Genomic DNA, 72,089 nt, shown 5'->3' on the forward strand with positions numbered 1-72,089 from the left:
CGGCGACGAGCGGGGTCCTTTATACGTCTCCTGCCTCATCTCCCGTCCTCTCCTCTTGATAGGCGTCCAATAGCGGCGCCTGTCATTTCAGCCAATCAGGTGACAGGTAACAGACCCAAGTACCTGATGGTCGGAGAGGCGGTTCAGTGTTAGGAAAGCAAATAGTCAATAGTAAATCCTTCCGGGGCTGAAGTGGTTAAGAATGCAAAAAAATGCAGGAGCCTGCGCATTGTAACCACGATCGGTGCACCACGGGTGCAATGCTTAGGCTCAAGCCGGTGGTGGGACCGGGGGGACCTGGGTTCAGAGGAAGTGGATTAAATGAGGCTGTCTAGAGGCAGAAAGTAGTACTGCAGGGGAAATCTCAGGGCTGATGCTGAATGTTCTTTTCATTTTGCAAATGAGGTGAAACAAATGTCAATGTAAAAAAGAGAGAGAGAGACAAATAATTTCAGAGTTTCTCTCTCTTTTTTTTTACATTGACATTTGTTTAACCTCATTTGCATATTTATTGAATATTAATTGGCAGCACAGATAGTTGTTTTTTTTTTTTTTTATTAGCGCAGTGCGCACACATATTTTTATGTTCTTTTCATTTTACCTTTTTATTGGGCTATTGGTTTTTATCGCATTTTCTGCCTGGAGTTCTGCTCTATCCAGCTACATACATTTTTCCTTACAGCCTATTTTTTTCTGATTTATCAAGCTTAACTTGGCCTGCTGCTGAAAACGCAGATTAACCACAATGTACACTATGCATTCAATAGATCTAAATCAAGAAGAAAAAAAAAGAACAGTTGGAACAGAATCACATAATAACCTAAGTTGGCAGAAAAAATAATAGAAATATTACACAGTGTGTGTTATTCTGCTTTATTTTCAGGGGAGTCTCGCTGTACGGGGAATTATTATTAATCTGCTGGATGCAGACGCATACCTCCCAACTTTCTGAGATGGGAATGAGGGACACCTATCAGCAAAAGTATGCAGGCATAGGACACACCCCTTGCCACGCCCCCTTAAAGGAGAATTGTATAAAAAAACAAGATTGGTTAAGCCCACAAGTGCTTTTTTTTACCACTACTATTCCTTTATATTGGCTTTTGGAATTTACAAATGCAACAATTTAGAAATCAGATGAAAGGTTTAGCACTGGGGAACACTTTAAAACCACTTGCCGACCGGCTCCTGTACATGTACGTCGGCAGTTTAAAGATGGATATGTCGGTAACGGCAGCAGCTGCTTCCACAACCGAGGTATCCATCTTTTGAGCCGGCGGTCCTGTTTGCGATAATGGTGGTCTCTGCGGCAGATTTGGCGCGAGATCACCGTAATTGGCGGCGGGAGAGGGGCCACCCCCCCTCCCGCCACTCTCCTGCGCCCTCCGCTGCTTACCGGAGCCGTCGGCAGCGGCTTAGGTGACCGGGACCTGTGCGTGGCTGGGTATGGGGACGAGTGAGGGGAAGATGGCCTCCACCCGTCTCCATACTATAGCAGGGCGGAAGTGACGTCAAAACGTCACTTCCGCCCATACGTCTTTATTTTTTTGTTGTCGTTTTTTTCAAATGGCAATTTTTTTTTTTTTTGTTTACATTCAAGGCCAAATAATGAGATCTGAGGACTTTTTGACCCCAGATCTCATATTTAAGAAGACCTGTCATGCTTTTTTTCTATTACAGGGGATGTTTACATTCCTTGTAATAGGAATAAAAGTGACACCATTTAAAAAAAAAAAAAAAAAACAGTGAAAAAATAAATAAAATCAAGTAAAATAAAAAAAAAAATTTTTTTTTAAATGCGCCCCGTCCCGACGAGCTCGCTCACAGAAGCGAACACATATGTGAGTAGCGCCCGCATATGAAAACGATGGTCAAACCACACATGGTACACCGTACACACGGTCGGACATTGATCGGACATTCCGATAACAAAATCCTAGGATTTTTTCCGACGGATGTTGGCTCAAACTTGTCTTGCATACACACAAAGTTGTCGGAAAATCCGATCGTTCTGAACGCGGTGACGTAAAACACGTACGTCGGGACTATAAACGGGGCAGTAGCCAATAGCTTTCATCTCTTTATTTATTCTGAGCATGCGTGGCACTTTGTGCGTCGGATTTGTGTACACACGATCGGAATTTCCGACAACGGATTTTGTTGTCTGAAAATTTTATAGCAAGCTCTCAAACTTTGTGTGTCGGAAAATCCGATGGAAAAAGTCCGATGGAGCCCACACACGGTCGGAATTTCCGACAAGAAGGTCCTATCACACATTTTCCATCGGAAAATCTGACCGTGTGTACGGGGCATTAGAGCGAGAGAAATAATTCTAGCCCTAGACCTCCTCTGTAAGGCAAAACATGCAACCTGTAGAATTTTTTAAACGTCACCTATGGAGATTCTTAAGGGTAAAAGTTTGACGCCATTCCACGAGCGGGCGCAATTATGAAGCGTGACATGTTGGGTATCAATTTACTCGGTGTAACATTATCTTTCACAATATAAAAAAAAAAACTGGGCTAACTTTACTGTTGTCTTATTTTTTTATTCAAAAAAGTGATTTTTTTTTCCCAAAAAAGTGCGCTTGTAAGACCGCTGCACAAATACGGTGTGACAAAAAGTATTGCAACGACCGCCATTTTATTCTCTAGGGTGTTAGAAAAAAACATGTATAATGTTTGGGGGTCCTAACTAATTTTCTAGCAAAAAAAAACTGTTTTAACTTGTAAACACAGAGTCTGAAAAAGAGGCCTGGTCTTTAAGTGGTTAAGATAGATAAAAAGTGCATTTTATATACATCTATATAGATCAGACCAAAATGAGGGACAAATGAGGAGGAAAGAGGGACAGAGGGGCATTGCTCCAAATCAGGGACAGTCCCCAAATCAGGGACAGTTGGGAGATATGCAGACGACAATACCTGAACCTCAATCCCCGATTATCTATGGTGTCACATGACAACCTATGAAGCTCCCTGACCACTTGGATACAATATTTGTTTGACTAACAATCCAGGAGCGGTTCCATACACAACGCACATTGTGGTTAATCTGCGTTTCCACCGGCATGCCAAGATAAACTTGATAAACTGGTTTGGTATCAGTACAGGTGATCCCGGGAGCTGGAGGACGGCCCAGGTTTTGTGTTTGTGTCAAACAGACATCCCCACTTCTCATGCTCTCTGCAATATAGTGACCCATGTCTTTTTTATTGGGGATAATAGAATGACACCCTTGGATTACATACTAACAGAGTCCTTAAAGTCCAACTCCAGGCATGAAAACGTCCAATTTAACCGCTTCAATACCGGTGGACTTTTACCCCCCCTCCTGCCCAGGCCAATTTTCAGCTTTCAGCGCTGTCACACTTTGAATGACAAGTGCGCAGTCATGCAACGCTGTACCCAAACAAAATTTGTACCATTTTTTTTTGAGACAGATAGAACCTTCTATTGGTGGCATTTACTCACCACTGGGAGTTTTTTATTTTTTGCTAAACAAATGAAAAAACACCAAAAATTTGGAAAATAAAAAGTTTTTCTTCGTTTTTGTTTGGTAAATTTGGTAAATAAGTATGTCTTCTCCTTCACTGATGTGCACTGATGAGGCGGCTCTGATGGGCATTGATAGGCTGCACTGACGGGCACTGATGAGGCGGCACTGACGAGGTTGCACTAATGAGAAGCCACTAATATGCAGCATTGATGGACACTGATAGGTAGCATTGATAAGCAGCACTGATGAACACTGATGAGGAGGCACTGATAGACGACACTGATGAACACTGATGAGGAAGCACTGATAGACGACACTGATGGGCACTGATTAGGAAGCACTGATAGGCAGCACTGATGGGCACTGATAGGTGGCACTGATGGGTAGCCTTTATGGACACTGATAGGTGGCAATGATGGACACTGATAGGTGGCACTGATGGGTAGCCTTTATGGACACTGATAGGTGGCAATGATGGACACTGATAGGTGGCACTGATGGGTATCCTTTATTGACACTGATAGGCGGCAATGATGGGCACTGATAGGTGGCACTGATGGGTATCCTTTATTGACACCGATAGGCGGCAATGATGGGCACTGATAGGTGGCACTCATGGGCAGCCTTTATGGACACTGACAGGCGGCAATGATGGGCACTGATAGGTGGCACTGATGGGTATCCTTTATTGACACTGATAGGCGGCACTGATGTGCACTGATAGGTGGTACTGATGGGCACTGATGGATAATAATGGGCACTATGGGTGGCACTGATGGACACTGATAGATGTCACTGATGAGAAGGCACTGTCAGGCATCACTTATGGGCACTGATTGTCATCACTGCTGGGCACTGGTGGGCATCACAGGTGGGCATTACTGGTGTGGTGGGCACTGTTGGGCATCGCTGATGGGGCTGCACAGATATTCACTGCACTGATTATCAGTGCAGATCCCCCTGTCAGGAGAGACACTTATCAGCTCTCCTCTACTCATGCACTGTCAGCGCGAATAGAGGAATGCCGATAACCGGCACTTGACACAGCTGATCACATGGAAAAGAGCCCACGTCATAGGATCTTTACTGTGATCGGAGATGCGGTGTGTCGGAGTGGGGGGAGCGCACAAGCAGTCAGAACGGGAGAGCCATTTTGCTATAGGGCTGCCACCTTTCCTTCAAGGCAAACCCGAACACTTTAGCGGCCTGGGACACCTTTGGGTGCCCCAAGTAGAGTAATAATGTGGTGCGCATAGCGTGCCATAGCGAACAGTGGGTGTGGCCAAATTGCTCTTGCTGACTTCATCACCCTGCCCCCCAGTGATGCCGAACCTTCCCCCAAACAGCTGCTATTAGCAGTGTGGCTATTTTGGTTACTTGGGGAGCCACAGCCCGGTCTGAATAATGTGTCCGGGTTTCAGTCTGCATGAAACCCGGACACATGATTCAAAACCCGGACTGTCCGGGTGAATCCCGAACAGGTGGCAACCCTATTTTGCTATTGACTGGGTGGGAAGTGGTTAAATATACTCCTTAATAGCCACAAAGGGTACAAATTCACTGGGCATGCACTATATGCCTTTTGGAAAACCAGATAATACTTTGTAAAGTAGCAGTGATATCAATGTGCAGTGTGCATTGCTGTGGGAGGGGCCCTGCAGGATCCACCCACTACAGACCGCCTGTAGAAAACCACAGGAGGGGGCGGGGACAAGACCAGACACTCTGCACAAGGAGAGAGATCAGCAGTAAGCGGTCTTTATTACAGGAAGCCAAAGCCTCACACTGAATTACTTCACAGATCTGGATGAAACACCCCAAATGCCACCCCCCCGCACCCCCCCCTTCCGCCCACATTTACCTGTATAGCGTGGTGCTTCTGCTGTGAACTGTGGATATTTGAATCTTGAATGTCCCTTCTGCAGCACAGCAGAGTGAGGTGATGTCACCACACATGTAGTCCACTGATTTCTCCAGCTTCATAACAGTAGGGCTGTTTCTCTTTCTGGACTAGGGGCTAGGATATAAACAGTGCAGGAGCCTGTGCATAGCCCCTCGACACACTGAACATGGTTGCAGAGGCTCATTCATTGCTCATTGCTACCCTGTTTCCCCGAAAATAAGACCTAGCGTGATTGTCGGTGATGGCTGCAATATAAGCCCTACCCCCCAAATAAGCCCTACGTAAAGTCCTTGTAGGTCTTATTTTCAGGGTAGGGCTTATTTTCGGGGAAACAGGGTAGGGCTTATTTGGGGGGTAGGGCTTATATTGCGGCCATCACCGACAATCACGCTAGGTCTTATTTTCGGGGAAAGAGGGTATTTCTGCAATATTCACCTTCAATACAGAGATTTCTCAGATTTCTTTCACAATACTTTTCTTAGCCACTAGATGCCCTCAGTTGAATGGCCAGCATCACTCAACCCATTTCCTCTGAGCCCATGTTGTTCTGGACACACCCCCAGCCTGTGACTGGACACTAAAAGGAGAAGCAACAAGGTGATGAGCTTATTTATCTGCCACGCTGTTCTCTCCTCCTATCAGCATGCTCATTGTCAGCACATTAACTGATTGTCTCTTTGTGCTGCTTCATCCTCTCACACTCCAGCCTTGCTGTACAAGAGGCTGATGCCAGGTCACAGGGCTGCTGATAAGGCAGTTTACCGGGCCCTCCTGTACCAGGCCATGGCCCCATCAGTTCAAAAGGGGGGCCTGGCACCCCTCATGCAGGAGGGCAGAATGTACCACCTTATTGCCAACTCTTGGGGCTCCCCCTGCAGTGCTGCTGGCTTCTTCTTTTTCTCCTTCCGGCTGCACTGCAGAGGAATCAATATCTGTGCCCAAACTCCCCTCCTGCTATCCATGCCCTCCTGTGTGCACTCCCTTCCCTGCAGCACTATTGGCTTCCCTCCTCTCCTCTCCTGTCGCCAGCTGCTGCAGGCATACAGAGGGTGGGGGGGGTGGGGGGATTGTTTCAGGATGGAGAGCCGAGGAAGGGGCAGGTAAACATGACATTTATTGGCCCCTTCCTTTCCTGACACAGTGAGTGATTGGTACTGATCGCTCCTGTGTCCATTCATCACTATAGCATAGTAAACTGTATTTACTATGCTTCAGTTTGTGGAATAATAGGAAGCATCAGAGCGCTCTTCCATTCATTCACTGTCCATTGCAGCTGCGGCTGCAGAAAAAGGGACTGGGGAATCTCTGTCTTTAGTCCTTTTCTCTGTCTCAAATGTGAGATACCAGGGGTCTGTTTAAACCCGGAATATTCCAACAGGGCAGTTAAAGCGGGATTCCGGCCACTATAATTTTTTTTTTCTTAAAGTCAGCAGCTACAAAGACTGTAGCTGCTGACTTTAAATAAGTAGACTTACCTGTCCTGGGTGCCCGCGATGTCGGCTGCCCAAGGCCGATCCGTCCCTCGGCTCTCGGGTCCCGGCACCGCCATCCTAAGTAAGGGAAACATGCAGTGGAGCCTTGTGGGTGTCCCTCCACTTTAACAAAATGTAAAAAAAAATAATAATTTGAAAATGTTGTCAGGCAGGTTGTACAGGTCACCATGATTTGTAACGGCAGCCTTGCCAAGTCACATTCAGATACTTACATTGCTTGTATTTGAAAAATTCTGATTGCAGAGCTCCATTAATTTTATTTTTTTATTTTTTTTTATATCTGCCTGGAGTTTAGCTTTAATTCTGTAGCACCTGCCGATAACAAGTTCTTTTTAAGCCTTCTAAGCCTCTTGAAGCTTTGCTAGCTGTGGAAGGACTCAGACATTTGAGAGCGGAGACCTGAGAGATGTAAGGAACCCGGTACAGTACAAGGTGTGAGAGATTAGAATGACATTGAGGATCACCTTCCATGTTATGTAACTGTCACTGACACCAACGGAATGTACTGTGGAATCAGAATGGAAGAAGAGGTCACACTTAGCCCTGTCATAGTGTACAATACAAGTGGAAAGCGGTATTGAATGTTCCCCCAGACCTGTTATAGACAAATGGAGCACAATGTTCTACAAGGGAACAATACACTGTGTGTCCGAGCAACTGATTGATGTCCATTACTGCCGGAGACCATTCTATCAGACCATGGTTGATAGAAGCATGGACCATTCTCCATGCTTCTATCAATCATAATCACAAATACCTGTTATGCAGAGTACACACGAGCGGACTTTTCGTCCGGACTGGTCCGATGGACCGAGTCCGGGGGACAATCCGATCGTGTGTGGGCTTCATGGGGCCTTCAGCGGACTTTTCCAGTCGAAAATCTGCCGAAAGTCCGCCGAAATGGCCGTCGGACTTTTGTTGCCGAAAAGTCCGCTCGTGTGTACGCGGCCTTAGTGGAGTCATGTTCATTACAGTGTCTCCTTTATGGTGGCCATACATGGACCAATTTGTGGTCAATTGCAAATGCATGATTTATCATCAATAAAATATGGAATTTTGCAATTGTTAGTGTCACCCTTGATGCCAGAGCACCCTGTGCATCCCTGGTCAACTTGTGACCCTAGTAACTCCAGATCGCCTTGAGCATACTGTGTCACCCCATGACCTATATGACTCCAAAACACCCTGAGCATCCTGTGCCACCCTGTGTCCCCAGTCACTCCAGAGGACCCTGAATCGCCCTTTGTCTCCAGTCCATCCAGGGGACCCTGAGTCACCCTGTGTCACCCTGTGCCCCCAGTCACTCCAGAGGACGCTGAGTCAACCTGTGCCTCCAAACATTCCAGAGGACCCTGAGCATCCTGTGCCACCCTGTGCCCCCAGTCACTTCAGAGGACCCTGAATCACCCTATGCCACCAGCTGATGACAGGAGAGGAGAGAAGGGAAGCCGGCAGCGCTGTGGGGGGAAAGGGGCACACAAGTGGTCTGGACAGAAAATGGAAGGGGCACATGTGTCAGGACCAATCCCCCTGTAGTGCAGCTGGGGGGAGAAAGAGGAGAAGCCGGCAGCGCTGCAGGGGGAGGCAGAAGAGGATTGGTGTCTGCAATAAGACAGTACAGCCAGCCCCCCTTTTGAACTGATAGGGCCCGGGCCCAGTACAGGAGGGCTGGCTGTACTGCCTTTGCAGCACCCTGCAAATACTGAACAGAGAAAATTGTATTTTTACATATTGCAGCTTAGAGGAACCTGCTGTCAGTTTACAATAGAGGAGTATCAGGCTGACAAAATTCTACTTCCATAGAAAGTAATATGAAAAGTGATTATAAAGATTCTTTTTTTTTAATTTGAATAAAAAAGTTGTTATACTTACCTGCAATAGTATCGCACAGAGCGGTTCCTTTCCTCTTCTTCTGGAGTTCCCCTCCTGCCCTCTCCGCTCCTTCTTCTTACAAGCTCCTCCTTAGCAAGCCGTAAGCTGTGGAGGTACCCATGTAAGCGCGCTCCTGCGCTAGACTATGTGTGTCTATAGACACACAGAGTGCACCCAGCCCCACCCCCCGCTGCTTCTCACAGGATTTGACAGACAGCAGTAGGAGCCTATGGTGGAGGAGTCAGGAATGGCTAAGGGGGAATAAGTATTGGGTGTTTTTTTTACCTTAAAGTGGTTGTAAAGGCTGAAGGTTTTTTTTTTTACCTTCATGCATTGTATGCATGAAGGTAAAAAAAAACCCTCTGTGTGCTTCTCCCCCCACAACCCCCCTCCCAATACTCACCAGAGCCCCCTCTTGGTCCAGCGATGTGCCTGAGAGCCTCGGCTGTCCCCGGAATACTTCTCCTCATTGGCTGAGACAGCAGCAGGGGCCATTGGCTCCCACTGCTGTCAAACACAGCCAGTGAGCCAATGAGGAGAGAGCGGGAGGCGGGGGCGGGGCCGAGCCACGGCTCTATGTGTCTTATGGGTGCACAGAGCAGGGCTTGGGAGCGAGCATGCATCAGTGCCCCCATAGCAAGTGGCTTGCTATTATAAGCACTGGTCAAGGAGGAGGAGGAGTCAGGAGCACTGGAGGTGCACCCGAGAAGAGGAGGATCAGGGCTGCTATGTGCAAAACCACTGCACAGCACAGGTAAGTATGACATGTTTGTTTTTTTTTTTGTTTTGTTTTTTAAGCCAAACCTTCACTTTAATGCAGAGAATACAAGCAAAAAGCCTTTTGAGTTTAATCCTACTTTAAGACTTCAGTGCATCAGTTGTGAGCTTTGAAGATGAATTTCACCACAATGCCTATAGCTACAGAGGTAAATGATTGCTTGTATTGAAGTGCTTTTACTGCTTGTTCAGAATATGTAAATACTTTGGCGTACACAGCCTACTTTGAGATGCTATGTACATGTGAGTTTAAGTCAAATCCCCTTTACATTGCAATGTGTCCACCAGTCACCCCCAAGTCATAGATTCATCTTTCCTTTACACTACAGTGTACTTTGCACTGATTTATTACAGGTATTTATATGGTGCTGACAATTTATGCAGCACTTTACATACAGTATATATTGTACATTCACATCAGTCCCTGCCCTCAAGGAGCTTACAATCTAAGGTCCCTAACTTACATTCATACATACTCATACTAGGGCCAATTTAGACAGGAGCCAATTAACCTACCAGCATGTCTTTGGAGTGTGGGATGAAACCGGAGGAAACCCACACATACACAGAGAGAACATGCAAACTCCAGGCAGGTAATGCCGCGGTTGGAATTTAAACAAACGATCCTGGTGCCACCAGGTGGAAAGCGCTAACCACTTAGCCACTGTGCTTCCCCATTGATGAGCTAAACCATACATGACATTGCTACAGTTGGACGAAAATGTTTCAATTTAGGTACCGTATATACTCGTGTATAAGTCGAATTTTTCAGCCCCTTTTTTGGGGCTGAAAGTGCCCCTTTGGACTTATACACGAGTCACCGCCATCTGCCTACATGATCAGCGTGTGCTGCATAGACTCGGCAGCGGCTCTCACTGTTCAAAAGCCGCGCCTCCTCGTCTGTGATAGGCAGTCAGTGTACAGCCTATCACAGACATTCTCTCATCCTCGTCCGTGGTATGAGGATGAGAGAATGTCTGTGATAGGCTGACCGCTGACTGCTGGGAAATGGAGTTTTTTGGACGAGAAGGAGGCGCGGCTTTTGAACAGTGAATGGCCGCCGAATACTACACGCTGATTGGTGCAGAGCGGCGCACGGAGGATGCACAGGACACAGGTAGGATGCACACACACACACAGACACATGCACACAGGTACATATACACATACACAGGACACAGGTACATATACACATGCACATATACACAGGACACATGACACATATGCACAGGACACATGACACATATGCACAGGACACATGATACATGCACAGGACACAGGGAGGTATACAGCTGCAGATGGGCATTGTTGACCCTCTTTTTCCACTTGCAGTAGCTGCTGCATTTCTCACCCTCGTCTTATACTCGGGTCAATACGTTTTTCCCATTTTTTTGTGGTAAATTAAGGCCTCGACTTATACTCGGAATGACTTATACTCGAGTATATACGGTATGTGTGGAAATCTGCAGTACAAGCAGCCTTGCACAGGCTCCAGACCAGATCCACATATTACCTTCCCAACTTATTTGGTGCGATATCTCAAGAAGATTAAAGTGTTACTAAACCTACAACAGTAAAATCAGTCTGTATATGCAGTAAATCATGCTTTTTATACTCACTGTGGAACCTAAGGGGTTAATCCTCCGCATTGTGTAAAAAGGCAGTGTGATCCTGTCTTCTCTGATCTTCCCTTTCTTCCTCTGTCCCCAATCCTTCTAGTGATAGATCAGAGCCTTGGGGGCCCTCTGCACATGCTCAGTTTGGTGTGTATTGCTAGAGAGATTATTTTTTTTCATGGGAGGGTGCATGTGATCAGCACAAGGCCAATTAGCACTGTCCAGAAGGAAGGTCAGGGGTCCTGCAGCCTCATAGGACAATCAGGAAGAATGAAAACTCCTCCTACAAACTTTAACCAGACACTGACAGAAGTCACAAGACTGCTATATACTGCTGATGAGCAAAGATATTTAGCAGTTTATATTTACTAAAATAATTGCATTTTCATATTCTGTGTGACATGGAGATTTCGCTATACGCTATGCGTAATCCATCTCCTGCGCTATTAAGTGCCCTTTCAGCCTTTTGGTATAATGCATCTTACTATGTCCCTGTTTCCCGTATCATCCCAAGTAACACAGATATGACCGCCATCTTACATCCTCAGCTCCACAGCTCGACTGTCCCCCTCAGGAGCACAGGCACCTTTTATTCATCGGCAACAAAAGGAAATGACAAACAGGAAGTCACGGCCCCAACAGCCAATCGCTTCCTCCATGCAAAATGACATCACAGGAAATGACTACACAGGAAATTATTACACAGGAAATGACTACACTAAAGGGGAGGGCATCCACCATCTTGGTCAGCTTTGGAGCCCACTCAATACTGCTCAGAGTAACCAGTATCTAGTAAGATCATTCTATTTGTTTTTAAAGGCTTGAGAAGATCTGCGGGGACATTGCTACTGCTGTTGTCGATATATGGTACGAGTATATTAACAAGGCAGATATCAATGTCCTCTTATTAAAGCAGATATGTATCCAAAAGGGATAGCGTAGCCACAACAAAGATATAATAACATGTTTCTCTCGGTATGCGGACTTCGCTTCTCTAATGTGCATAGACATTTGAAGGCAAGAAGCCCAGCGCATTGCGCTTGATACTTACAAACCGGCAAACGCCCACACACACACAGAGAACACGTCTCCAAGCCCATGAGAAGGTTTTCATACTGATGGTTTTACTGCTGGTCCCGATTCAACCCAAGTGCGCTCTTCTAGAGCGCTCCTTGGTTAAATCAGACACAGGGAGACAGGTGACAATCTATAAAACACACATAATAAAATTTCCACAACATGTGGGAGACCAGATATAGTGAACGCAGGGGTCCTGGGTTTAGTAACACTTGAAATTTATGATTCTTGTTTATCACTCCATATTGGCACTTTCTCTAGCTAGGGAAACTCTAGGCAGCAGCTTCTTCTGTGCCTATAAAAGGTCCCGAGTGCAGGGAAGGACAACCCCAATAGCGTTTGTCTTATTTGTCAACAATTTAAGTCAAGGACATCAATGAAGGTCAAGGAGCTATACCAGATACTTCATATCATTTTGATGGGATTATAGAAAGCTCGGAGTGTACTATGTGTGGCAAGGCATCATGCTAATGAGAGCAGTAAAAGATATTATTAGTTATTTATGGCCTCTGACTGTTATGTAAGTCACAAGTCCCCCATACATACTATGGCCAGTTCCCAGACAGTCCCTCGAAAACACTGAAACATCATCCAAGTAACTGGAGCAATAATAATTTTTCCAGCATTAGAATGGAGATCAGATGTCACAATATCATCAGTCCAGAAATAGAAGACAGTGACACATTTTTTGGAAGGACATGGATGTACAGCAGGACAATGACAGGTTCAGTTTATGTCTCAGAGAGATGGCAAGCATTCATTTTTATCCGGTAAGGCACAGCCAAATGCCGTATCAAACAGCAATCTGAGGTTACTTTAAAAAACGAGAATGTGATTAAGTGTTATGGATTACCTCTCTGCCTTATTGAGTTTTAGTTCTTTTTTCTTGGTTTCTTTTTACAGCTTAGTGACTAAGTGGCTAGTACTCTAACCATGTGGTCACCTTCTGTATTCTTAGGTTGGTATGTTCATGTCGAGTTTGAGTTTTTACCAGTTGCTCCAGTGTCCTTGCAAAAACCAAAGTCACATTGGTCACCGATTGTTTTTCACACAAACTTAAATGTGTTTGACTGCAGTAGGGATATTAGATGGTTTGTTCCTTTGTGGAAGTTCATTCTCAATGGCTTCAATCGTTTCCTCTCCAAATCCGAAAGACAACCTAGTTAAAAGTATATATGGTGGAAAGAATTCTTTGCCATATAGTATCTGCATATCGGTTTTATAAAATATATACTCATTGGTATATTTTTCTTTTTTATCTGAACAGACAGTTCTTGGATAGCCAGAACCCACCCGACGTTTTGCCCACTGGAGCACAATGACACTTCAAGGCTGCAAGAAGTCAGGAATAAGACCTGTTTTTGCTTTTTAAACTAGGCTAGATCTTTAACTTCTGACAATAAAGAAGCCTTCGGGGAGAAGTTATGCAAATATCAGAATGCCTTGATGGTCAGGTGTGAGTCTGAAGGAGTGGGTGCTCCTATGCAAGATGCATTTGCATCGTGACCACCTTGGGTAATGCTCACATGTGATTCTAAGCTCTATGATTGAAATAACTGAAATCCAGTGAATGAAAGGGTCGGACCAGGATCAGTCAGGCTGTGGAGGAAAGGGTTAGATGATGCTGGGATATACAGCCAGGAAATAGGGGGGCTTTATATGACTTGCTGCAGCTTGTCATTCACACTGTGAGAAGCTCACTTTGTGTAGTGAAATCAAAGTAAGACATTTCAGCTCGACAGAGAAGCCTGTATAACTGTGCAAGGCTGAAGGGAAGGCTGGAGTTCAAATTTCAAAGCTGTCTCTATACCCATAGAGGAGATTTCTCTTCTCTTCCTTTTCTGTCTGAAATTTGAGATCCGGGGAAACTTCCCTCAAATATTACCATCACATACCAAACTGGAGTAGACCACGTTGAATAGGGCGCATTTAACTACTGTAGACTTGCATTGCATGTAACATAAGTGATATGTCATCAGCACACCTTACATCTGAATCCAATTGTTTATTTAAAGAAGAACTCCCATCAGAATCTAAAAAGGCTTGTACAGTAAATCCCCAGGGGACCCAGATCTTTGCAGGAGCTGCTGAGCGGCATGGTCGACTTAGCTACCTCATCCTCCTCATCCCAACTACTATCGTACAATGCTGGAGCAAGCAGACGGAAAAAGCCTGCACAGCCCTCGCCTCCCCTGTACCGGGCAGCCTTTATTTCTGTTTATCCCTGTTCCTCCTCTGCTCCCATTGTACCCTGAAAATATTGAGCCCCCAATTTCCCCCAGCTAATTTGGTGCTTACAACAGTGGGAGCTTTCTGCTAATTTTGTAAATGATGAACAGCAACACAAGCCAGCAGCTTTCACACTAATCTCTCTCAGATACTCAGCTTACACTAGTCTCTCTCAGATACTCAGCTATTACACTAGTCTTTCTCAGATACTCAGCTATTAGACTAGTCTCTCTCAGATACTCATCTATTACACTAGTCTCCCAGGTACTCAGAAATTACACTAGTCTCTCTCAGGTACTCAGCTATTACACTAGTCTCTCTCAGAAACTCAGCTATTACACTAGTCTCTCTCAGATACTCAGCTATTACACTTGTCTCTCTCAGATACTCAGCTATCACACTAGTCTCTCTCAGATACTCAGCTATCACACTAGTCTCTTTCACATACTCAGGTATCACACTAGTCTCTCTCACATACTCATCTATTTGACAAGTCTCTCTCAGATACTCAGCTATTACACTAGTCTATCTCAGATACTCAGCTATTACACTAGTCTCTCTCAGATACTCAGCTATTAAACTAGTCTCTCAGATACTCAGGTATTAGACTGGTCTCTCAGAAACTCAGTTATTAGACTAGTCTCTCTCAGATAATCAGCTATTACACTAGTTTCTCTCAGATAATCAGCTATTAGACTAGTCTCTCTCAGATACTCAGCTAGTAGACTAGTCTCTCTCAGATACTCAGCTATTACACTAGTTTCTCTCAGATACTCAGCTATTACACTAGTCTGTCTCTCAGATACTCAGCTATTACACTAGTCTCTCTCAGATACTCAGCTATCACACTAGTTTATCTCAGATACTCAGCTATCGCACTGGTCTCTCTCAGATACTCAGCTATTACACTAGTCTCTCTGTCTCTCTCAGATACTCAGCTATTACACTTGTCTCTCTCAGATACTCAGCTATCACACTAGTCTCTCTCAGATACTCAGCTATCACACTAGTCTCTCTCAGATATTCAGCTATCACACTAGTGTCTCTCAGATACTCAGCTATTAAACTAGTCTCTCTCAGGTACTCAGCTATTACACTAGTCTCTCTCAGATATTCAGCTATTACACTTGTCTCTCTCAGATACTCAGCTATCACACTAGTCTTTCTCAGATACTCAGCTATTACACTAGTCTCTCTCAGATACTCAGCTATTACACTTGTCTCTCTCAGATACTCAGCTATCACACTGGTCTCTCTCAGATACTCAGCTATCACACTAGTCTCTCTCAGATACTCAGCTATTACAATAGTCTCTCTCAGACACTCATCTGTCACACTGGTCTCTCTCAGATACTTAGCTATCACACTAATCTCTCTCTTGGATTCCCAGTGGCCATCATTCACAACACAAGCGGCCAGCTAGTTTGGAGGAGACCACTACAGAAATAGCTGCCAGCTTGTGTTGTAAATGGCTGCAGAGCAGTGTCATGATTTACAACATCAGAAGCTGGCAGCCACTACATTTTTATAAAAGAGACCAGTGTATTAGTGGCATTCTTCTTCTCTAATGTTAGCTTCTGGTGAGAGTTATTCTTGAAAGGTAACATCATACTGCAATGCTTTGGAGGCCCACCTTCATCAGGCATCAGCAATGAACAACGTGACAAATAGAGATGATTAATCTCTCTAGAGGGGGCAGAGGCTGCAATAAACTGTTCCTCACATTTTTTAAAACCTAGTTATAGCACTGGTATATAGGGCTGGTGATTTATCTGGGCACTGTTTCCCCATAGTAATATTTATTAGGAAAACTTTATATGTATATGGGACTTTTTATGTGTCAAATGAACATATAGATACCATAAACTATAACATTAAACAAATGTTATTACTCATACATCCTAAATTCACTTCAAAAAGGTTTATGCACCAGATTTTTCAAAACATCACAATTGTACTTTCATGTATGACCTCGAATTCCCACTGCTCAGCAAACTAAGATATTGTTACAATCATGTATAAAGGTAGGTGTTTCCATTCCATAAATGCTGATTCCTGTAGTGGGATGAGGAGAACTCTCAATGCATTTTCAAGGTCAAGATCTCTGAATTATAAGGATATATTAGAGGTGTATATACAGTGTATATCAAGAGAAATATCCAACCAGTCAAGCAATGGAGCAATGACAAACTGCACAGGGCATAAGGGGATCCTTGGACATCAGGACTCATAAAGGGCTTCAACATATCTGCCAGCCTGTACCGTAGAATCTTGGCATGCCAAGTTGGTGATTAAAGATTCGTTATCATCGAAAGTGAAAGGAAAGGAAAATAAACTGCCACTGATGCTGGGGCATTTTCTGTTCCCACCGGACACATTCCCACCCCCCTAAAGTCTGAAGGACAGTAAACTGGCCCTGTGTTTAGAAGGTTTGGAAACCCCTAGTCTATTCAAAATGAAAATAGAAGTTTTGATTGCGGTTCTACTTTAACCCTGGCACTTCCACTTTCCTGTAGGCCCTTCATGTTGGTATTCAAAGCAACCCTCTCACTGCAGGCTTATTTGTAAAAGAATCCCAGCCTGTAAAAGAAGAACCTTTATACTTACTATACTGGTGGCCCATGTCTTCAAATGCTGCCACAATACTGCTCCCCACCTGCTGCAGGCATTTAGCACTTCTGGGTGTGTGTATATCTGCCCCCATCAGGGGCGGACTGACAACTCATGGGGCCCCCGGGCAATAAGAGAAGATTATGGGGCCCCCGGGCAATAGGAGATTATGGGGCCCCCAGGCAATAGATTATGGGGCCACACAGTATACACACACAGTATACACACACAGACACACAATATACACACACACAGAATACACAATATGCACACACAGAATACACATACACACACTGAAAAGGTACTGGAGAGGTGGGGCAGCTATAATCTTGGAATTTTTAAAAAAACACAGATTTTTACATACTGTCCCTGGTTTTATTGAGGCTGGCAACCCTGATGGGGCCCCTTAGTGGCAAGGGGCCCTCGGACAGTGCCCAAGTGCCCAAATGGTCAGTCCGCCCCTGGCCCCCATGCTTTGGTTCCAGCCACCAACTTGTACATCCTATGAGCCGGCAAGAGTAAATACAGCATGTGGGGGAGAAGCAAGTATTCACACACCCAGAAGGGTGTAATATTGAAAACAAATGGGGAACAGCAAAACTGCAGCATTCAAAGACACGGGCCACTGGAAAGGTAAGTATAGATGATATTCTTTTACCGGTTTAGAAAAGTCAATATTTGCCTATACATCCAGACAGCTTCAATATAAAGCTGAATCTGGGATGAGCAAAAAAGTTTCTCGGAACATTCCTCGTGTATTCCTTCTTGAATCTTGGTGTGCTTTGTGTATTTCTTGCAGATCTGTGTAGTAATCCAGTGCGAGACTTTCCCTCTGTACAGGAGCTTCCTGTAATAAAGACCAGTCACTGCTGCCCTCTCTCCTTGTGCAGGGTGAATTGTCTTGACTCCGCCCCCTCCTGTAGTTTTCTGCAGGAAGCCTGTTGTGGGTGGTGCCTGCTGGGCCCCTCCCACTGTTCTGCTCTCTGCACAGGCTGTGTACAGCACAGTGATGATGTCACCACTACTTTTACAAGGTATTATCTGGTTTTACAAAGACATTTAGTGCACACAAAGTGTATTTATATCCTCTGTGGCTATCAAGGAATATATTTAAATGTAAGCTTTTGAGCCTGAAGTCACACTTTAAGTTTTAGAATCCTATTTGGTCTCGTGCTTACTCCTTGTCCAAGTGTCACATTTATTAGAATCTTTTGACTGACACTACCTCATGATCTTTATCACATGACTGATTAGTTTTGATTTTTCTGTCATCTGCTGAGAAAAACAGATTGGTTAATATGAAAACCTAACGTAAAAATATGTGTTATTTGCCATCAGGGTAACATGCACTCAGGGAACCAGTTATATCAGTACTATACCTGAAATATTTCTTTGTCACATCCATTACTATATTATGACATCTTGTTTTTGTACAATGCACGTTACATAAGGTTATTGATTTACTAAAGGCAACTAGACTGAGCACTTTCCAAGTGCAGTTGCGCCAGAGCTTAGTAAATAAGGGGAAGCTCTGCTAATTTACATCATCCAATCATGTGCAAGCAAAATGCGTTTTTTTATTAGTTTTTTCCTTGCACGTGAATTCTTTGTAAAGTGAAGCTTTACCTCTTGAACTACTTCAATACCGGGCACTTACACCCCCTTCCTGACAAGGCCATTTTTCGTTGTCACACTGTGAATGACAATTGCGCGGTCATGCTACGCTATAACCATGTGAAATTTTTATCATTTTCTTCACACAAATATAGCTTTCTTTTGGTGGAATTTAATCACTTCTGGGTTTTTATTTTTTCCTAAAAAAAAAAAGACTGAAAATTTTGAAAAAAATAAAAGTTTTTCTTAGTTTCTGTTAGTAAATTTTGTAAAGAAGTAATTTTTCGCCTTCACTGATGGGTGCTGATGAGGTGGCACTGATGGGCACTGATAAGCTGCACTGATAGGCACTGATGAGGTGGCACTTATGGGCACTGATTAGGTGGCACTGATGAGGAGGCACGAATATGCCTCACTTATGGGCACTGATAGGTGGCACTGATATGTGGCACTGATGAGCACTGATAGGCGGCACTGGTGGGCACTGATGGGTGGCACTGGTGGGCGGCACTGTTGGCATAGATAGGCGGCACTGGTGGGCACAGATAGGTGACATGGATGGGTGGCACTGAGTGATGGGCACTGATGGGCGGCATTGATGGGCACTGATGGGCATTGATGGGTGGCATTGATGGGTAGCAGTGATAGTTATTGATAGGCAGCAGTGGTGGGCAGCAGTGATAGCCAGCACTGACTTGCATCACTAATGGGTACTGATTGTTGGCAATTGAGGGCACTGTGTGCTGGCACTGGTGGGCACTCACTTCTGGCACTGTGGGCACTTTATTGTAATCAGGGCACTGATTATCAGTGCCCTGATTACATGCCTAGATGTCCTCTGTGAGGATATGCTGCTGATCAGCTCTCCTCTCCTCACACTCTGTCAGTGTGAAACGAGGAGAGCCGATTACCGGCATCTCCGTGTTTAGACACAGCTGATCACATGGTTAAAGAGCCGCGGCATTCAGATTTTGGAATGCATGTCTTCTACGTTCTGGAATCCTCATCCCTGAAAGCACAGGGCCCTAAATGCTAGTACCAGCCTTAAGCCCCATCCAATGGCAGCCTTCCATAGACTTTGCAGTGGGGCTGGAACACTAGGAGGGACGCACTGCTAATGGACAGACCTGTATGTAAAGGGACTTTAAGTGTATGTTAAACAAAAATTACAAACCTAATCTCTGCTCCCTTATTTTTGAAAAAAGTAGCCTTTTATTTATGTCCAAACTAAAGACTCTACTAAATCCCCAGTGATTCTGCCAGTCCGCCCATCAATGCAGGACTGCCTTTGGTTGCTGATCATGCCAACCATGGAAGCAAATCTGTGGTAGTATAGTCAATTTGCGTCTCCTTTCTTCTACTCATAGGACCTACAGTACGCTATGCCAATGTGTGCCTTTAGTCCTGTGGTCAGCCTACAGGCTGCCAAGCCCTGCAGAACCCGACTGATAGTGGCTCATGAAAGAGGTCATGTGCAATCGTCTGTAGGAGACCCCAAATCTCAAAGCTTGGGGAGAAAGAGGGCATACGGCGGTCAGGTGACTGCCAATAAAAAAACAAAAGTATTTAAAATGCTTGTTTTCCACACATGGCAGGTTTGTAAACTCCTTTGAAAGGCAATCTGCAGTAGATATCCTCTGCTCTGAAAAAAACACTTGGAACTAAAAAATGAACAGCAATCTCCCATCCACAGCTTTAATCACCTCCTATTATAGTTTAAGCGAAAGATTACATTGGAGTAGAAATTGATCAAAGCCAGCAGAAGGCATTGATAATCGATTCTGGTCTCCTAGCATTGCAAAGCATTCAAAACCACGGGCTTGAGATTGCCATTCATCGTTCAGTTTCATGGGCACTAAAGCCTCGTACACGCGATCGGATTGTTGGCCAACAAAACCGTGGACTTTTGTCCGAAGGGCATTGGCCCAAACTTGTCTTGCATACACACGGCCACACAATTGTTGGGCAACAATTACAAACGTAGAGACGTACTAAGTTGTTTTTCAGCTCTTTAGCGCCACCCTTTGGGCTTCTTCCGCTAATTTCGTGTTAGTAGAAGTTGATTGGCGGTGTTTATTTCGCGCATTTCATTTCGCACTTTTCATTACACGCTTTTCATTTCGCAATTTTTATTTTGCGCTTTTTAGTTTGCGCTTTTCAGTTCGTTTCTGAACGGCCATTCATCAACCAGCCATGTTGCGGAATCGGAGGAGATTACATGTTATTTATTATTGGCCTTGGAGTTATTGCTTTGACATTATTTTTTTGGTTGAATAATGATTTGATTTGGTATATTTTCTATATTTTTGGATGCATAGAATGCACTTTTTGTTTAAGTTCTATTGGCAGATAGCATGTCTAATTGTATTTGGTTTCTTTTTTTAATGCACAATAAAAAAATTGTGTAGAATAATACTTGGCTATGTGTTTTACTTCATATGACAGTTTAGGAGTAGTCAGTTACATTTAAAAAATACAATGTAAAATTGACAAGGGCCACCAACATAGTTGTATCTTTGATATAAAAAACTACGGGATAATGGTGTTGTGGTAACTTGACCAAAAAAATTAAAAAATATAATAATATTATTCTTGATATCACCAGAAAAAAAAAGACTTTTTAAATACGTTTGGCAGAACTCAATCAGTATCACCAGCAAAGCAGCTTCATTATTATCCCATTAAAGAAGAAGAGAATTGTGCGCTGCATTTGGAGATTTCATAATTTGCAGCGTCACAAATATTAATTCTCCATTACGAACTCTAGTTTACAAGACCGACCACTTCTGGCTCGTCCTTGCTTCCGAGCATGCGTGTTTGTACTTTAGACTTCTGTCCGACGGATTTGTGTACACACACTCGGAAAATCCGACAACAGACATTTGTCCGTGGAAAATTTGAAAAACTGCTAGCCAACATTTGTCCGCGGAAGGTCCCACAACAATTGTCCGATGGAGCGTACACAAAGTCGGATTTACCGACAACAGCCTGTCATCGAACATTTCCCGTCGGAAAGAACGATCGTGTGTACGAAGCTTTACTGTGATCCTTGCAAATGGAAAGTGTCACTGTGCATACTACATGGGATATCTTTTATGTTACTTCCAGTAACGCTGACCCATTTCCTCAGCTCACAATGCACAAATATTTAATTATACATGTAGCTTGGTGGGCTCAGTCAGCACTGAACCTTTTAATATAGTTACGTAGTCAGGTTGAAAAAAGGAACAAGTCCACCTAGTTCAAACTATATAAAAAAATTACTAAATATAAAACTTCCCCTTACAAAATCCTATACCCACAGTTAAAAAAAACTCCAATAAAGCATGGTCCATTTTGCTCCTGTGAAGGAGAAAAAAACTCCTTCCTGATCCCCCAGATAAAAATGGGATATTCCTTGAGTCATCTATCTCCAGTGTTGTTACCTATACTGTACATGTTAAGATCCAGTTATATTTTGTGCATTTAGAAATGCATCCAGCTCTTTTTTTTAAAAATCTACTGAGCTGGCCAGAACCAGCTCTTGAGCTCTATTCCACATTTTTACAACTTTTACTGTGAACAAGCCTTTCCATATGTGGAGGTTAAATCATTTTTCCTCCAGACGTAAAGAGTGCCACCTTGTCCTTTGTGAAGACCTTAAAGCGAACTCTACAGCACGTCCACTATATGGACGACTTATGCGTTTATACATAGGGTCATAGTATCCCCCTTAATTGTCTCTTCTCAGGAGAGAATACAGTCAGTTCAGCTAATTTGTCCTCATATTGGAACTCCATGCCATTTATCAGTTTGGTTACCCTTCTCTGCACTTTCTCCAGTTCCCCAATATCCTTTTTGTGAACTGGTCCCCAAAGATGAACTGCATATTCTAGATGAGGTACTGTATTCCTAATGATTTATACAGGGGCAAAATGATCTCTCTCTCTGGAGTCCATACCTCTTTTAATAAAAAGTAGATACTACAGCAGCGAGCTTTCCTGGCCATAATTCCTGACTTCCTGTCCACCTGGAAGCATGCCTGTGAAGGCTCGCATTTATTCAGGTCATGGTATATCTAGTAGTTGGTCGCGTTCAACTGGACTTGTTTTGTAATGTTGAAGATGTTTCATAGCAGATACTATAGTATAAAAAGTCGATACTCCCACAGTAAACTTTCCCGTCAAAAATTCCTGACTTCCTATCCACCCGGGAGCATATCTATAAATGTTCTCATTCATCAAAATCATTGTATATCTAGTAGTAGTTGGTCACATTCAACTGGATTTGTTTTGTAATCTTGAAGATGTTTTGAAGCCTATCTAAGCTACTTCTTCAGTTCTGAACTAAGGAAGTGGCTTGGATAAGCCACAAAATATATTCAACATTACAGAAAAAGTCCGACTGAATGTGACCAACTACTACTAGATATGTCCACCTGGGAATTTTTATTTCTTCTTTGTGTGTTTCAGCTCTTAGTGCTACATTCTACATCAGCCTTTCCCAAGACTTTTCACCCATAGGAACCCCTAAAATAATTTTGAGGTCTCAGGGAACCCTTGTTAAAACCAGTTAATTGCAGGTCAATGGAGAAATGCCCTCTAAGGTAAGAAGATTGTACAGTAGTGGTCAGAATGCCACCCTTACAGAGGTGGTTGGAATGCCAACCTTACAGACAGCTAAAGGAGATAATTGGTATCATGGCTTTGCGAAGTGGCGTTGGCCCTGGAAATATGCAGGCACCATCAAATGTGAAAGGTCAATCAGCCACAACCCAAGAAACCCTCTGGAGGAACCTAAGGGTTTCATGGAACCCTGGTTGATAGTGGCTGTTCTACATAATATAAAATATATAAACCTAGCAGGGAAAGAAGGACCCTTGGCAAAGGATACAGAAGGTATGCAAACCCAGGAACTTCACACAGATCCCACCAATAGATCTCTCCCAAAAGATAGAAGAAACAGGTCATTTAACTCTCCGCAATCTACCAAACACTGAAATATCAGCTTTTGTGGACTGAACCTTTTATAATAGGTTTATGCTTTCTTTTTTCCACTAGTACCAATTCTTTTCTCAAACTTTAAATGTTCTCAACCCTAGTGTTACCATATCTGCTGGTATGTGGTAAATAGACTTCCAATTTAATATACACTCCCAGACATCCAATAATTAAATATTTAAAATTGAGATGACTTAAATAATAACTGGTTGGACTGAACTTGTTGGGCTGGATTGTAATTTAGACCTAATATATTACAGAACACACTGTACTTGCCATAGGTGGGGAATTCTTGTGAAACCCCAATCAGCGATTTCCTAGAAGTACCAGCAGGTCGGTATGTCACTGCTGTGAAATTCTCGGTATAACTGCTGGCAATTTTCTTTTATACATTGGTCAGTAATATTAATGTACGTCAATCCCCCACTTATGTCCACCTTCCACAAATAGTTGCAAACTACAAAAACAACATGGAATCAAAAAGCCCGGAGGACTACCTCAGCTATGCACAGAATGAAGGCAGGCAAGGAATCAGTGCACTGGATTCTCCTACTGACTACTGCAACTGCAAGACATTGACCAAAGCACATACAGTGCATGCTACAGACACAGAGGGCCAGGATGTGTCAGATGGGAGGTGCGCAGCCCACAATGAAAAAGACATATAGACCAAGAAACGGCCCCACAGATGACTTACAGCCTCAAGTCCCGGCTGTCATTTTTACAGCCAGGATATGCCAGCATAGGCCAATAGGGGTGATGGCCTGGTGAAGCTTTCAACAACAGTCGGCATTAGTAAGTTCCTGCCATCTTACAACACAAAATACAGCAACAGTATCATTTTTTTTAACAAACTGTGCCTGCTATTACAAATAAGTCATCCTTGAATTACAGACAAGTGACTTGCACAGGCTAATGCCCCGTACACACGGTCAGATTTTCAGACGGAAAATGTGTGATAGGACCTTGTTGTCGGAAATTCCGACCGTGTGTGGGCTCCATCATACATTTTCCATCGGATTTTCCGACACACAAAGTTTGAGAGCAGGATATAAAATTTTCCGACAACAAAATCCGTTCTCGGAAATTCCGATCGTGTGTACACAAATCCGACGGACAAAGTGCCATGCATGCTCAGAATAAATAAAGAGATGAAAGCTATTGGCCACTGCCCCGTTTATAGTCCCGACGTACGTGTTTTACGTCACCACATTTAGAACGATCGGATTTTCCGACAACTTTGTGTGACCGTGTGTATGCAAGACAAGTTTGAGCCAACATCTGTCGGAAAAAATCCTAGGATTTTGTTGTCGGAATGTCCGAACAAAGTCCGACCGTGTGTACGGAGCATAAGATGATGTCATCAGTCTGCTGCAGGTAGAAGAAAACAGTTCCTCTGTCTCCTCCACCCTGTTAATCAAACTACAACACTGTAACTTAGATAGTAGTTACACCTGTGCATTGTGGCAGTGTGCGCTAGAATGCACACACTAATGTGAATTGCCACAATGAATGACAGTACACCTGCTCTATGAGCAGTGCATTGCAGTGCCATTCATTGTCAACAGCACCCCAACGCATAGTACAGTACAGAACAATGCACCACAGCCACCATACCGCATATCCTGTGGGATGTGGTGCATGGACTCTGTTTAATCACTTGCCTACCAGGCACTTTTACCCCCTTCCTGCCCAGGCTAATTTTCAACGCTGTCGCAAAACAGTACCCAAATTAAATTTGTATCATTTTTTCACACAAATAGAGCTTTCTTTTGGTGGTATTTAGTCACCACTGGGTTGTTTTTTACAAAAAAACAAAAAAACAACAAATTTCTTTTTTTTTTTTTTTTTTCTTTTTTTTTTAGTTTCTGTCAGTAAATTTTGAAAATAAGTAATTTTTCTCCTTCATTGATGTGCGCTGATGAGGATGCACTGATATGCCGCACTCATGGGCACTGATAGGTGTCACTAATATGCAGCACTGATAGGTGGCACTGATGGGCACTGAGAGGTGGCACTGATGGGCACCGAGAGGTGGCACTGATAGGTGGCACTGGTGGGCAATGAGAGCAGGCACAGATAGGCAACACTGATGGGCACTGATTGGCGGCACTGATGAGCAGGCACTGATGGGCAGTGATAGGCAGCATTGACTGGCATCACTAATGTGCACTGATTGGTGTTACTGATGGGTATTGATTGGTGTCACTGATGGGCACTGATTGGGCTGTACTGTAATCAGGGCACTGATGATCAAAATAAATAAACCTTTTTATTTTTTTTTTTATTTATTTGTCATTTTACTATACGGTGGGTGGGAAGTGGTTAAAAAAAAAAAAGTATCACGCACATTCTTTCATCTTTTGTGGTGTCTTGGCAGCATATTTAACTTTGAATGGGCGGGTGAAAAACCTTCTGTGCTGCAGCTTCCACCCAGATCGCCCCTTTTTCTTACCTGAGCCTACCTGAGCCCGATTCGATCCAGCAATGTGCACGAGCTCCAGCTGTCTCTCTCCTCATTAGACAGATTGATAACAACGGGAACGATTGGCTGCCACTGCTGTCAATCAAATCCAGTGACACAAGAGCCTGAGCCGCTGTCTGTGTCAATGGACGCAGCAGGTGGACTCGGGAGCGAGCACACATGGGTGCCAACAGGGAAAGCAACTTTTCCTAGGGGCACCCGATGAAGGAGAGGTTCCTGGAGCGCCAGTGGGGGACCCCAGAAGAGGATCGGGGCAGCTCTGTGCAAAACTGTTACACAGAGCAGGTAAGTATGACATGTTTGTTATTTTTATATTTTTTTATTTTATTTTATATTTATATTTTTGTTATTTTTTTATAAAAAAAACGAAGCTTTATAACCACTAACGCAATGCATTTGCATTAACACACCGCAATGGAATGTTTTAGTGTGAATGGGCTCTTAGACATTTGTGAACACAGCGAAGAACACGAAAACACCAGAATTTGTGTCATCTTTGAGCCAATATCTCAGTCCAGGAAGTGGATAGTGCCTGAAGAAAGACGGCACCATCCTTCTGGAGAGAAAATTAGATGAAGGCATTGTAAGGGGGAGTACTGTGTTAACATGCTAGATCCTCTTTAAATCCAAGGGACTAGTGCTGAAAGACTAAAGGAACAATCATTTAGCCACAATGCTGCCCAAGCAAGCACGACCACTGCTACTATTAAACGTTCGGGATCTACAAGTTGTCCATCTTCTCCGTCTCATCAACAAGTCAGGGGGGTATTCGAGTCTAATGTAAAATAAATAATATAATATTCTATCAATTAAAATCAATAATTACATACATAATACAATATAAATTAACATGCGATTAAAATTAAAAAAAAAAGAATATAAAATAAAATAATATAAAATACCTTTGCTTTAGACTAAATAGTACATTTGATATTGATAAATATTGTGGATAGATAAGAAAGCTTTTTCTTGTCTCATGAGATTGCTCTTGTCTTGTAAATACCTGTAATAAAATACATTTATTAATATAATATAATATAATATAATATACCAATAAAAAAAATAAAATTAAAATAAAATAAATAAATAAAATAATATAAAATACTTTTTAGACTGAATAGTAAATATATGGCTGGTAGAAAAGAAAACTTTCTCTTGTCTCACAAGATTGTTCTTGTCTATTTTTATTTCAGTAATCACATCCTTGAGTAGATTATGAATCATTCAGGGTGAGTACACAAGGTTAGGTGGAGGGACGGATGGACAATATTGTGACTGCAGTCAGTATAGAGATAGGGAATTAATTGTCTAGGCTGAATTCTTCTATCATTCAGATATATACTGTATATATCCGTCCACTATCACAGCTCTGTGCCTTCCTAAATCTCTGATAACTCAGCAGAAGAATGCATAAAAACTGAAGAGGAATGTAAATAACGAATAGAATATATCTGGATATAAAAGGATATCATCATATCACATAACAGAGGGTACTCTTGATTAATGTGACCCTGGCAGGGCAAGAAAAATTAAATAAAGGTGTCTTTGCGAGAGAAATGTTATTATACTCCCCTCTTCAGCGGCCTGTGTCTCCTAGCACCGGGGCCTTCATCAGTCTCTTCCTGTAGTGAGAGATGCTGATGTCCCCCACCTTACATTGTGGTTTCTTCCTATGCCCCCTACATCATTATAAGACTCAGTAGTAACATAGGAATCAGGGGAAGAAACCACAACAATTGGTGGGGGGAAACAGGCAACCAATATTCCCAGGAAAAGTGTCAAAAGGCTGAAGAGACTGAATATTATTATTATTATTATTGGATTGGACTTGGGGCTGAAATGACAAGTCAAAGTCTAGGATTACACCTAGTACCCTGGCGTGAGGGAAGGGACTGAAAGTTGTATTGTTGATTTTGATGGAAAAGTCATGGAGGGGGGCACGGGCGGGGGGGAATATTAATAGCTCAGTTTTAGAGAGATTTAGTTTAAGGAAGTGGTGCGACATCCATGTCAGTTAGTAAGTTAGTAATGCGAGAGGAGACTGAAGGAGCCTTGGGGGACCCCTACAGAAAGGGGCAATGGAGAGGAGGAGACAGAGTTGTAGGTGACATTGAAGGAGCGCTGTTATAGGTAGGCAGAGAACCAGGATAGAGCAGAATCTCGGAGGCCAAGGGAATGTAGTTTTTTGAGAAAGAGCGGGTGGTCAACAGTATCAAAGGCCGCAGATAGGTCAAGTAGTAGGAGTATGGAGTACTGGCTGTTGGCTTTAGCAGTTAGTAAATCGTTAGTGAGTTTTAGTAAAGCAGTTTCCGTGGAGTGCTGCAAGCGATAGCCAGACTGTAAGGGGTCAAGAAGGTTATTTTCACTGAGGTAGGAGCTAAGACGGTTGTAGACTAAGCGTTCTAGAAGTTTAGAGGTGAATGGAAGCAATGAGATGGGTCTTAAGTTGTTTAGGTTGGTGGGGTCTAGTGAGGGCTTTTTAAGTATGGGAGTGATGTGCGCATGTTTTAGAGGGGAGGGGAAGGTGCCACTAGAGAGGGAGAGATTGAAGATATGAGTGAGGGAGCATAGGATAGAAGAAGAGGGTGACCATAGTAGTTGTGAGGGAACAGCATCCAAGAGACAATTGGTTAGGTGGGCATCTGAGAAAAGTTTTGTAACCTCTTCAGTAGTAGCCAATTCCAAAGAGGAGAGTGTTGAATGTGCTGTTAGGCAAGGTATGTTGGGTGGGGAAGATGTATGCACAGTGGAGATGTCCTCACGAATTGCATCAATCTTGTCTTTGAAGGCCATTCCTCATGTGGTAGAGTCAGGGGTGTGTGTATGTAAAGGGGACAGTGGCCAGTGTCCTGAAGAGCTTAGTCTATGTAATTCCCTGTGAAAGCTTGGACTTTCCACTAGAGGATGATTAATCTCCTTAAGTTTGCTGCAGGTTCATAGTTCTAAAGAAGATAAGTGTTTTCCTATCTGTACATAGTTTTGGAGTATCCCACTCAGTTCCCTAACGCCAAGTTACCCAAAACATAAAAACACCATAAATAAAACCTCTGGACTGTTCACTGAGCCAAAGAGTGACTGTGACTCTATGTCTGGCTGTGGGGCAACTGTTGGGAAAAGGAACTTGGGCAATCTACAAAGCAGGTACTTCGGGGGTAGCACTACACATGTTTAACAGATGAAAATAGGCAGGGTGATGTCTCATCTGTGTGCTGTGTCTTCTTTTTGCAATTAGTATGTAGGCAGGTGCAGTCTACTTTCTCCACTGCAGGTGGTGCTCTTCCACAGTGGTAATGAAGTTGGGGTTCCTCTATGGTTTCCTGGGTCACTAGGGAAGCAATCCAATTGGACGCTGCCACTCTATGTGACTCTGGCAGCCATCTTGAGTCAGGCAGAGCCTATTAAAGGCCCTGACTCCCAGGTTTGGAACACATTTTGTAAGTGGGCAGAGTAGGGACAGGTACCCCGCCTGATAGGGACAGAACTAGCGGCAAGGAAAGGTTCCCGATGAGGAGGGAAAGCATAGGATTCCCAACTTTTCTGGACATCTTCCTGCTTGGGCATGAGACAGGCAGGCTGCATTCTGCCCCTCTCAACAGGCGCTGTCAGTTCTCCTGAAACCTGCTCTCTACCTGCCGTTGGACCTGTGATTGTCCCCGGTTGGGCTGTTTTCCCACTGGGTTTGTTGTAAACTGTCTTGCAATATTTCAATACAAGTTCTTTCATTGCACTTGGACTGTGTGTTTTAGCTGTCGCACCACTCTGCACCCCACCTACAAGTAGGCTAGGGGGTGTATCCCGACCACACTTGTGCTGCTGCTTCAGGTCTTCATCAACATGGAGACAAAGTTCTTTGCATTCCCCCTTGCTAAGGAATCCTCTCCATGTTAAGGGCATGTGGCCTGGTTTGGTTTGGGGAAGGGGTCCATGTTTGTCTCCTATCTTTCCTGGATTTTTTTTCTTGTTTTTTGCAAGGGGTTCCCCCCTAAAATCTATGCCAGACCACCTGTAGGCTCTGCTGTGATTTTTTTATTTTTCTTGGTGGGGGGCACCCTGTTTTTTTTTTTTTGTTTTTTTGTTTTTTTTTTACCATTCCAACCAATTTAGTCCTGCTCTTTGCCAAACCTCTGAACAAGCAAAATTCAGTACAAACATGGGTTTGGACTGAGCACAGAGCTCATCCCCAGTTGTGAAGTTGATTTGTACAGGTCTTTGCATTCCTCACTTTATTACAAACAGTTCCTTGTACAGAGCTTGTAAAGAAAAACATAAGCAACACAGTGTGCTCCCCAGATGACAGTGTACTGTGAATGAGCATCAGCAGTGTTATTCAAGGACGGAATGCAACTAATAAGCAGAACCAGCATTCGGAGAAACAACCTCCATCGGATTGTGTGAAGTGCCTTGATTGTACACCATTATGAACTAATACAGAAGACACAGAGGTGTTATGTCCTGCATGGTTAACGCCACTTGGTCATATGTGAAGCAAGATCGCATTGCGCTGAGGGAAAATTGAAATTAAAAAAATGGCTTTGGTTTATAAAAGTCCTTCTGCCATTGCCAAGTAATCATCAGTGGAAGATCAGGCAGTTTGCTGTTATATATTTAAAATCAACCAGTTGCACTAAAAAGCTAATGGTATGATGTCTGGACAGGCACCAGAATTTGCTGGTCTGTACAGCTTCAAGGTGACGAGATACCACCTCTCAATTAAAGCGGAGTTCCACCCAAAAATGGAACTTCCGCTTTAAGGGAAGGTGACCCCCTGACATGCCACATTTGGCTTGTCATTTTTTTGGGGGGTTCCAGCTCCCACTTACTCCTGGCGCACCCATAGCGCCGGAAGGAAGATCATCTCTCCCCCCCTCCCTCTCGGCAATCATCTTGGACATGTCACAGGTCCCAGATGATTGCCCGGCCAGTCTCAGCATGCAGCACGGCTCGCGCATGCACAGTGCGTGCCCGGCTGTGAAGCAGCAGCCGGGCACCTACAGTGACAAAGCCGGTGCCACAGAGAGGAGGGGGAGCATCGCTGGACCCTGGGACAGGTAAGTGTCCGATTATGAAAAGTCAGCAGCTGCAGTATTTGTAGCTGCTGACTTTTAATTTTTTTTTTTTTTAATTGGAACTCCGCTTTAACAGCATTGTTGTCAGTCTGCAATATGAGCTTCTTCAGTTGACTGTTGGACTGCCTATCGATAGGAAGACCAATGGCCAACTGAAGAAGCTCCTATGGAAGGCCGGCAACACCCCTGCTAATTCAGAGGCAGAGAATTAGTGTTGTCTGCCTGCAACAGGAAATGCTGTTACTGGCAGGATCTCCAGGTAAATAACTTTGTAAAAGATTTACAAAAGACTGATTTGCTGAAGAAAACTGAATACGGTGTAACTATATAACTATGTAACTGTGAGATATAATGCCAAATATACTGAAAAATAGATTTAGGATTTACATACACTCTTATAGTCACTGATAGTCACCAATAAGATTATGTGTAATATCAGGTCATATATTTAAAATAGGTCTCCAAAACTGCAACTGTGGGCCAGATGTGGTCCTTTGGGCAAATTTTCTCTGGGCAACGTTCCTCCCACAGACACCAATGATGGGTCCCCATTCCTTCCATGGACACCAAAGTTGAGGCACTATTCCTCCCACAGACACCGATGATGGGGCACTATTCTTCCCATTGGCATCAACAATAGGGCTCTATTCCTTCCACAGACAGCAACAAAGGGGGACTATTCCTTTCACTGACACCAACAATGGGGCTCCATTCCTCCCACTGCCACCAAAGATGGGGCTCCATTCCTTCCACAGACACCATGGATTGGGCACCATTCATTCAACCAACACCAATGATGGGACACCATTCCTCGTACTGACAGCAAGGATGGGGCACTATTCTTTTCACAGACGCCAATGATGGGACTCCATTTTACCCATAGACACCAGTGATGGGGCTTCATTCCTCCCACAGACATCAATTATGGAACTACATTCCTCCCACTGACATCAACTATGGGTCTCCCATCCATTCCACTGACACCAATAATGGGGTGCCATTCCTCCCATTCACATCAACTACTGGGCACCATTCCTCCCACTGTCACCAATGAAGGGGCACCATTCCTCCCACTGACACCAGTGATGGGCACCATTCCTTCCACAAATATCAATGATGGGGCCCCTTTCCTCCCACAGACACCCCTGATAGGACACCATTCCTTCCACAGACATCAACTATGGGGCTCCAATCCATTACACTGACACCAATGATGGAGTACCATTCCTCCTACTGTAACCAATGATGGGGCACCTTTCCTCCCACTGTCACCAATGATGTGGCACCATTATCACACTGACACCAATGATGGGGCACCATTCCTTCGACAGACACCACACCAATGATGCGACACCATTCCTCACACAAACAAGACTGATGGGATACCATTCCTTCCATGGACACCAATGTTGGGGCACCATTCCATTTACAGGAAACAATACAAGGTCCATCTAAAATGTCTGGGCCCCCTCCTACTTTAGAAATAACTTGCTCATACTATGTCCAAAAGGTACCTGTAAAGAAAAGAATATTTAATTTACCCCAATCTACTGCATTGTTTGGAATCTGGGAAATACAGAGCAGCTGAAATCTCATGAGAAGAAACTCTAATGGAAGATAAGGAGGTAAGGACTGTTTTCTTTACAGGTACCTGTTGGACATACTATGAGATACCTATTTATACAGAAGGAGGGCACCCAGACAGTATACACGGACTTAACCTTATACTGCAACATCTGCCTTATCTATCAAAGGTTCATTAAGGTTTGTGCTCTCTAGGGCCAATGCAGCTGTATGTCTGGAGGCTTCGGTTCTTGGATCACTCCGGGAGTTGGGAAACAAGATATATAGGGCTGTCGGGCCTATGCTGACCTTCCGCTTCCTACTAGAATGACCTTAAGGGTTTGGGGGGTGGCCAGGCGTAGGTTCGGCCGACCCAATCGATGGTCTCCCTTTACCCCACTGTGGGGGAACCCCTGTCTTCTGCAGTTTTGCTCTATCCCTGACCTCCAGGTGTGGGCCTGATACGGCATTAAAACTATTGGGAATGTGTTCTTGGCAGGGCCCTGCGCCCCTTCCAGGATCTCAAGGCTAATTTTAACTTACCTGGCTGGATGTATTTCAGATACATGCAATTAAGACATGCTGCCCGGGCTCAGTTCCCATCCCCACCGAACCTATCTATGGACCTCATCGAGGAACTCTTAGCTCAAGAATCATTAATGAAATCTCTGTCCACTCTGTACCTGGCCTTGTTGAGTGTTGAATCTCCCAAGATGGAAAAGCTCTGGGAAAAGTGGAAAGCCAACCTTCCAGACTTAGATACAGAGGATTGGGATGACTGTTTGGAGTATAGTGTTAGGGTGTTAGTCTCCTCCAAGGACAAGTTGATGCAGGTGACATTCTTACACAGGGTCTACTATACCCCCCAGAGACTGCACAGGATTTACCCCCAGAGATCGCAGGAATGTCCCAGGTGTGGTGGGAGGGAACGTACATTCACATCTTCTGGAGCTGTCCAAGGATTGTTCAGTATTGGGGGGAGGTGGTTGACCTCATTAATTGTCTCCTCCAGCTGGCTCTTCCGGCCTCCCCGGAAATGGCTTTATTGGGAATTCAGGATGACGAGCAACGGCCTAGGTGCACTAAACTACTGCTAACATACCTTTTCTTTTATGCCAAATGAGAAATTATTCTTAGATGGAATGCCCATTCCCCTTCCTCCATGGGTTCATGGGAAAAAACAATTAATGCTGCCCTTCCTCTATATAAGGTAACCTACAGGAATTGCCCCAAGAAATTCGACAAGGTGTGGCGGCCATGGACGGGGTAGGCTGGGCACCCCCCCTTTTTTTTTGCCAGAGTGGTAGCTTTGCCTTCACATTGTCTCTGCTGGGTCTTAATTGGGCAAAAAGATTGGTGTTTCCACAACTCTGTTTTTTGATGATTATCCTTTGCTTGAAGTATACCCATGGTATTAGAACTGTTTGTTTGCCGGTGTACCTGATGTGTCCTTTGCTCTCCTAAGAACTGTCAATGCATAATATGTTTTGTTCTTTGATGCTGTCCATAACTTGTACTCTGTACCATACCTTTGTTCAATAAAGGAACAATCTGATTGTTTAAAAAAAAAAAAGGTTCATTAAGGGATTGGATACAAAGGCAGGGTCGACAACCTGTCAATTGGAATCTGCCTGTTGATCCCAGATTTGTGTGGTTATAGTGGAACCAAGACACCATTTCCAGACCCTGCCTGCCACCTTTTAGGACCCAGATCATGATGTCAATGTAAATGCAGAGCCAAATGAAGTTGTAGACACATCATATGACATAGCTGAGGGGCGCTCTGGGAGGACTTCCCTCACTTTGCCCACCACCACTGCATCTAAGGTCTATGAGTAAATTTCAGGAAGGTTTGAAAGGGAGAATTTTAGTTTAGGGGAGATGTTTGTACTGAAAGGGGAGCATGTTGGGTTGTGAATGGAGATGTGTGTTATTGTCAGGACCTAGATCACTTGCTGCTGGCACTGTGCTTCCCAAAGCAGGACCTTGTAGTTCCGGTGTTCACCAGCGGGTGTCTCCCTGCAGATCCCAGTAATCAGTTACCATCTGATGCTGGCTGCTGGGAGGATATTTAGTCCCTCATGTCAAATCGCATGCCAAATCGGCGGCTATTGCCAGCAATGGCACAGTTTTTGGCACTGATTCCCAAATGTAGTTCCTGTACTACTTTTGGCGACTTCGGGGGCAATTTGAATAGACATCTGTGCATGAACCCACACAGATGTCTGTTAAATCACCCCTAAAGTCGGACTGCATTGCCAGTTTGAAATCTTACCAGTTCAGCTGAAATTGCACGATTTCTAACCCGCATTCAGTGTGAACCTAGGCTAAGTGTTTTGCTTTGCTGCTAGATACTGCTTGCCAGTTGCCCTGAGCCTAAATCCTGATCTTGCTCCTGCCCTGCATCCTGAACCCTGCCGCCCTTTTTTTGCTCCTCTTGTACCTGATAGTAGTCATGGTTCTCCCTTTTTATCTGTTCCCTGCATCTCCAGTTTTCCATGTTTATCTGTGTTCCCCATTTTTGTACATATTGTACTGTATATACTGTAGTTAGTTTGTTAGTCCTGTTATTTCCTTCCTGTTACTTAGTTAGGTTGCTAGTTAGGCATTTTAGTTACTGTATATGGTTGTGGTTCACTTGTATCATCATGCTGTTTGCTGGTGTTTGAATGTGTTTTGTTTTACTTTTAATACATTTGCTTTACTATATATATTCTGGTCTCAGTTTCCTAGTGTAGCTACGCAGATTTGGCCATCCCTGCTGCTGATTCCTGACGTTACCTACTACTGACCCTTTTTCTCTGTCTTACTTACTCCTGACTCCTGCACCTAGAGTTGCCACCTCATCCCTTTAAACCCGAACACCTTTGAATTACACAGGTTCTGAGGCTAATTAAATGCAGATAAGGCACCAAGTGAGTTTAATTACCACCTTAATCAGACACAGAACCTGTGTAATTAATATGTGTTCGGGTTTAAAGGGATGACGTGGCAACCATACCTGCACCCCATGTTACATCCTATGGACCCCTGCATTCTACGTTACATGCAGCTGATCTTTGCATACTGTACAACTTACTCCTGACCCCTGTTACATACTACAGACTGCGTTACATACTCTTGACTCCTGGTCTTCACATTATTTACTACTGACCCCTGCACTACATATTCTCTGCACATTCCTCATAAATTACCCCTAACCCCTGCGTTAAATACTACTGGGTCTGCTTTACTGTGTCCTGACCCCTGCATTCTGTGTTAAATACTACTGACTCTGATGGAGGGCCTATACTGAATCCGGTGGAGTGCCTAAGATGGAGGAGCTTTCTTTTTTAAGATCAACATTTTGACATGTAAGTGTTTCCCAATAGGCATCTTGGACACGCTGTATAATGCTTTGAGTATGTCTGTTTTTCATGCATTGACATCAGCTCTGTATTTTCAGAAAGTGGTTTTCTGTCCCTGATGAAGAATTTATATGTACTTTTTCGAAACGCGTTGGACTCTACAACTACCTATCACCTAGAGCTATGATATTGGTCTCTTTGTTGAATTGTAGTTGGAATTTTCCACTTTCTTGTGTCATATTTATGTGTATTTATGTATTAAATTTCTATTACTTTTGGTTTGATCTATAGAATTACTGTTTTTAGGAATCTTTTGTATTAATAATTGATATTTCTTTTATACAAAAAGAGAATTTCTCTTGTTTATATCGCCTTCAAAATCCCAATTCTTGAGGTTCTATTTTGTTTTGTATATTAAGGGATGATGGCAATAACATGCCAGTCCACAGGAGCCTAATCAATTTCTAAATACTACTGACTCTGTGTTACTTATGCAGCGTACACACAGTCGGACTTTTCGACCGGACTTGTCCAACGGATGCCGATGGACCAAATTCGACGGACAATGCTATCGTGTGTGGGCTTCACCGGACCTTCAGCGGACTTTTCCAGTCGCAAATCTGACGGACTTTAGATTTGGAACATGCTTCAAATCTTTACGTCGTAACACCGCCGGACCCAGAAATCCGCTCGTCTGTATGCTAGTCCGACGGACAAAAACTCACGCTAGGGCAGCTATTGGCTACTGGCTATCAACTTCCTTATTTCAGTCCGGTGTACGTCATCATGTACGAATCCGTCGGACTTTGGTGTGATCGTGTGTAGGCAAGTCTGTTCGTTAAAAAGTCAGTCGAAAGTCCGCTGGAAAGTCTGTCGGACAAGTCCGGTCAAAAAGTCCGCCCGTGTGTACGCGGCCTTACTCCTGTCCCCTGCACTCAGTGTCACATACTACTGACCCCTGCACTCAGCATTACATTCCACTGACCTCTGCACTCTGTGTATCTTACCCCTGACCTCTGCACTCTGCATTACTTACTACTGATCCGTGAAGTGTTTATTATTTAGTACTGACCCTGGAACTATTTAAATCTTCCTTACTATTTAATGCGGTTACCACCTTAAAAAAAAAGCACACTGTACCCTGGTGATCATTGATTTCTTCCATGTTGTTCAGGTAGATCTCCACCTCTCTGGGGCTGCCTATCCCTCTTCTAGAGTAAAAACAGAGCACCCCTTTATCATGCCACCTGCATTTCTACTGTAGAGGATTTTTTTTTTTTGCCTGTGAGACATAATAAGTCCCTTTCAGCTGCACTTAGGAACTGATAAATACTTTGTTTACATCTGCAGTGGAGAGATTACATGTGGCATAATAATGATAATAGATAATTACAGAACATGGGCCCATTAGCTGGGAGAGAGAATTCGATGGATGGCTATGGATTATCTGCGGAAGATTCTGGAAACAATATGTGTCATCTCTCAGACGCCTCTTGTATTATGTGCTGCTCATCTGCATTGTGGCGCTCAGAATGCCGTCATCTGGCATGAAAAGACAAACTGATTGCAGCCCATATCCCGGCGGGCTGACAGAAGAGAAATTCATTAATAATCTACAGCCATTATAAAACCATCAGGATTAATCACTTCAACTCTTGTACCTGGATACCCCTTATGGACCTGAGCAATTTTTTATATTTCCACTGTGGTCCTGTTTAAATGGCGATAACTTTGTAATTATTTAAAGTGATTGTAAAGGCTCTTTTTTTTTTTTTTAACCTCTTGCTTACTGGGCACCTAAACCCCCCTCCTGCCCAGACCCATTTTCAGCATTTTAGCGCTGCCACTTTTTGAATGACAATCGCGCGGTCATGCTACACTGTACCCACATGAAATTTTTATCATTTTTTTCCCACAAATAGAGCTTTCTTTTGGTGGTATTTGATCACCACTGGGCTTTTATTTTTTGTTAAATTTAGCAAACAGGTAATTTTTCTCCTTCATTAATGTGCGCTGATGAGGCTACACTGATGGGCACCGATAGGCTGCACTGATGGGCACTGATAAGGTGACACTGGTGAGCACTGATAAGGCGGCACTGATGGGCACTGATAAGGCGACACTGGTGGGCACTGATAAGGTGACACTGGTGGGCACTGATAAGGCAGCACTGATGGGCACTAAGAGGAGGCACTGGTGGGCACTGATGAGGTGGCACTGGTGGTCACTGATAGTTGGCATTGGTGGGCACTAATGGGTGGCACTGATGGGCATTGATAGGTGGCACTGAAGGGCACTAATGGGTGGCACTGATGGGCATTGATAGGTGGCACTGAAGGGCACTAATAGGTGGCATTGATAGGTGGCACTGATAGCTGGCACTGATGGGTGGCAGTAATGGGCACTGATGGGTGGCAGTGATGGGCACTGATCGGCACTGGTAGGTGACACTGATAGGCAGGACTGCTAGGTGGCACTGATGAGACACTGATTGGCACCACTGGTGGGCATTGATAGGTGGCACTCATGGGCATTGATAGGTGCCACAGATTGCTGGCACTTATGTACTGGTGGGCACTGATTCAGCGTAGATCTGCGCTGTAGCCGTCATTCGGCTATAGCGTGGATCTGAAGGCGTTAAATAACAAACATATCATATTCATCTCCACTGTGCGGCTCGTTGTGCACAGAGTGGCCCCGAACATCCTCTTCTGGGGTTCCTCTGCGGCTTTCGCGACTCCTCCCCGCATTAGATAACCCCCTCTCCCGGGAAGGGGGGGGGCGGGCTACCTTGGGGGCGGGCTCTCGAGTCCAGCATTTGCGTCCATAGACACGGCGCCCGCTTAATTGGATTTGATTGACAGCAGCGGGAGCCAATGGCTGGGCTGCTATCAATCTATCCAATCAAGTGCCAGGACCCCGTGCAGAGATAGACAGCGCGTCCCCGCCGGGTCAAGTTCCAGGGCTCGGGGGGTTGGGGGGCCGGTCACTGCTAGGTGTTTTTTCACCTTAATGCATAGGATGCATTAAGGTGAAAAAACACGAGGGTTTACAACCCCTTTAAGATAACAATTGTATAGATTTGTTTGTTGCTTTTTTTTTATAATGTATAAAATCAAACTATTTTATTTCTAAGGAGTCTACTAACAAAATGACTTTAAAAAAAAAGCTGTTTTTTTTCTATTTTGACAAGTGGACCAGTAAGTTACTGGCAAAGCCCCTTGCCCCCATGTTGATGAAGAAAGGGCCTCTTCCCCACAAACTTGGCCCTGTGGTTGTGGGGGTCTTCAAGAATGGGGGGTTATCAGAATCTGGAAGCTCCTTTATCTATGAGAAGGGGACCCAGATACCATCCCTTTCCTATGTGAATAAATAAGGGGTATATAGTACCCCTACTCATTCACAAAAAAAATTTAAAGTGCAAATTAAAACATGTACACAGTTGTTGACAGGACTTCTATTAACTGCTTGCCACCCTCCCACAGTATATTTACTGTGAATGAGCCACACAGCCAGGCTAGGTCATGTACTGGTATGCCGCATAACACACGCGCATGAGCGCGCCCCCTGGGGTGCACAGTGGTACAATCGCAATACCGGGCACAGCGGATCACATCGCTTGGTACCCAGGTGCTATGAGCAGCCGGGGTATCATGTGATCGTATGATTGGTCATAGCGATCACATAACTACAATGTCTCCATTCATGGCTGTATTGTGATGCTGTGATTGGCATACAGCTATCACATGGTATCTGGGTCAATCACAGTACCTTCTACCATGTGATTAGCTGTAGACAATCACAACATGCCAACTATAAGCAGGCTGTCATGAATGGCTTTCCATTCACGACAGCCTGCTTACGGTGGGCATGTTGTGATTGGCTACAGCTAATCACATGGTACAAGGTAACTATTTCTTATAACAGTGATCATCACTGTTAAAAGCAATAGTAATGTAGACAAAATAAACCCTGATCACCCCCCCCAGAGTAGTACAGTGTCACTACGGTGACACTGAACTACTCTGATGAAAGTATTTAAAAAAATAGTAAAACAACTAAAAAAATGTTAAAGAAAAAAAATGTTTAAAAAATAAAAGATTTTTTTTTTTTTTTTTTTTACGAACTGTCACCAGTCAGTATCCTTGACAATTGCAGCTGCGGGCATCATCCCGGTATAACCCCGGAAAGCCGAGTACGCACATCTGCGTACGGTCGGCAGGAAGGGGTTAAAAACAGAAACTAAAACAAAGGCCCACTATGTACATCCGCCGTCAATCACATCATCCAGCAATGTAGATCCATGTCAATCATAATGCTTGCCGAACCCCCAACAGAAAGAAAAAAGTGACACCCCCCATGCCAGTTGTATGACAACCCCTCGCCTTTTAGCCCAGAAAATAGCCAGAACTGTTTTTTATTTGTTTGTTTTTACTTTTTAACATTCGGCTCCCATTGGCTTCAATTGGGTTTAGATTAGGTACCTGAACTTTAGACATGTTCCCAGGTACAGTATGTTCATCTCAACCCTACCAATAACACAATCTGAGACAAAACAGTTAGGGCTCATTTACACTCGCTTCGGCTTCAACACACATTAGGGTTAGTTTACACTTGCTTCAAAACAAGGCTTCGCACACGCTTTGTTAATGCTCTCTGAATGCCAGTCAAAGCTCCTGTCACTAAATAAAATGGTTCGCTTACAGTCCTGTTTACACCTCGCTTTTGCTTTGCTTTGCTTCGGCTTCGCTTCAAAAATTATACCCCATGTAGCTTTAGATGTGCTTCAATCGTCTTCAAAGCCTCCATAGAAGTCTATGACAAAGCTCCCTTGAAGCCCCAGCGAAGCCTCACCAAAGCACCAAGCAAAAGCAAGGTGTAAACAGGACTCTCCTTAATAGCCCTTAATAGTTAATATTTAGGAATCCTAAAAACGTTGTCTTTCCAATCTATAGAGAAGTTTTGTTTGGACCGGATGTCTTCTATAAACAGCATGTTCTAGACATCTTTCCGTACACATCGCTCCGCACACTCGTGGCTAATATCACTTCCATCTGGAGACCTCTTCTACTACCCAGCGTCATGTTTACACTTCATCCCGCTAATATCTGGTGAATGTGTCCATCAATTATTAATTTTCATTCTTCACTTCAAGGCTGTCTGCGTGCAACTACTCCAAGGTCTCCATTCCAGTCTTGGCGACGTCTCCTTCCTCCGTCTGCGACCTCCTCCATGTTTGTGGGAATAGGATGTCTATTTTAGATGAACTTGTAGAAGTGATAAGCTTGATGTCAATAAGCAGATTGATGTGTCTTAATGTTTAAAAAAATATATTTTAATGTGCAATTTGAAATATTATTGTATAATACATGGAGGCAGCCATATTGTCAAAGACACAGATTCTGAAGGCCTCTTGAGCCCCCTTAGGGAAAGAGAGCCTTGACTGATGGGGGCTTGGTCAGGTGCAGGACAAGGTGACTGAGTGGTCACCAAGGATTGGTTATACTATGAGGGATGGGCTGGGCCTGAGCTCAGGAAAGTATTGCCCCAGGGAATTCCGGGTCTTTCGAGGAACTTGGCTGGAAGAGCTGCCCACCTTCCTGCCCCTTTTTTCTATGGTGTGTCACAGCTTGCTGCGGTTTCTTGACCTTGCCAGCATAAAAGTGGCTGTAATGGGCTATGCACGTTGATGGAAATTGGAAGTAGGCGGCCTGTCCAGCACTTATGGTAAGGACGGGCCCCCTTTTGGAATTGCGTGCTCACAGTACAACTGTGACTGGCGACGGTTTAAAAGTGTTCACATGTTATGTGTTGGGTTTTAATAAAGCTGTGGCCTTGGCCTTTCCAACCTAATGGTTGTCAGTGTGTTTATTTAATGGGGTGAGGGGGCAAGAGTGAAGGTTTTCTATACATTTATGTTACATTTAATTTGGGCCCATCGCGCCTCAGCAGTCATGCTTTCTGCTTTGCTCTGCTACACGATCGTTATGCTTTAGCTCCCATTCACAGTGAATCTGACTTTGAAATTGTGCAACTTCACTTGATTTCAAAGCTGCAGGTCAGTGAGACTTAGCTGACATCTGTGCGACTTCATGCACAAATGTCTATGCTAGTCATACCTGAAATCGCAAAAAATAGTGCAGGAACCTTTTTTTCCCCCAAAGTTGGAGTCGGACCGCTTTGAACAGTTCCATTGCCGACAATGGGGTGCAACTTACCATGTGATTTGGACCTGTCAAAACGCATGACAAGTCACACCAATGTGTATGGAGGCTTAATGCTCCTTCCCTCATTGCTTATCTATGAGTTGATTGCCCCCATTGACATGAGTAAGGATTAAGCACAAGATGTATGTGTGAAACGCGTCTACATGACTGGTTGCTGGTGTTGGTGTCATCATGGTGATTCAATAAAGGCAATTGGAAACTCCGGCCTTTTCTTCTTATTTTTGAGACAATGCACTCCCTGTGTGGCTGCTGTTAAAGCGGTATTAAACCCAAAAGCAAACATTTATTATATTGCAGCTCATTTTTAGGCTTTCTTTCTTTTTTTTTCTCATATTTTATTAAATATACAGTGCCTTGAAAAAGTATTCACACTCCTTGAAATTTTCCACATTTTGTCATGTTACAACCAAAAACGTAAATGTATTATTTTGGGATTTTATATGATAGACCAACACAAAGTGGCACATAATTGTGAAGTGGAAAGAAAATGATAAATGGTTTTCTTGTACAAAAGGTTTTATTGAGCATAATGATAAATGGTTTTCAACAGTTTTTACAAATAAATATGTGAAAAGTGTGGGGTACATTTGTATTCAGCCCCCCTGAGTCAATATTTTGTAGAACCCCCTTTCACTGCAATTACAGCCGCAAGTCTTTTTGGGGATGTCTCTACCAGCTTTGCACATCTGGAGAGGGACATTTATGCCCATTCTTCTGTGCAAAATAGCTCAAACTCTGTCAGATTGGATGGAGAGCGTCTGTGAACAGCAAGTTTCAAGTCTTGTCACAGATTCTCAATTATATTTAGGTCTGGACTTTGACTGGGACATTCTAACTTATGAATATGCTTTGATCTAAACCATTCCATTGTAGCTCTGGCTGTATGTTTAGGGTCGATGTCCTGCTGGAAGGTGAACCTCCACCCCAGTCTCAAGTCTTTTGCAGACTCTTAACAGGTTTTCTTTTAAGATTGTCCTGTATTTGGCTCCATCCATCTTCCCATCAACCCTGACCATCTTCCCTGAACCTGCTGAAGAAAAGCATCCCCACAACATGATCCTGCCACCACCATGTTTCACAGTGGGGATGGTGTGTTCAGGGTAATGTGCAGTGTTAGTTTTCCGCAACACATAGTGTTTTGCTTTTAGGCCAAAAAGTTCAGTTTTGGTCTCATCTGACCAGAACACCTTCTTCCACATGTTTGCTGCGTCCCCCACATAGATTTTCACAAACTTTTCACAAACTTGAACTTTCAACAATGGCTTTCTTCTTGCCACTCTTCCATAAAGGCCAGATTTGTGGAGTGCACGAATAATAGTTGTCCTGTGGACAGATTCTCCCACCTGAGCTGTGGATCTCTGCAGCTCCTCCAGAGTTACCATGGGCTTCTTGGCTGCTTCTCTGATTAATGCTCTACTCGCCCGGCCTGTTAGTTTAGGTGGATGGCCACCTATCAGCGCCTATAAGTGCGGAATATTAGTGCCTTCTCATCAGTGCCACCTAATCAGTGCCCATAAGTGACGCCTCATCAGTGCCCATAAGTGCCACCTAATCAATGCCCACCAGTTCAGCCTATCAGTGCCTATCAGTGCCGCCTCATCAGCGCACATCAGTGAAGGAGAGAAATTACTTTGTTACAAAAATTACTGACAGAAACTTTTGCTAGGACACGGCCCTGATCTCTGTAAAGAACCGCATCCACGGCTCTTTAACCATGTGATGGACTGTGTCCAATCACAGCTGGTCACATGTAAACACGGAGATGCTGGTAATCGGTGCTCCTCGCGTGGGGAGAGTGTGTGGCGAGGAGAGCCGATCAGCAGCATCTCCACGCAGGGGGACATCTACACACATAATCAGGGCACTGATCATCAGTGCCCTGATTACAATATAGCGCCAACAGTGTCACCAATCAGTGCCCCCCATTGCCCACCAGTGCCACCAATCAGTGCCCACCACTGCCCACAAGTGCCACCAATCAGTGGCCATTAGTGATGCCAATCAGTGCTGGCTATCAGTGCCACTGATCAGTGCTGCCCATCAATGCCCATCACTGCTGTCCATCAATGCCCATCAGTGTCACCCATCAGTGCCACCCATCAATGTCCATCCGTGCCCACCAGTGCTGCCTATCAGTGCCCATCAGTGCCGCCTATCAGTGCCCATCAGAGCCACCTAACAGTGCCCATCAGTGCCACCTAACAGTGCCCATCAGTGCCACCTATCAGTGCCCATAAGTGCGGCATATTAGTGCCTCCTCATCAGTGCCACCTAATCAGCGGCCATAAGTGCTGCCTCATCAGTGCCACCTAATCAATGCCCACCAGTTCAGCCTATCAGTGCCCAGCAGTGCTCCCACATCAGCGCAGATCAGTGAAAGAGAAAAATTACTTAGTTAAAAAATTTACTGACAGAAACTAAGTAAAAAAACTTTTTTTTTTTTCAAAAATTTTGGTCTTTTTTTTTTTTTTTTTTTTAGTAAGAACTAATAAACCCAGCAGTGATTAAATACCACCAAAAGAAAGCTCTATTTGTATGAAGAAAATGATAAAAATTTAATCTGGGTACAGTGTAGTATGACCGCGCAATTGTCATTCAAAATGCGACAGCGCTGAAAGCTGAAAAATGGCCTGGGCAGGAAGGGGGTGTAAGTGCCCTGTAGGCAAGTGGTTAAATAATAATAATAATAAATAAAAGTTCATTTTTATTTATTTTTTTTTTTTTTATTTTCATTTTCCTCCAGCCAGCAAGTCTGTTGTTTTTCAAAAGAACAAGCTCTCCAGCAGAAGGTATCAGTTAAAGAGATGAGACAAACCATTATTATACAGGCTTTATATAGCACCAACAATTTGCACAGTGCTTTACAATATAAAACGGAGGCAGTACAGTTACAATACAATAAAATACAAGAGGGTTAAGAGGGCTCTGCTAATAAAAGCTTACAATCATTTAACTGTGACAATGATCAGCTTTTATTTACTTATGTAAAACCTTTATCCCAAAATGTTTGCTGTAACTGCTTATAAAGTGTGAGGCTTTAACTTGTTAGTGTATCTAAATCTGCTAGCATATCTAACAATCCTCTCCCCCAAGACAGACAATGCTGCCGTCCCAAGGTGCCCCCTGTAAACCTTCTTCTGGAGTGAGGGCGCTCTAATATAGGAGGTGTGTTATTGGCCAGATCACCAGGTGAAAACAGGGAAAAAAACCTAAAAAAAGAAAATGAATGCAGCCACCACATCTCATGATTGGTAAGCTGCAATATATTCCATTTTTGGTTTTGGGTTTAATACAGCTTTAAAAGACTGAATAATTGCACTGAGCCATTAAGAGCTCCGTCTAGTGGAGAATCCACAGTTCTCTAAATTATTAATACAATAACCAAAGCTAGGGATAACACCACCAAAGCACTTCATTTAATCCACATACCCTCCACAGCTTGTGTCTTTCTTAGCACAGGCGCTGAGAAGGCGTTTGACCGCGTGGATTGGACCTTTATGATTTCGGTTCTTAGACATATAGGCCTGGGAGACCACATGGTTCAGCGGATTTCCAAGCTCTATTCTACGCTGACAGCACAAGTCAAAGCCAATGGAATGCTGTCCGATCCCTTCCCCATACAAAACGGTACAAGACAAAGGTGCCCACTATCCCCCCTACTGTTCGCCCTATCCCTGGAACCGTTCCTCTGCAAAATTCATAAGAATCCGGATGTCACGGGAATAAACGCTGACAACACACAATACAAACTATCCGCGTATGCCGACGACCTCTTGTTCTTGCTAACCAACCCGACGTTTTCTCTCCCCAATCCTCTGAAGGAATTTGAGATATATGGCGCACTATCCAACTTGAAAATAAACTTTGATAAATCTGCAGCCATGGGAGTCCAGATAGCCCCCACTCTCTTAGCGTCCCTAAAAGCCAACTTTACATTTAAATGGTCAGATACTGCCCTTAAATATCTTGGTACCTATATTCCCGGCAACCTAGCATGTACATACGAACTTAACTTCCCACCTTTGTTATTGGAGACCCGGTTATTACTAGATAAGTGGCACAAAGGAATTCACTCTTGGTTTGGCAGGTGCAACCTATAAAAAATGTGTATCCTTCCTAAATATTTATACCTATTCCAAGCCCTACCGATACAGATCCCGGCGCTCTACTTCAAATAGGTCCACTCACTCTTTACTAAATTCGTATGGGCGCATAAAAAACCTAGACTCCTCAGATGCTACCTTACACTTTCCAAACACCTGGGAGGCCTTGCCCTCCCAGATGTTCGGAAATACTTTCAGGCAACACACCTCGGCAGGTATATAGATTGGCAACGACACTATAAAACAAAACTTGGAAACATTCGCAAACAGATGTCCCACTGAAGGGCGCCTTGTGGTGCTTGGATCAACTATCACCAACTCTCAAAGCCCACCCTCTGATAGGCAACACCCTTCGCATATGTTTAAGGGCCGTCTTTTCAACATCCCACTCGACTCGTAACTCCCCACTGTTTCCAATCCTCGGTAATCCGGCGTTCACTCCTGGCATGGGAACACGCAACTTCCCGACCCTTCTCCAAGACTGTCTTCATCAAACCTTGCATTTTCTGAGCACAGGCGGTTGGCCCTCTATCACAACACTGATAAGTCAGGCAGGACAGTTCAAACTTCCTTTCTGGAAGGCGTTACAACTGCACCAGTTCTTGCACTCCCTTACGAACCCTCAGAGATTCAACTGTAGTTTAACGACCTTTGAGGACTACTGTTTAGATGAAGAGACACTACCGCAGGTTTTATCCAAGACTTATGCCGCGTATACATGGTCGGACTTTTCGGCTACAAAAGTCCGACAGCCTGTCCGACAGACTTTCGACAGACTTTTGGCGGATTTGCGGCAAACTTTATAACGAACGGACTTAACTACATACGATCACACAAAAGTCAGACGGATTCGTACGTGATGACGTACGACCAGACTAAAATAAGGAAGTTGATAGCCAGTAGCCAATAGCTGCCCTAGCGTGGGTTTTTGTCTGTCGGACTAGCATACAGACGAGCGGATTTCTGGGTCCGGCGGAGTTACGACGTAAAAATTTGAAGCATGTTCCAAATCTAAAGTCCGCCAGATTTGCGACTGGAAAAGTCCGCTGAAGGTCCGGTGAAGCCCACACACGATGGGATTGTCCGCCGGATTTGGTCCGTCAGCGTCCGTCGGACAAGTCCGGTCGAAAAGTCCGACCGTGTGTACGCGGCATTACTCCTTATTAGTTACCCCCCCCGGAGCCACTGAATCTCCCGTTCTTGCAAAAATGGGAGACAGACCTACACCATTCATTCTCGGACCACCAAAAACAACTTATTCTTTTAGTTGAAGTCATCGATCTGTACAAAAATACAGGAAACTAATTATAAAATACTAACAAGGTGGTATCACACACCACATCTTTTGAACAAGTTCTATCCAAACACCTCAGATCGCTGCTGGAGGTGCCAGACGGACACGGGAACGCTCCTACATATCTTTTGGTTCTGCCCCAAACTGAAACATTTCTGGACGGAAGTCCGGAGGGGTCACTCAGAAATTCACGGAACATGAGATACCTGATGATCCGGCCATCTTCCTTCTCCGTGTGTCTACCATCATTGCAAAAAGCTACCAAAAATCAGTTGTGCGTCACCTGCTGAATGCTGCCAAATCCTGCATTCCCCCACTTTGGAAACAACAGGTGTCGCCAGCTATTGCGAGCTGGATGCGCAAAGTGGAGGAAATAAAAAAGATGGAAGACCTGATTTGCACAGCACAGAATAGACAGGAAAAACATTCCAAACAATGGAGACATTGGAATACGTTCATATTGTCCGATGAGGGGCTTACCTTATTAGGATCAGGAAATACGCCCCTCTGTCCGTTGAATCCACCCAGTCTTCTGTGTGGAGCCATATTTGCCGAGAACCTCCACCCCCTCTTCCCCCAGCCCTCACTCCCTCTTTATTTCCCAGATCCTATCTTGTCTCCTCCAACCTTTATCTTACTTTCAAGTCTCCTCTTCTATATTTTCCTTCTAGTTTTAGCTATAAGAAAAATAGCTGTGGGTTTGAGCAGCCTACGGTAACATTCCGATAATAACATTTACAGTTACCAGTTTCATGTGTCGACAGACGAAGTAGATATAGAAATATCAGTTGTTTTTATCCATGTGAACTTCATTTGCTTTCGTTAGTCATTTTTCTGGGTTAGATTTTTCACATGTTTGAGATACGGAAATGCTCATATCTGTATGGTTTCAATGTAATTTCTTTGCCCCCCCCCCCCCCCCCCCGGCACTTAAAGTGGTGTTCCGGCCAAAATTATACTTTTAAAATAAAAATACCCATAAAATACACAAGCTTAATGTATTCTAGTAAAGTTAGACTGTAAACTAAGGTCTGTTTTGTTCGTTTATAGCAGCAGTTTGTTATTTTATAAACTTACAGCAGGCCGTACCCATATTAAGTGTGGGCATCTGAAGCCAGCCTGTATTTCTTCCTGGATCTCATCCTTGCAGATCTCGCACATGCTCAGTGCAGCACAAGCAGTGTAATAGATTTCAGGTCAGGTTTCCATAGCAACGGCAGTGTCAGAGGAAGTTGCCGCCCTTTCCCAGAAGGCATTGTAAACAGGAAATGATGCGATGGGCCACGGCCAGGGAGGAGGAAGTGAAAAATGAATACAGCAGATATACAGTAGGTGCCGAGAAAAAAAAAAATCAAAAATATCCAATTCGTTTGCAGGGCACAGTTTAGTGAGGGATGCTGAAGAGTTGTAAAAGTGGGTGGAACTCCACTTTAAATTTTATTTTAAAAAAAATAACCAAAAAAAAAAAAATAAGAAACTTGTTAAAATTTAAAAGCCATAAGCCAAAAGCCTTTCACGTGTATATAAACCCTAAGAATGAACCGCTGTTACAGGAGAGAAGCCCATAAAACTGTGCAAGACTGAATGGAATGCTGGAGTTCAGCTTTAAATTCATCATTGTCATCCTAACAATTTTTATATTACTTGATAAACAGCAGCAGCTGCACGTGCGTTATCTGTAATAAGAACTTAATTTCGTGTCCATGTAATTACCTGAAAGTAATCTCAGTAATGTTGAGAAATTGCTATCAGCATGGGCAAGGCTGGTGCTACCGCAAGGATGATACAAGATAATGAGCCTATCCGGTGTGCAGGAAGATATTATCCAGGTCCAATTATTCTTTATATGAGACATAGTTAAGAAGGCACGGTCATCCAAATAATAAAAAGTATATCACATTTACAATACCCATAGTACAAAGGTGTCTGTACAATACCGGAGCGTCTATAGGGAAAATGTTGTACTTGCTGGTGTATTTGTTAAATACTGTAAATCTAATTGTCATAGCACAATGTGCCAGCTTTGCCGCCACCCTTAAAGTGACACTCTCGTTAAAAAATATCTATTCCATTATATATTCTTAAATCAAACAGCCCTCTGTTACTCTCAACCTCGTCCAACTTCCTGTTAGAGGGTTGTAGGCAGGTACACTCCATTTTCTCCACTGTAGGTGGCGCTCCACCGCAGCAGCATTGAAGTTGGAGGGGAAGTCAAGAGCAACATGGTTTCTCTATGGTTTCCTGGGTCACTGTGGAAGCTATCCGTAGCCCCTTGTGACTCTGGCAGACATCTTGGGTCAGGCAGAGCCTATTTAGGGGCCTGGCTCCCAGGCTCGGTATGCATTTCGCATGTAGTAGTGTAGGGACAGGTCACCTGATTAGCAGCAGAGAGTGGTTCCAGATGAGTAGGGAAAGGATAGGGACATGCCATCCTTCCCGGAGACCTCCCCACTTGGGCTTGGATCGACCAGGCTGCATTCCGCCCCTCAAGACAGATGCTGTCAGCACACCTGCTCTGCTACACATTGCTGTGCATTCTGTCTGTGTTCCCGGTCTGGTGCCTTCCCAGGGAGCTTGTTGTAAATCGCCAAATTTAACTTTAATATAAATTCTGTTCCTGCAACTGGATTCTGAGTGTTTAGTGCCACCGCACCACACAGCACCTCCCCACAGGGTGGCTACGTTCCTTTTCCATGGTCCAACTGCATGTAGGTGTAGTGCTACCCCCGTAAGGCCCACTGGTGAATGTGGTCATCTCCCATCCTGCACAGCCAGGCACACTGATTTTTTCACTCACTCCAAGTCAAAAAACAGTCCTTGCAGCTTTGCGTTTTTTTTTTTTATTAGGGGAATTGAACTTGGATAGAGAAGGAATGATATGGGATGCCCATTTGTTCAGCAGAACTTGTGAGGGACTAGACCAGCTAGCACAGCTTTTAGATCCAACACAGACTCAGCTGGATCTTAGCAGAATGCCCTTTGCAGGAGGGGGCCGTGGGCCTCCGCCGGGGGTAGCAAGAAAATAGAAGTCCTTGGTGCTAGCTGTCCTATATGTGGCTACTGCTCCCAGTACCACCTCTTCAGGCACTGCCAGCCCCCCTGGCTGTAGATGCCCCTTTTTACTGCCCATGCCACTACAGTCCTCCTGACTGGCTCTGCACCCATCCCAGACTGCTCCATCCCAGTCCTCTCAGGCGTGCTTCCCAGTTCTCCTGACTGTTTGTCACTCACCAGCCCTCTTGGCTGTTCCTGTTCCTCCTCTAGACTTGCCTGGTAGTGTTCTCCCGCTGTCCTTGTTCTCAGTGCCTCCTGGCCAGGTCACCTCCGTGTGTTTTTAGAAGGTCCTGTCTGCACCTGAGCCCAGGCCCAAGCTCCACCAGACTGGGGAGCTCCCTCAAAGGCCACGACAGCCTAACACTCCATATCCAGCTTCCACCCAAACTCTCCTCCCCAGCTGGGATGACCCAGAGTATTTGAGGGTTGCCTGCTCCCTGAGGTGGGTCAGGGGCCTCAGAATACTCCAGGCAGCTCCACCTTACTTCCCCTCCCATTTTTCTAGAAATGGGGGGGGCGGGTCTCAGTGATGCTGCCTGTGAGTCATCCAGCTCTCCCTGGTTCTTTGCCCAACCCAGGGAAAAACACAGACAGGCTTGCTACCAGCCAAACCTGCATAAATTTATCTACACTAAAAAAAAATATCTATTTACACTTCTAGCACACTAGAGGGTGCTACATAGGAATGTAGCCACCCCCTCTTACTCACTCTCGAGATGGACTATGGACTATGGAATGTGCAATGTGCATAGAGCAATGCACATGTGCACTGCTGGCTCCAAACACATCAGAAGTGAGGGCAGGTGTGGGAAAGGAAAGGTTTAAGAGCTCAGAGATGACATTACGCAGGAAAAAAAACACAGTAAGACACGATTTAATGAAAAATAGATTTCAAAGCTACGAAGCTGCAGAGGTGTATGGAATTTTTTTTAGAGTATAAGGATATTGTTTAGTGTCACCTAAGGGGGTCATGCACCTGTAGAATTTTATTTCTCAAACATTTGTTTTATTTTCTAATGGTTAGTGGGATCAAATCAACATTCCTTTTTGGACTACAGCAATGAGAAGATTTGAAGGGGGGTGGATGGATTTTATTTTCTTGAAGAAACGAAGTTCTAACAGTGAATGTAGTTTTTGTTGGGAAAAATCGTCTTTATTGTAATGAGACTTGTTTAATACGCCTGAGATTCTTTTCAAATAGCAGGTCTAGATGAAATATTAAAAGCTTTCGAATGAAAATAGTTGACTCAACAATGTCAGGACGGAATGTTTTTTCAGAATTTCTGCAAGAATGTTCAAATAAACTTCTACTGGTGCACAGCCAACTTTACCTCCAGTCCTTTGTTCACCTTGAATATAATCCTTTGATCAGCTATTCTCATCCAGAGTTCCAAGGAGCCCTAGGGTTCCTCCAGAGTTTGCTAGGGGCTCCTTGGGCTGTGGCTGATTGACCTCCCATTTGTTGTGCCTGAAAAATTCTAGGGGCAAGGCCACTTGACAGAGCTAGAAGCAATGATCTTTTTAGCTGTCTGTAAGAATGGCATTCTGACAACCACCACTGACTACCCTTCTTCCTACTGACCATCAATGTAAGGGACATTTTCCCCAGTGGTTTTATGAGATGCGAAAATTATTTTAGGGGTTCCACTGGGGAAAATAAGGTTGAGAAAGGCTGCCTCAGGAGGATGGGGGAAGGTAATCAAAACTGACCAAAGTAAATACAGGCCTCGCCAAATTCGGCAGGTGCTCAGGTGTCATGTACCTGGTGGAGCTCAAGGTGAAGAGGGGGCTTCTCCTGCACCTCTTGTCCAACACCCCTGGATGTGGTGACAGAAAATGTGAAGAAACAGAGTGGCACGAGGGCCAAAGATGCAGGCAATGTCAGCAGTTGGATGTGAGGCACATATTACTGTGGACCGCTGGGTAAGGACCAGAGGCAGAAACACAGTAGCACCCAACCAGTAGACAGGAGCGAACCCAGGACACATGCCAAAGGTCGTCAACAGCCTGGCACTGAAGTGCCGAGTCTTAAGGGAAAGACTGCATGAGGGTGCAGATTCAGGAACATAGCAGCACCTGAGCCGAAGGCAGGAGCGTAGCCAGGACAAGAGCCGAAGTTTGGTCATAGCCAGGCAGCGAGGTACCGAATCAGATGGCAGAGATGATGTCAAGATACAGGCCAAGCTCAGTAATAGCCAGTCAGGGAGGGAAGACACATGGGCCAAAATTACAATGAGAGAACAAGGTCCATAGACCAGACAGAGGGCAAGCAGAGTTGTATACAGGAAGGCAGAAGCAGAAGCTCTGCATTTAAGATAACAGGAACCACCTGAAGACTAGTGGTGGGCTGGAAACACCTGGCTTTGGTTTGAGCAGAGTTTGGCAAATACTAAACATTTTTTTCTATGTGATGCATTTTTTTGGTGACAGGCTCCCTTTAACCACCTCAATACCAGGCACTTACACCCCCTTCCTGTCCAAGCCAATTTTTAGCTTTCAGCGCTGTCACTGTTTAAATGACAATTGCGAGGTCATGCGACACTGTACCCAAACAGAATTTTTATCATTTTTTCCCCACAAATAGAACTTTCTTTTGGTGGTATTTGATCACCTCTGCGTTTTTTATTTTTTGCTAAACAAATAAAAAAATAACCTAAAATTTTGAAGAAAAAAAAAAAGTTTCTTTTCTGTTTCTGTAATAACATTTTGTAAATAAGTAAGTTTTCTCCTTCACTGATGGGCACTGATAAGGCGGCACCGATGAGGTGGCACCAATGAGGTGGCACTGATGGGCACTAACGATGGGCACTGGTAGGCGGCACTGATGAGTGGCACTGATATGCAGCACTGATGGGCATTTATAGGCGGCACTGATGGGCACTCGTGGGCACTGATGCACTGATACTGAAAGGCTGCACTGATTGATACTTATGGGTGGCACTGATAGGCGGCACTGCTGGGCACTGATGGGCAATGATAGGCGGCACTGCTGGGCACTGATATGTGGCACTGATGGGCACTGATATGCGGCACTGATAGGTGGCATTGATAGGCATCACTGATGGCACTGGCACTGGCAGGCATTGGGGATGGGCACTAATTGGCAGCTGCCTGGGAACTGATTGCCATTTCCCTGGTGGTCCAGGGTGGTGCCACTCCCTGGTGGTCCTGGCGGCATCCTGGTGGTCCTGGGTGGGCATCCGAGGGGGGGCTGCGCTAAGAAACAATCAGCATAGACCACCCCCTGTCAGGGGAGCAGCCGATCGGCTCTTCTCTACTCGCGTCTGTCAGTCGCGAATGAGGAAAAGCCGATCAACGGCTCTTCCTGTTTACATAGTGATCAGCCGTGATTGGACACGGCTGATCACGTGGTAAAGAGCCTCCGTCAGAGACTTTTCCCGGAGATAAAGGAATAAATGTCAATAATGTCAATAATAAAAAGACTGGCTAACACCATAGATGCTTGCAAGGTTGTCTTTAGAAGTGGGCTGGGAATCCACAATCTGAAATGCAAGAGGGAAGGGAAAAAAAAGTGCCATGCAGGCATCGTGTAGCACAATTTATTAAAAGATAAAAAAACGATATAAACAGCAATGGCACTCACAAGCGGGTGTGGTGGGGGATGATGACAGTTCGCAGTGGATGGGAAGTCCAAGTATGAACCGGGAGCTATGGTCTTTATTCGTTAGAGGAAGAAGACAAGCTGTATAGAGGGAGCGAGATCAGCCTGAGATCTGTCCAGAGGGAGCCGACGTCGAGCTGCCCTGTATAGCCGGGATGGTCCATCCGGTGTTCGGGGGCTGATAAAGGAAGCGTGGCTTGCTTCTGAAATGCGTTCCCATTGGCTCTCATGGAGGACGGACTGACAGCTCCTCTCTACACAACAGCTGCAGATACAAACTTTGGATGGATATCTGAACACCAGATGGACCATCCCGGCTATACAGGGCAGCTTGACATCGGCTCCCTCTGAACAGATCTCAGGCTGATCTCGCTCCCTCTATACAGCTTGCCTTCTTCCTATAACAAATAGCTTTTAATAAATTGTGCTACACGATGCCTGCTTGGTGCTTTTTCTCCCTTTCAGGTTTACACAGTGGCTGCAGCCCCTAGAAGTGTGTGTAATCCCCCCCACCACCACCACCAATGTACTATGTAGGGTTAAAGCTGAACTCTGAGATAAGCAAATACTATCTGAATCCATTCCTCATGTTTATTCTTCCTTGGATCTTGGTGTGCTTTGTGTATTTCTTCCCGATCTGTGCAGTAATCCAGTGTGAGACTTCACCTCTGTGCAGGAGCTTCCTGTTATAAAGACCGCTCACTGCTGATCTCTCTCCTTGTGCAGGGGAACTGGTCTTGTCTCCGCCCCCTCCTCTAGTTTTCTGTAATGGGAGGGACCTGCTGCTCACTGCACAGGCTATGTACAGCACAGTGATGATGTCATTGCTACCTTTACAAGAAATTGTCTGGGTTTGCAAAGGCATTTGGTGCTCACAAAGTGAATTTATGTCCTTAAGGAATATATTTCAATAAAACTTTTTGTTCCTGGGGTTCAGTTTTAATCTTTTTCGATGTAGAATCCATCCTTAAACAAGCTTCGCCTGGTAGCAGGGGAGTAATAATTCTCTAGAAATATGAAAAAATAAATTGTGGTTTATTGCCTGTGACTAACGAACAATTGAAGTCTTGCACAGGGCATGATCCACCCTTCCAGCAGATAGTATCTGCTCTGCACCTTCCTGTTTTTTATATTTTTAGCCTGCACAGTCAGCAATGCTTAGACGGACGGGGACGGAGAGGCACGTGCTTGGGTGGGTGGGGGGGGTTCAACCAATTCTATTACACAACAGCTCTGCATATAGTGTATAATGCAAGATCCCCAGCCAGTGTATTGTACTGCACATCAGCTTGTGTTGGCTTTCATTTAAAGGGAACTACAGAAATCCAAGTGTGCATACAAAAAATCAAAACCAAAAAAAAAAAAGATATATATATTTAAAAAATATGTATGTGTGTATATATATATATATATTATTAAAAGCAAACAAAAAAAGGAATTTAATTAAAAAAGTGAAACACATCTACTGTATTTTATATACAGATATACAGTGATATATTTGAGTGATATATTTATATATTTCAAGGATTTATTTCTTTTAATTTTGATGATTAAGGCCTACAGCTAGTCAAAACCCAAAATTCAGTATCTCAGAAAATTAGAATATTACATGAGACCAAAAAAAGAAAAAAGGATTTTAAATACAGAAATGTTGCCTTACTGAAAAGTACGTCCATCACTGACTGTGGAAACTTCACACTGGACCTCATGCAACTTGGATTCTGTGCCTCTCCACTCTTCCTCCAGACTCTGGGACATTGATTTCCAAATAAAATGCAAAATTTTCCACAATCCGTGAGGATTTGAGGAGACGTGCCATCTGCTGGTGTTGGTCCACTGTTTTTTATCAAGTCCAAAGTCAGCACAGCCCTCTACCAGGAAATTCTAGAGCACTTCATGCTTCCCTCTGCTGACCAGCTTTATGGAGATGCCGATTTCATTTTCCAGCAGGACTTGGCACCTGCCCACACTGCCAAAAGTACCAATACCTGGTTTAATGATCATGGTATCACTGTGCTTGATTGGCCAGCAAACTCACCTGACTTAAACCCCATAGAGAATCTGTGGGGTATTGTCAAGAGGAAGATGAGAGACACCAGACCCAACAATGCAGACAAGCTGAAGGCCGCTATCAAAGCAACCTGGGCTACCATAATATATCAGCATTGCCACAGGCTGATCACCTCCATGCCACGCCGCATTGATACAGTAATTTATGCAAAAGGAGCCCCGACCAAGTATTGAGTGCAAACTATACTGTACATGGACATACTTTTCAGTAAACCAACATTTCTGTATTAAAAACCCTTTTTTTTTGGTCTTATGTAATATTATAATTTTCTGAGATACTAAATTTTGGGTTTTCACTAGCTGTAAGCCATAATCATCCGAATTAAAAAAAAGAAATGCTTGAAATATATCACGTTGTGTGAAACACATCTATATAATATATGAGTTTCACTTTTTGAACTGAATTACTGAAGTAAATTAACTTTTTGATGATATTCTAATTTTATGAGACGCACATGCCCCCCCCCAGTCAGTCGGTCACCTGGCTAGCCGCCCCTGCATCTCCTCTTCTTGCATTTGCTCCCCCCCTCCTCCCTTCCGGTGGCCAGCGTAGCTTCTCCTTGGGCTTCCCTCCAGGAGACGGACGGGCGGCTGGCTAGCTTCCCCTGCGTCTCTTCTCCTCGCGTTTCCTCCCGTTGGCCAACGTAGTTTCTCCTCTCCTCTGGGAGACGGACGGGCGGCTGGCTAGCTTCCCCTGCGTCTCCTCTCTTCGCGTCTCCTCCCTCCACCTCCCCGGTAGCCAGCGTAGCTTCTCCTTTTGGCCAATTGGGAAATGGGTCTCAGACCCGCTTACTGATTGGAGAGGAGATTGGAGATTGGGAATTAGTGTAACACTAGGGAATATTCATTCCCTAGTGTCACACAACTGGGTGGGCTCGGAGTGCAGTGCTCTGCGCCCCGAGCCCACCCTACTTTGAAGCCTATTAGAGCCTTAGGCTCTAATCACGTGCTTCAACTCCCCCCCCTCCCCCATTGGAATCCATGCGTCTGGCATCCTGCATGTAGATTAGGGGCCACATGCATGGACAGGGGGATGGCGCTCATGCACCCCTTATGGACGGGCCACCATTGCCTGCACCCCTTGTCTGGATCTCTCTTGCTCTCTCATTCATCCTTGCTGTCCCAGTTTCATGTCACTTTAAAGCTTAAAAATGGTATGAAATGCATAAAATCTTAAACTGTGTTGCCTAAAAATGGGAACTGTTAGGAACATTTCTAAATTCTCTTAGCAACCACTTCCCCTTAAAATCTGATGGGAGAAGATATTTTTGTGTTTCTGTCAGCTGTACAAAAGCTAACTCCAGTCACGTGTTCTCACTGTAGACACATCACCCATACCTTTTCTTTATTTTATACAAATTAGGGAAACTTAACAGACAGAGTATTGGTAACTGTAAGCGCAAACACACAAGTCCATATATAACAGGAGATATAAAGGGCTGAGCAACTTAGTCCATAGGGGACAGGCTGGAAGTTCAAGGGTTAAGTGGTAACCGGTAATGTAATGGTTAAAGTAGGCTGGTAGGCTAGGCGGCTGCTGTCCTCAGAGAGCTGGCTCTGTGATGGATGAGAGAGGGGTAGAGAAGGAAGCGCCACCTGAGTGTAGTATTAACAAATGATGTTTAATGACACCAGGTAAAAACACACTTACAGGATAAAAACATATAAAAGGCTCATCTGTATAGGTATGTGGTCCTCGGTGTTCCCTCTGATCCTGTGGTGGTGACGCTGCAGGGATGCTGGGCTGGAGAAGGTGGATTACCAGCCGGGTGCTCCTTCTGTGGCCATCAGGAAGAGACTAGGGGCCGGCGTGGAGCGCACGTGAAGCGTGCATGACGTCACAGGTCGTCCGTCTGCTTCCAGGTTCAGTATCCAAGGGAGGGATCGTCCAGGGAGGAGGGCTAGCAGGGAGGTTGAGAGAAGGCTACGCGCTTGGAGCCACTGCTCCTTCAATAGGCCTCAATGGGAACGAAACGCATCTGGGCGAGGACATGTGTTGACGTCACCACGCTCCCACGTTAGGAGGACGGGATTTTGTGTACAGCCGGCCGGCTCTGTATTTTGATCTTTGACATTTTAACTTCATGTAAGTGCATTACTTTTTAATAAATTGCTAATTGTGACAGTATTACGCTATGGATGGTCTCTCTTCCTCTATATGTGGCCGGGTCTTGTGATCTGGTTAAGGTCTTGTGCTGCCGGGAGGAGTCTGATTATCCTATCCTGCATCCAACCTGTCTGTCAGTCCGTCAGCGGATCCCCCTTATGAGGAAAGGCCCTGGCTGGGTTTAAGCCAATTGCCCGTTTTACCTGCTAGCTGATAAGCAGGTTTTTCTTCAGGTGGTGGCACGTTTGTTTTTCCGATTCACCTGGGTGTTTGTCACTTGATTAAACTATTATCGTCCATCCAAGAACCACTGTATGGACTTCCCATTTGTAGCGCAGCCTTTTTTCCTTTTATACATTACGATTAATGGGCTGTATTTTAGCTCAGTAAAAAAAATAAGCTGTACTGAGCTTTTTCAAGCTGCAGTGTGCAAGAGGCCTAAAATTGCGCGAACGCATATGCGCGAAAATGCTTGAAAATACATAAAAAAAGGTCTGAAAAAGTAGATGCTCAGACAGGAGTATCGTGTGCAAGAGACCTTAGAACCACTTTAAGGGCTTATGCACACTGCAGCTAAAAGAATCTCAAAGAAGCGGCTCCTACAGGCTTTTGAGCTTTTTTGAGCGCTTATTTTTTCTGCCTGGAAACTCCCCTCCATGTTATCCAGTGTGTCCATGCACACAATGGGGGTTATTTGCTAAAGGCAAATCCACTTTGCACTACAAGTGCAAACTACAAGTGCAAAGTGCACTTGAAAAGGCACTGAAAGTGCACTTGGAAGTGCAGTCGCTGTAGATACGAGGGGGATATGCAAGGAGTATAAAAAACAGCATTTTAGGCACCTTTCACACGGACGGCTATTCTTCCGCAGTTAAAAGCATGTTTTTTTTCTGTGAAATTCAAGACTCCAGGCACTGCGATAGCTGCATTTGCACAGTGCGATTAGCTGCGGTTTGCTGATCCCATGGCAACCCGACAGGGTACAGACTCGTATTGAACAGGGATCCGACTTGGATCCCCGGCACTCTTTGGTATGAATCTTGAGGGGGAAATCCACGCCAAATTTTAAATAAAAAAACGGCATGGGTTCCCCCTTCAGGAGCATACCAGGCCCTTCGGTCTGGTATGGATTGTAAGGGGAACCCCCTACGCCGAAAAAACGGCGTGGGGTCCCCCCCATAATCCATACCAGACCCTTATCCAAGCACGCAGCCCGGTCGGTCAGAAAAGGGAGTGGGGACGGGCGAGCGCCCCCCCCCCCTCCTGAACCGTACCAGGCCGCATGCCCTCAACATGGGGGGTGGGTGCTTTTGGAAGAGGGAGCGCCCTGCGGGCCCTCCCACCCCAAAGCACCTTGTCCCCATGTTGATGAGGACAAGGGCCTCTTCCCGACAACCCTGGCCGTTGGTTGTCGGGGTCTGCGGGCGGGGGGGGGCTTATCGGAATCCAGGAGCCCCCTTTAATAAGAGGGCCCCCAGATCCTGGCCCCCCACCCTATGTGAATGAGTATGGGGTACATGGTACCCCTACCCATTCACCTAGGGAAAAAGTGTCAATAAAAATACACACTACACAGGTTTTTAAAGTAAATTATTAGACAGCTCCGGGGGTCTTCTTCTGGCTTCGGGGTCTTCTTCCGACTTCGGGGGTCTTCTTCCAACTTCGGGGGTCTCTCCGGTTCTTCTGCCGGGCTCCTCCGCTATCTTCTGCTCTTTTGCTGCTCTTTTGCTAGCGGTGGCCCGGACGTCTGCCTTCTGCCTTCTTCTCTTCTCCGTTCTTCTCTTCTTCCCTCTTCTTCTCTTCCGATGTTGATACGACTCTCTCTCCGGCTGGAATGCTCTCTGAGCGCCCCGCTATGACTTATATAGGCGGTGACCCCCTTATGCCGTCACAGTCCCTGGGCATGCTGGGACTGTGACGTTTTAGAGGGTGTGGTCAACATCACCCAGTGACCACGCCCCCTTATGACGACACAGTCCCAGCATGCCCAGGGACTGTGACGGCATAAGGGGTGGGGTCACCGCCTATATAAGTCATAGCGGGGCGCTCAGAGAGTATTCCAGCCGGAGAGCGTCGTATCAACATCGGAAGAAGAGAAGAGGGAAGAAGAATAGAAGGAAGAAGAGAAGAAGGCAGAAGTCCGGGCCACCGCTAGCAAAAGAGCGGCAAAAGAGCAGAAGATAGCGGAGGAGCCCGGCAGAAGAACCGGAGAGACCCCCGAAGTCGGAAGAAGACCCCCGAAGCTGTCTAATAAATTACTTTAAAAACCATGCCCCTGGGGGGGAACCCACGCCGGTTTTTTATTTAAAATTTGGCGTGGAGTTCCCCCTCAAGATTCATACCAAACAGTGCCGGGCATTGGCGGGGATCCGAGTCGGATCCCCGTGCTTGTCGCTCATTGGGAAAGGAAAAATCATTTTTCCTTTCCCGATGAGCAGCTCGGCACTGCTATCCGCAGCTGACACAGTGCACTGCGATTACCTGCGGTTATGTGCGGATAGCTGCGCTAAATCTCTCCTGGACGCAGTCAATTCTATGTTTTCTATCTGCACGGAACTGCATGTATCTAAATCGCAGCTAAACGCAATGTGTGAATGGGGCCATAGGAAAGCATTGTGTGCTTTTAGCTGCGGTAGAAAATGAGAAAATCCGCAGCTAAAAGCACCATTCTATCCGTCCGTGTGAAAGGGGCCTTAGCTTGCACATGATTGGATAATAAAATCAGCAGAGCTTCCCCTCATTTCAGATCTACCCCTCAGATTTACAGCGACTGCACTTCCAAGTGCACTTTTGCACTTGTAGTTTGCACTTGTAGTGCAAAGTGGATTTGCCTTTCATAAATAACCCCCTATGGCTTTTTCAGTAGTTTACAGGCATATGCTCTTACAGACAGAAAAAAAAAAAAAACCCCACCAAACTTGCATTTTTAAGAGAAGCTAGCGCCCCAAAGAGCTCAAAAAAGCTTGAAAACGTGCGAAAACGTTTGTTCCAGCATTTTGTTTTGTTTATACAGTGGCTGGGGAAAATACTATCTAGGAGGGTTTGTGGGAAAAAAAAGTGCCCAAAAACGTGGGGGAAAAAAAATAGCATTAAAAAGCTCAAAGAAGCTCAAAAGACACACACAAAATAAAGGAAAAATGAGCTGAGGGGAGGGTTTGTGAAAAAAAAGAAAAAAAAAAACGCTTATGCTCAAAAAGCTTAACCACCTCAGCCCCGGAAGATTTGGCTGCTCAATGACCAGAGCATTTTTTGCGATACGGCACTGCGTCACTTTAACTGACAGTTACACGGTCGTGCGACGTTGTACCCAAACAAAGTTGACGTCCTTTTTTCCCCACAGATAGAGCTTTCTTTTGGTGGTATTTGATCATCTCTGCGGTTTTTATTTTTTGCGCTATAAACAAAAAAAGAGCGACAATTTTGAAAAAAAAAACACAATATTTTGTACTTTTCGCTATAATAAATTTCCCCAATTTTTTTCTCAGTTTAGGCCGATATGTATTCTTCTACATATTTTTGGTAATAAAAAACGCAACAAGCGTATATTGATTGGTTTGTGCAAAAGTTATAGCGTCTACAAAATAGTGGATAGATTTATGGCATTTTTATTTATTTTTTTTTATTACTAGTAATGACGGCGATCTGTGATCTTTATTGGGACTGCGACAATATGGCGGACACATCGGACACTTTTGACACATTTTTGGGACTTTTGACAATTCTATCAATGCGATCAATGCTATAAAACTGCATTGATTACTGTATAAATGTCACTGGCAGGGAAGAGGTTAACACCAGGGGGCGATCAAGGGGTTAACTGTGTTCCCTGACTGTGTGTTCTAACTGTAGGGGGAGGGGACTGATCTAGAGGAGATGAAAGATTGTGGATCCTAGCTATTAGGAACTCACGATCTGTCTCTCCTCACAGAACAGAACAGGGATTTGTGTGTTAACACAGACACGTCCCTGTTCTGCCTCTCGTGCCCGCGATCGCTGTCATCGTGACCGTCGCCCACGAGCAACGGCACCCCCGCGCGTGCGCACCTGCTATCCCGCTTAAAGGAGCCGACGTGCAGCTACGACGGATCGCGGGAACGTGCTGACCTGCCGCAGTATAATGACGGCGGCTGGTCGGCAAGCGGTTAAAGAAGCTCAAAAAAAAGTGCAAAATTGCCCAAAAAAGTACAAGCTTATTCAAGCTGAAGGAAAAGCTCAAATGTCTGTAAAAGCAACTTTTTTTTTTTTTTTTTAGCTGCAGTGTGCATGAGCCCTAATTTTCAGACTAAATTTCCACTTTAGATTTTTCTTTACACTCTTTACTTGAGATCAACTTTATTGCTATCACAAGGGGGTGAACAACATCTTTGTGATAGATAACCTGGGCAGTGACAGGTACTCTTTATGGAGAGATCTTGGTCTATTAGACCCCCAGATCTCTCCTCTGAGCCCCAAAGCAACTGATCACACTGAGGTTTGGTTCCATTTCTTTCCTTTCATTCCTTTATCCCCCATTAATACATCTTTGATCACACCTACGTAGGCTCCCTGTCTTGTGGTTCTACCCACACCCATAATAATAACAATAATAACAATCATAGCTGACCACATTCATGTGCTCACAAATTCTAAGTGTTCCAGTGTGGATGTTGTAATTATTACATTATTGTCCAGGAATTGTTCAATGATTGTTTTTATTTAGAGAGAAGGTATTTCGCCTATCATCTAAAAAATAAAGCACCACATCCCTTGAAAAATATTTAGAAATTTGAAAATGTATCTGGGATTTTTAAGGTGCTAAATTAGAACAAGATCATTTATAAAAAAATAGAAATTTATTGAAGCAATAAAAGCAAACATACAAAAGGTAGATATTGATATTACAGTACTAATACATGTGCTGACTGATTTCATCTCTACAGGTTTCGCCTTGGTAATTGGCTTCTTCAGGAGATTTAATTGATATCAGGCACAGTGAGCACTAGAAATAAACAGAATTTTTAGAAAAATATAACAATCACAGCAACATCAGAAATACGTAACACAAATTTAACAAATTGAAAAAACATTCGACAGGTAACTGTTCTGTCGCCCCATGTGCATAGGTGAACTATAGGGTGGGTTGTGTTGTCCTCTCCCCAGGCACAGTTTTTTCCCAGATGGGGTGCCTGGAACTGGGAGGACATCACTCTCTATCCCACGATTGATATTTGATATAAAATGTACTAGTCACCTAGGTATAGTTGTTTACTATGTCATGCAGTTTCCCTCAAAGAAATCTTGGAAATGTGTTATAATCTATGGCAGTTGTGTCTAAGTGTACTTTCTATTTGTTTATGTGAAAACTTTAATAAAAAACAATGAAACGAAAAAAACATTCATCGATTGGAAAAATGCACAACGCCGAAGCCATAATTGGTCACAAGCATACAGGTAAGTATTGTGACCAATTATGGCTTTGGCGTTGTGCATTTTTCCAATCGATTAATGTTTTTTTCAACTTGTTAAATTTGTGTTATATATTTCTGATGTTGCTGTGACTGTTGATTATCCTATTTTTCTAAAAATGTGTAATTATTTCTAGTGCTCACTGTGCCTGATTTTAATTTAATCTCCTGAAGAAGCCAATTACCAAGGAGAAACATGTAGAGATAAAATCAGTCAGCACATGTATTAGTACTGTAATATTAATATCTACCTTTTGCATGTTTGTTTTTATTGCTTCAATAAATTTCTACTTTTTATAAATGATCTTGTTCTAATTTAGCACCTTAAAAATCCCAGATACATTTTCAAACTTCTAAAGATCGTTTTTATTTATTAACTTCTCATTTTCATTATTGCTTTGTGCTGTAATATTTAACAATAAAGTGATGTTTTCATTAGGGCTGCGGAAACTAACGATTAATTCCTCGATTAATCGTTCCTTTTTTTGGTCGATCAAAATTTTTTTGATCAGTAGGCTGCCTGCCCTGGGGCCGCTTTGGGCCCAGCTGTGGCTCCCTCCTCCTCCTCCACTATATGTCATACACAGTCTGGGGGCATCTCCCGCTGTGTGTCTCCGAGCTGAGTGCGAAAACTTTGGCCGCGCTGTGAGAAAAGTCCCGCCCCCCTCCTAGATCAGCTCGTGTGATAGACGCAGTGTTCTGTCTATAGACACAGTGTTCTGTCTATCACACGAGCTGATCTAGGAGGAGGGCGGGACTTTTCTCACAGCGCGGCCAAAGTTTTCGCACTCAGCTCCGAGACACACAGCGGGAGATGCCCGCAGACTGTGTAATCCAGGCACAGGCACTGACTACAGTGAGGCTGCGATTATGGGCACGGTGAGACTGCATTATGGGCACGGTGAGACTGCATTACGGGCACGGTGAGACTGCATTATGGGCACGGTGAGACTGCATTATGGGCACGGTGAGGCTGCCATTATGGGCACGGTGAGACTGCATTATGGGCACGGTGAGGCTGAGATTATGGGCACGGTGAGACTGTATTATGGGCACGGTGAGACTGCAATTATGGGCACAGTGAGACTGCATTATGGGCATGGTGAGACTGCATTATGGGCACGGTGAGGCTGCGATTATGGGCATGGTGAGACTGCATTATGGAAACGGTGAGGCTGCGATTATGGGCACAGTGAGACTGCGATTATGGGAACGGTAAGGCTGCGATTATGGGCACGGTGAGACTGCATTATGGGCACGGTGAGGCTGTGATTATGGGCACGGTGAGACTGCATTATGGGAACGGTAAGGCTGCGATTATGGGCACGGTGAGGCTGCGATTATGGGCACGGTGAGGCTGCGATTATGGGCACGGTGAGGCTGCGATTATGGGCACAATAAGGCTGAGTTATGACTTGTGACGTCCTAGCCATGCCCCGCTATGTCTGGCTTCGGCCATTGCCATAACAACGGTGCTAAATCAGCTGAAAGTAGTTGGATCTGTATGAGCATTATAAGTAATCGAAATTAGTCGATTAATCGATTTTAAAAAATTGATTAATTGAACATGAAAATTTTAATCAGTAACAGCCTTAGTTTTCATAGGTCTTGGTGTATTTGGTTTTGGTTGAGACCTTAAAACCATGGGTTCAAGGAGAGAAAATCGCTTGATTCCCCCCCATCAACACAGTCACAATCCCTCCCGCTGTGTTATTGTATTCTGACAGGGGAAGGTTTCCCCGCCGTTAGAATACAATGATCACCGCTGGTGGCTATAGCCGCCAGCGGTGATCGCACACAAAAAAAACCCGGCAGGCTGGTTTTTACTAAATTCTATCGATAGATCGACTTCTGTACAACCAGCCTGCCCATAGATGGATTTAAATTTGGCTGGGTCAGCAAATTTCGATCCGTCTATGGCCAGCCTAATGGAAAGTGGGCAATGAAGATAAATGCATTTTCTTTGAACCGCTTAAGGACCAGCCGCCGCAGTTACACTGTAGCAATGTGGCTTGATCCCACAAATCGCCGTAGGTGTTCGTCAGCACGTATGCGGCGATTTGTGGGCGCGTGCGCGCTCCCATTGGCCGGTGGTGGAGCCAATCAGCATGTCCGGCGGACTTGATGTCCGCCGGCGACCCACGATCGTTCCCCGCAGTGACAGAACGGGGATCTGCCTGTGTAAACAAGGCAAATCTCTGTTCTGACAGAGGAGATCACACAGATCCTGTCTTTCTGCTATGCAGGAAGACGGATCTATGTGTTTCCCCAGGCAGCCCATCCCCCATACAGTTAGAACACACACTGAGGGAACACATTTAAACCTTTGATCGCTCCTGATGTTAATCCCTTCCCTGCCAGTGTCATTAGTACAAAAACAGTGCATATTTTCAGCACTGATCACTGTAATAATGTCACTGGTTCCCAAAAAAGTGTCAAAAATGTCAGTTAGGTGTCTGATCTGTCCGTCGCAATGTCGCAGTCCCGCTAAAAATCGCAGATCACCATCATTACTAGTAAAAAAAAAAAAAAATAATAAAAATGCTATCCCCCATTTTGCAGACACTATACCTTTTGCGCAAACCAATCAATATACGCTTATTGCGGGTTTTTTTTTTTTAACAAAAATATGTAGAAGAATACATATTGGCCTAAACTGATGAAGAAATTTGTTTTTTTATACTTTTTTTGTGGGATATTTATTTTAGCAAAAAGTAAAAAATATTGGGGTTTTTTTTTTGTTTATAGCGCAAAAAATAAAATCCACCAAAAGAAAGCTCTATTTGTGGGGAAAAAAAAAGGACGTCAATTTTGTTTGGGTACAACGTCGCGCGACCGCGCAATTGTCAGTTAAATCGATGCAGTGCGGTATCGCTAAAAATGGCCTGGTCATTAAGGGGGAAAATCTTCCAGGGCTGAAGTGGTTAAACTGCAATTGTCCTTTAACCTAAAACTTGCCATAGAATAAAAGATGATGACAACAGAAACTGTATTATACAGTATCACCAATATCAGTGCCAATATTATACTGGTTTGCTATAAATACATTGGGAGGATGCTGATGAGGACAAATAAACTATTCAATAGCAAGGAAATAGCATTCCTTAGAAGAAAGCACTGTCATAATCACAGCAGAAATGGCATTCATTTCACTGTGTTCAAAATGCATTGGGTGTGCGATCTGCTGCAGGCATCAAATGATTTTAATGACCCCCCCCCCAACACAGATCGCAATCACAGAGTGCTACCATGTGATTTGATACAGTGTGTTTTTGAAAAGTAGCGAATGCGCTATATTACCAAAAGTATTGGGACACCTGCCTTTACACGCACATGAGCTTTAATGTCGTCCCAGTCTTATTCCGTAGGGTTCATTATTGAGTTGGCCCACCCTTTGCAGCTATAACAGCTTCAACTCTTCTAGGAAGGCTGTCCACAAGGTTTAGGAGTGTGTCTATGGGAATGTTTGACCATTCTTCCACAAGCGCATTTGTGAGGTCGGGCACTGATGTGGATGAGAAGGCCCGGCTCATAGTCTGAGCTCTAATTCATCCCAAAAGTGTTCTATGGGGTTGAGGTCAGGACTCTGTGCAGGCCAGTCAAGTTCCTCCACCCCAAACTCGCCAATCCATGTCGTGGACTTTGCTTTGTGAATTGGTCCACATCATTTGGTGGAGAGGGATTATGGTGTGGGGGTTGTTTTTCAGGGGTTGGGCTTGGCCCCTTAGTTCCAGTGAAGGGAAATCTTAAGGCGTCAGCATACCAAGACATTTTGGACAATTTCATGCTCCAAACTTTGTGGTAACAGTTTGGGGATGGTCCCTTCCTGTTCCAACATGACAAGCAAGAAACTTGACTGGCCTGCACAGAGTCCTGACCTCAACCTGATAGAACACCTTTGGGATGAATTAGAGCGGAGACTGTGAGCCAGGCCTTCTCGTCCAACATCAGTGCCTGACCTCACAAATGCACTTCTGGAAGAATGGTCAAACATTCCCATAGACACACTCCTAAACCTTGTGGACAGCCTTCCCAGAAGAGTTGAAGCTGTTATAGCTGCAAAGGGTGGACCAACTCAATATTGAACCCTACGGACTAAGACTGGGATGCCATTAAAGTTCATATAAAGGCAAGCGTCCCAATACTTTTGGTAATATACTGTATATATATACACACAGTAAATACGCACACAAAGTATATATAGATATATTAGGGGTGCACCAAATGGAAATTTTGTGCCGAAACCGAAAATGAAGGATGCACTAGGCAGAAAACTGAAACCGATACCAAAAATAAACAGTTTTTAAAAAATATTTATATTTTTATATACAATTTAAATGAATATGAATTTATTGTTGGCCATTATTGGCACCTTTGGTGCAAGAAAAGCTCAAGAAAATTCAGTTTGCAGTCTCTAACCAGCTCTTGTATTATGTCCTCAGTCTCTAACCTTCTGATACAGGAGATGTCCAGGACGGCAGACATGATAAAAGAGATGGTCAGAGACTGCAGACATAATAAAGGAGATGGTCAGAGATTGCAGACATGATACAGGAGATTGTAAGAGACTGCAGACATACTACTGGAGATGGTCAGAGACTGCAGACATGATAAAGGAGATGGTCAGAGACTGCAGACATGATACAGGATATGGTCAGAGACTGCAGACATAGTACAGGAGATGGTCAGAGACTGCAGACATAGTACAGGAGATGGTCAGAGACTGCAGACATAGTACAGGAGATGGTCAGAGACTGCAGACATAGTACAGGGTATGGTCAGAGACTGCAGACATGGTACAGGAGATGGTCAGAGACTGCAGACATGGTACAGGAGATAGTCAGAGACTGCAGACATAGTACAGGAGATGGTCAGAGACTGCAGACATGATACAGGAGATGATCAGAGACTGCAGACATGGTACAGGAGATAGTCAGAGACTGCAGACATGATACAGGAGATGATCAGAGACTGCAGACATGATACAGGAGATGGTCAGAGACTGCAGACATACTACAGGAGATGATCAGAGATTGCAGACATGGTACAGGAGATAGTCAGAGACTGCAGACATGGTACAGGAGATAGTCAGAAACTGCAGACACGGTACAGGAGATGGTCAGAGACTGCAGACATACTACAGGAGATGATCAGAGACTGCAGACATGGTACAGGAGATGATCAGAGACTGCAGACATGGTACAGGAGATGGTCAGAGACTGCAGACATACTACAGGAGATGATCAGAGACTGCAGACATGGTACAGGAGATGGTCAGAGACTGCAGACATACTACAGGAGATGGTCAGAGACTGCAGACATAGTACAGGAGATGGTCAGAGACTGCAGACATGGTACAGGAGATAGTCAGAGACTGCAGACATGATACAGGAGATGGTCAGAGACTGCAGACATACTACAGAAGATGATCAGAGACTGCAGACATGGTACAGGAGATGGTCAGAGACTGCAGACATACTACAGGAGATGATCAGAGACTGCAGACATGGTACAGGAGATGATCAGAGACTGCAGACATGGTACAGGAGATGGTCAGAGACTGCAGACATACTACAGGAGATGATCAGAGACTGCAGACATGGTACAGGAGATGGTCAGAGACTGCAGACATACTACAGGAGATGGTCAGAGACTGCAGACATAGTACAGGAGATGGTCAGAGACTGCAGACATGGTACAGGAGATAGTCAGAGACTGCAGACATGATACAGGAGATGGTCAGAGACTGCAGACATGCTACAGGAGATCAATGCAGCCTCACCAGTGCCCATCATTATGCAGCCTCACCCATGCCTGGATCAGAGCGTCGATCTCCATGTGTCCTGGAGCTGTGAATTGACAGCTGTGAATTGAATTGCCCGGGCCGCAGTAACATTGTCCCGCCTCCTGTGATCACGTCACGCTGATTCAATGTCCCGCCATTGGATCAGTGTTTCGTCTGTCACAGGAGGCGGGACATTGTTACTGCGGCCCGTGCAATTCAGCTCCGAGATCGGCGCTCTGTGGGAGGGAGGAGTGGAGGATTGGGGCAAGCAAAGAAGACGCCCCCGCAATGGGCTGCACCAGGGGGGCGCCCGCCCCATTTTCGGCTCTATAATTGGCCATATTTTCCTATCGGCAATGTGCCGAAAACACCATTTTCGGCAGTTTATTTTCGGCCGCCGAAATTTCGGTGCATCCCTAATATATATATAACTATATGTAGCTGGAGTCTCCCTTGAAATAATTTATTTTTTTCCCATTCTTTGCTGTAGATATCACCTGTGTAACTTACAGGGTAAAGTGGGCTATCTTCTGCAGGATTCTACATCTTACATAAAGCATGGTCAGGTGACAGTGCGGTCAGCAGTTTCTATGGCAACGATAAAATGTTGGCTTTTAATAAGAAGAGACAATGTGCAAAGCTACTTTGTATGTCAAAATGCGCTTCTTATTCATTGTGCAGGCGGCAGAGAGAACGTTCCCTGGGATCGATTTTGCAAATGTTCAAATAAAAGTTACTAATGTTTGTTATACTCTATGTACTTTTCTATGGTACCTGGAAAGACTCTAATCTTTCTCTTACACATGTTCCTTATTCTTGGGATGCTGAACAATTCAGGGTCCATATAGACTCATTTTTCTATACAAAGTCTTTTTAAATAAAAGGGCAGAAAAGGGGCATTCCTCCTGAACAGCAGGGCAGGGAGCCCACCACCAGACCTTCCACTGCCAGGAAATGAGTTGGCAAGGATGAAGTCTACCTGTCATCTCAGCCCCTTCACTATGTGGTGTAAAACCTGTGTTTTCAGACAAGAAAAAAATATTTAGTCAGCATGAGCAGCTAAAGATATAGGATTTCCCGGCTTTGCATACCAATAATTTTTTACAAGAGACATTTTACGTAAATCTGAAACAGGAATGATACGTTTTTAGTGTCAAGAAACCAGCAATACGCTGAGCTGTCATACCCAACAACTGAAACAAAAATGATCAGCTGGACCTGATCTGCACACAAAGCTGAGTGTTAACTGCAACAATGTATAAGAAGCAACCTGGAATACACAATGTAGATTATTATAAACACACTAATCTCCCAGGAAAGCGCAAAAGAAACAGTCGCTACAAATGTTATAATGTCTCCAGTCCATCAACATAGAGGAGCCTTTCTCAAGGTTCCATGGAATGGTAGGGTTCCTCCAAAGGTTCTTAGAGGTTCCTTGAGCAGCAATCAATTTCTGCCCTTCAAAAAGGGTAACCGTTGACATCATAGATTTGTTTTGTTCTGCACTGACCACCAATGTAAAAGGCATTCTTCCCAATGACCACCAATGTAAGGAGCATTCTTCCCAATGACCAAGCAATGTAAAGAGCATTCTTCCTACTGACCACCAATGTAAGGGGAGGTTCTTCCCAATGACCACCAATGTAAGAAGCATTCTTTCAACTGGCCCCAATGTAAGGGGGATTCTTCCTAATTACCACCAATGTAAGGAGCATTCTTCCCACTGACCACCAATGTAAGGAGCTTTCTTCCCACTGACCACCAATGGAAGGGGAATTCTTCCCAATGACCACAAATATAAGGATCATTCCTCCCAATGACCAGCAATGTAAGAAGCATTCTTCCAACTGGCCCCAATGTAAGGATCATTTCTCCCAATGACCAGCAATGTAAGAAGCATTCATCCAACTGGCCCCAATGTAAGGATCATTCTTCCCAATGACCAGCAATGTAAGAAGCATTCTTCCTACTGACCACCAATGTAAGGGAAATTCTTCCCACTGACCACCAATGTAAGGAGCATTCTTCCCACTGATCACCAATGTAAGGAGCATTCTTCCAACTGGCCCCAATGTCAGGAGCATTCTTTCCAATTACCACCAATGTAAGGAGCATTCTTCCTACTGACCACCAATGTAAGGGTCATTCTTCCCACTGACCACCAATATAAGGGGCATTCTTCCCACTGACCACCAATGTAAGGATCATTCTTCCCACTGACCACCAATGTAAGGATCATTCTTCCCAATGACCAG

At 44.4% G+C, this 72,089-nt stretch overlaps 1 long non-coding RNA gene across 1 annotated transcript; it reads right to left on the minus strand.

Moving 5' to 3' along the window:
- Positions 1–25,815: 25,815 nt before the first annotated feature.
- LOC141126087 (uncharacterized) lies at positions 25,816–48,351 on the minus strand. The gene is made up of 3 exons (XR_012241409.1): positions 48,233–48,351; positions 27,055–27,155; positions 25,816–26,927 (listed from the first exon to the last, which is right to left on the minus strand). It is a non-coding gene; the product is annotated as an uncharacterized lncRNA (long non-coding RNA).
- Between the last annotated feature and the right edge of the window lie 23,738 nt (positions 48,352–72,089).

The sequence above is a fragment of the Aquarana catesbeiana genome, linkage group LG01, assembly GCF_042186555.1.
Source record: "Aquarana catesbeiana isolate 2022-GZ linkage group LG01, ASM4218655v1, whole genome shotgun sequence".
NCBI lineage: Eukaryota > Metazoa > Chordata > Amphibia > Anura > Ranidae > Aquarana > Aquarana catesbeiana.